At 52.9% G+C, this 69,991-nt stretch overlaps 1 protein-coding gene across 4 annotated transcripts; it reads left to right on the top strand.

The window, feature by feature from the left end:
- The first annotated feature begins 24,546 nt into the window (after nucleotides 1-24,546).
- On the top strand, nucleotides 24,547-43,441 carry EPHB3 (EPH receptor B3). 4 transcript variants are annotated; one of them, XM_077117770.1, is made up of 16 exons: nucleotides 24,547-24,655; nucleotides 33,543-33,607; nucleotides 34,765-35,437; nucleotides 37,643-37,798; nucleotides 38,458-38,808; nucleotides 38,967-39,091; nucleotides 39,249-39,408; nucleotides 39,489-39,597; nucleotides 39,994-40,046; nucleotides 41,146-41,268; nucleotides 41,369-41,616; nucleotides 42,093-42,308; nucleotides 42,420-42,569; nucleotides 42,659-42,852; nucleotides 42,957-43,112; nucleotides 43,219-43,441. In XM_077117770.1, the coding sequence occupies exons 1-16, from the start codon at nucleotides 24,547-24,549 to the stop codon at nucleotides 43,325-43,327; spliced, it is 2,997 nt and encodes a 998-aa protein (XP_076973885.1). In that variant the 3' UTR covers nucleotides 43,328-43,441. The 4 variants fall into 4 exon arrangements, with proteins under 4 accessions (XP_076973885.1, XP_076973884.1, XP_076973887.1 ...); XM_077117771.1 differs by lacking the exon at nucleotides 24,547-24,655 and adding an exon at nucleotides 32,083-33,032; XM_077117769.1 differs by having other exon boundaries at nucleotides 42,093-42,569.
- The last annotated feature ends 26,550 nt before the right edge of the window (nucleotides 43,442-69,991 follow it).

Here is a 69,991-nt window from a genome sequence, read left to right on the forward strand (position 1 = left end):
ACAAATGAGACTCCACCTTGGAGAGAGAAAAAATAAGGCTGCATTCCTTTCAAAGGCAGAAAACCACCCCGACAAAATAGCCTGTGAAACCTCAATTCACAGTTTGACAGGGTTGGGGGTGGGCTGGGGGTTCCACTGAGGCAGATAATTACAAAACAGGGAGACTAGAATGGTGAAAATTGAAAGCCGAGGGTGGAGGATGGGCTCTATAATGTTGATGATTGATTGGCTGATGGGTGGCCCTTCAAGAAGGAGAGACCCCAGGGACGGCTATTGTAAAGCTTCCATTCCCTGCTCCTTCTCTGTTTCAGAGCCCTCCCACCAGGTGCCCGGGCCCCCCACTCTCCTTCCTTTTCTTCCTCCTCTCCTCCCACACCTTCCCTAGCCTCCTCCCAGCCTCCCCCAGGCCCAGCTTTCCCTGCCTGCCTCAGTCCTTCCCTGCCTTTCAAATCACAATCCCGTGGAACTTTCCTGAACGTCTCAGAAGGGAGAGGCTGACGTCCAACGGGCTCCACCTGTTTAAAGGAGAAATTCCTCTCGAGCCCCAGATCCCAACCTCATTCCCAGGAGCACAGCATCCTCTCCTCTTGTGGGACCGAGGTGTGTGTCCCGGGAGCCCTGATTCACCTGTTCTGCAGTCTCCTGCTCCCTTGGAGAAGGCAGGAGGGAGGCAGGCTCTGGGGTGAGCAGCTGCTGTGTCCTTTTGGTCCTCCAGTGGGCTCTGCATAGTGGAGCTGACAGCCAGACATCAGACGAGAACTTGGTTTTGGGGAACACCTAAGTGGAGGCCCCAAGTCCTCTGGTGTTTTCACCTGGATTGCGGCAGCTTCCTCTGAGGCAGAGGAGAAAGTCCAGGGAAAACAGGGTGCCAGCGATCGTGCTCTGGGGGGAGTGGAGGGAAGGGGCTGGGCCTGCCACCCACCCTGAGGGGGGCGGTGGGGAGAGGCCCGGCAGCCTGCCCTTCGCTTGGGCCAGTACCTCCAGGCCGTCCCGCACAGGCTCCCCCGAAAGGAAAGGCGCACAGCTGCCTGGTTGCTCACACACAGCCCTCCCAGAGGAGGCAGACAATGATGCAAAGGCACCCGAAGAGCAGTAAAGCACCAGGGAACTCAGGTGAAATGGTGATTCAGCGAGCACTCCCGGAGTTGGTGGGTGGTTTCCGGGGAGGCCTTTGGAGCTGAGGAGGTACAGACCTGGATTTGTGGGGTCCTTAGCTGCCAAACTGCTTAACCTCAGTTATAATATAAGGGTCACGCTGCTAACTTTCAGGGTTTGGTTTTTTGTTTCAAAATTTAAAAAAAAAAGTGTATATATGAAAGAGCCTAGCACGTAATAAATACTCCATAAACATGACAAGAGCCTGAAACTAGCACCTCCCGGGAGGCCTCATGGTCTGCATGGGGCCACCGAGCAGAGCACCTGCTGCAACACAAAGACCTGGTCACAGCAGCTGCCTCCTGGGAGGGGAAGTGGTTGCAGGGGACGGAGAAAGGAGGGATGCTTCACTGGTTGAATTTTGTACTATATACACCTATTTCTTCTTTCAAACAATAAATACAGTTTAAAATTTAGAAAAAGAGTGGGAGACCTGGGTTCGATTCCCGGACCACGCACCCCCCAAAAAAATTTAGAAAAAGAATATTCTATATTGTATTTTATAGTTATCGAGTCACTGTCATATAGATGGCGTCTTAGTTCACTCTAGCTCCCAAAATGCAATATACCAGAAATGGGGCGGCTTTTAACAACGGGGATTTATTAACTTACAAGCTTACAGCTCTGAGGCTCTGCAGATGTCCAAATCAAGGCATCATCAAGACAGTACCTGGGCTCTGACGACAGGCTGCCTGCAACCCTCAGCCCTCAGTCACAGGGCACGTGGCCGAGTCTGCTGGTCTCTCCTGTCTCTTCTGGGTTTTGTTGCTTTTAGTACCTGGCTCTCCAGCTGTGGCCTTCTCTCTCGGCTTCTGTGTGTTTCTCCCGGTCGGTTTCTCTCTTCTGTCTTTCTTCCTCTTATAAAGGACTCCAGTAAGAGGATTGAGACCCACCTGGGGCAGCCCTCAGCTGAAATAACCTGATCAAAAGGTCCCCCCACCTTTGTCTGAGCCACACTAGTTTTACACCCGCAGGAACAGATTGGCTTTAAGAACATGATTTTCTGGGTATATACAACTTCAAACCATCACAGATGGCTTTAATTCAAGCTTCAAAACAATTTCGAGATGTGGACATCATCCTTGTTTTATAGATGGAGAAACAAGGCCTCAGAGCTTAGCTGTCTTAAGGTCTCACAGCTGGTGAGAGGCAGAGTGCCCAGGGGCTTCTAGCATGACAAACACAAGGAGCAGCCTGAGACTGCATCCCAGGACTTCTACGGCTTGGTTTGTGATCCGCGGTGAATCCTGAGTCCTTTCTGTGCCTCAGTTTCCCTCTGTGCTAACTGCCATGATGCTCCATAAAGACATGAGAGCAACTTGTTCCCACCATACTTCAATCAGTTTAGCCCCTTCCTTGGTGCTGGCCAAGGAGCCCTCTGATATGGGAAGAGGGGGCCTTGACTGGGAGGGGGTACAGTGCAGTTTAAGAAGGGGTACCTGGGGCGGGCCGCGGTGGCTCAGCGGGCAAAGTGCTTGCCTGCTATGCCGGAGGACCTCGGTTCGATTCCCGGCCCCAGCCCATGTAACAAATACGGAGAAACAGAATACAATAAAACAAGAAAATGTTTAAAGATGTTTCCCTTTCTTCCTTCCTTCTATCCTTCCTTCCTTCTCTCTGTCTTTCCTTAAAAAAAAAAAAAAGAAGGGGTACCTGGCTCCTCACTCCTGTCACCTGCCTCAGTATCAGCTGGGAGCCTTCTCAGCTGCTCAGGGCTCCCTCGAAGACGCTGTTGTGCAGCCGGGGCTGAAGGCTGCCATGCTGGAGGACTTAGTCGGGCTGCTGGGCAGTGCTGAGGCCCCCTGGAGGTGAGGGGCAAGACTCCCTGGCCAGCCAGTATGCTGGTAAATGCTTAACCGGGGCTCTGGTAGGGGGAAGTCGGGTGCAGGCTGGCTCCACACACCTTTGGCTGCACAGGGGCAGGTACTCGATCAGAGCTTGCAACGCTTACCCCGTTCTCTCTTATCTCTTATTTGGATGTAAAGGAAATCACAGGGAAAACCTAGGGCGCTTAACACCATCCAACTGTGGAGAGACTGAGTCTGAATCTGTCGTTTGACTGGAAAGTCTTGGTTTCAGGGTTAGCCAGCTGTGTGACTTCAAGTCAAATGAGGTCCCTGTGCTTCAGTCTCTCTTTGAAATGAGGACAGTAATACCAACTTTTTGAGGTTGTTTTGAGGCCTGAGTGCAAAAATCTCCTTGAGGCTGCTTTGAAACCCTTAAATCATAAACACAATATGATGACTTCTTAAACAAAAAAGAAAAAAACACCATGCCAACCCCCTTAATTTGGCATATGTTAAATTCCTTGGCTTACTCTTGGTAACTTGGCATATGTTAAATTCCTTGGCTTACTCTTGGACACAGAAGAAGCTTTCTGCATTCAGCCCATCCTGGGTGGAAAGCAGTTCTCTCCATCTCACCCCAATTCCTGGAGTTTCCATGGCCCCACTCTCGGTAACTGGGAAGGGAGGTGCACCCCTTTTCCACCCTAAACCGGTTCCATATGGTGGGTCATTTGCTGGGGAAAGATTTCGCTGTTCAGCCAGTGGCTCCTGGTGGTGACTCTTAGGAACCCCAGATTTCACAGGCATCCCTGGAAGATTGGACATTCGGTGGAGAGGTGTAGATCTGGGTTGGCAGGGAGCGTCAAGCTGTGGGACCCGCGTACGACCTCCATATCCGCGTTGTGGCCACTGCGTCCAGCGTGCGGGCTTTGGCATGTCCGCAGGCAGACTGGCTGTGTCTGTGGGTGGGCCATTGTGTCTACTTGGCTGTTTCGGGCCTTTTCCACTGTGGGGTTAACATGAGATACAAAAATCTTCACATTTGGCCGACTCTCATGTCCATCCACATCCTCTCCCCCAGAACTCCTTGTCCCCATCTTCTAATCTCTTTCTTCTGGGCCACTGACCAGATGGACAAACAATTAGCCATTGCCCCTGAGCTGTACCTAGTTTAACTTCAGGAGACCTCTCTTTCCATACAGAGGGGAGGACTAGCGGCACCATCTGAAACTTTGTCCATTGGAGGATTTCCTCTCATTGAGCCCTTGGCAAGGTGTCTGCACATAATCAGCACTCCTTAAATGCTTGGATGAAGTCTTCTCCCCTGAGACCCTGAACAAAAGATACCCCACTCCGATCTCAGCCCTTGGTAAATCTGTGCGAATATGTTCACGGGTGCGGAGAGTTCCTGTGTTACACTCGGGTAACATGTGGTTAACACGTGCACATTTAATAGGGTCCTTTACAGGGACTGTAATGATGCGAGGTTGTCTGGGGGCTGGTGGGGCTGTTCTCTCAAGTTGTAAACTCACTACTGCCCTGCTCCGCATTCTCCTGGAGGTCTCTGCCCACAGCCTTCAAGCCGGAAGTGAGGCTGGTGGGTGTGTGTGTGAGGGGGATTGGGGTTATACCATTTGTATGCGTGCTGTGTGTGTGCTGTGTGTGTGGTGTGTGTGTGGCATGTGAGTGTGGTGTGTGTGTGGCATGTGTGTGTGGCGTGTGTGTGTGGCGTGTGTGTGGTGTGTGTGTGGCATGTGAGTGTGGTGTGTGTGTGGCATGTGTGTGTGCTGTGTGTGTGGTGTGTGTGTGATGTGTGTGTGGTGTGTGTGTGGCATGTGAGTGTGGTGTGTGTGTGGCGTGTGTGTGTGCTGTGTGTGGCATGTGTGTGTGCTGTGTGTGGCATGTGAGTGTGGTGTGTGTGTGGCATGTGAGTGTGGTGTGTGTGTGGCATGTGTGTGTGGTGTGTGTGTGGTGTGTGTGTGGCGTGTGTGTGTGCTGTGTGTGGCATGTGTATGTGCTGTGTGTGGCATGTGAGTGTGGTGTGTGTGTGGCATGTGAGTGTGGTGTGTGTGTGGCATGTGTGTGTGGTGTGTGTGTGGTGTGTGTGTGGCGTGTGTGTGTGCTGTGTGTGGCATGTGTATGTGCTGTGTGTGTGGCATGTGTGTGTGGTGTGTGTGTGGTGTGTGTGTGGCGTGTGTGTGTGGCGTGTGTGTGGTGTGTGTGTGGCATGTGAGTGTGGTGTGTGTGTGGCATGTGTGTGTGGTGTGTGTGTGGCGTGTGTGTGTGGCGTGTGTGTGGTGTGTGTGTGGCATGTGAGTGTGGTGTGTGTGTGGCATGTGTGTGTGGTGTGTGTGTGGTGTGTGTGTGGCGTGTGTGTGTGCTGTGTGTGGCATGTGTATGTGCTGTGTGTGGTGTGTATGTGGTGTGTGTGTGGCATGTGTGTGTGGTGTGTGTGTGGCATGTGAGTGTGGTGTGTGTGTGGCATGTGAGTGTGGTGTGTGTGTGGCATGTGTGTGTGGTGTGTGTGTGGTGTGTGTGTGGTGTGTGTGTGGTGTGTGTGTGGCGTGTGTGTGTGCTGTGTGTGGCATGTGTATGTGCTGTGTGTGGCATGTGAGTGTGGTGTGTGTGTGGCATGTGAGTGTGGTGTGTGTGTGGCATGTGTGTGTGGTGTGTGTGTGGTGTGTGTGTGGCGTGTGTGTGTGCTGTGTGTGGCATGTGTATGTGCTGTGTGTGGCATGTGAGTGTGGTGTGTGTGTGGCATGTGAGTGTGGTGTGTGTGTGGCATGTGTGTGTGGTGTGTGTGTGGTGTGTGTGTGGCGTGTGTGTGTGCTGTGTGTGGCATGTGTATGTGCTGTGTGTGGCATGTGAGTGTGGTGTGTGTGTGGCATGTGTGTGTGGTGTGTGTGTGGCATGTGAGTGTGGTGTGTGTGTGGCATGTGTGTGTGGTGTGTGTGTGTGCTATGTGTGGCATGTGAGTGTGGTGTGTGTGTGGCATGTGTGTGTGTTGTGTGCGGCGTGTGTGTGTGGTGTGTGTATGGCATGTGAGTGTGGTGTGTGTGTGTGTTGTGTGTGGCGTGTGTGTGAGCTGTGTGTGGCATGTGTATGTGCTGTGTGTGGCATGCACACAGTGTGTGTTGCTTGTACTGCAGTTAAGTCCCCCAAAGCAGGAAAAAGTCACAGCCTGACCCACCTGAGAGCCTCCTCCTCACCCACCTCTCTGGACTCTGAGTCCTCCTCCCCTCCCCCAGTTTGACCGTGGGCAGCATCTGTACCTTTTTTTTTTTTTTTAACTTTTTTATTGTATAATACAACATATATACAAAGCAATGAAAGAAAAAAAGCAATCATCTTCAAAGCACTCTCAACAAGTAGTTACAGGACAGATCCCAGAGTTTGTCTTGAGCTACCATACCATCCTCTCATATTTTTCCTTCTAGCTGCTCTAGAATATAGGAGGCTAGAGGGCTTAAATACTTTTTTATCATCACAATCGACTTTCTTTTTCTTTTTGGTGAAAGATAACACATATACAAAACAGCAATACATTTCAAAGCACAGCACCGCAATTAGTTGTAGAACAGATTTCAGAATTTGGTGTGGGTTACAATTTCACAATTTTAGGTTTTTATTTCTAGCTGCTCTAAGATACTGGAGACTAAAAGTGATATCAATTTAATGATTCATCCAACATATTCATTTGTTAAGTCCTATTTTCTCTGTACAACTCCACCATCACCTTTGATTTTTCTGTCCCTCTCTTTAGGGGTGTTTGAGCTATGGTCATTCTAGCTTTTTCATGTTGGAAGGGTCTGTCAATAATATGGGGTAGAGAGATTGAAGTAGGTGATGTTCTGGAGAGGCTGGACCTTTTCGGTTTCAGGACTTACCTGGACCAGGGACTTATCTGGAGTTGTAGGTTTCTGGAAAGTTACATGAAAGTGCATGGAACTCCTATTCTTTTTTTTTTAATTGTGAAATATAATATATATACCAAACAAGCAAACAAACAAACAAAACAAACCTAATAAATTTCCAAGTACATTTTAACAAATAGTTACAGAACAGATTTTAAAGTTTGGTATGGATGACAGTTCCATGATTTTTCGTTGTTTCTTCTAGCTGCTGGAGACCAACAGGAATATCAGTAAAATGATATAGCACTCATACTCGTTTGTTAAACCCTACTGTACCCTAATACTTGTACCTCGGTCTCTAACCCAGGGCTTCTAGCTAAAGGGGTGCTCAAGAAGTAGTACCCCTGCTGAGTGCAGGAGAAGCAGCCGTGGAGTGTGGTGTTTTCTGGGAAGTGCTGCGGCGCCCTCTAGTGGGTTCGCTTTGCCCCTCTCAAGGCTCGTGGTGACCTTCCCACCGCCCGCACACTCAGAAGTCCTGCGAATTCCGCCAGGCCACTCCTCTGCCTTGGAGACGGCGGGGCTCAGTATCAGTGGAGGCTGTGGGGGGAGAAGACGACGCTGGGGTCAGGCTAGGGAGAGGACGAGGCTGGGGTCAGGCTAGAGAGAGGACGAGGCTGGGGTCAGGCTAGAGAGAAGACGACACTGGGGTCAGGCTAGGGAGAAGACGACACTGGGGTCAGGCTAGGGAGAGGATGAGGCTGGGGTCAGGCTAGAGAGAAGACACTGGGGTCAGGCTAGAGAGAAGACGACAATGGGGTCAGGCTAGGGAGAGGACGAGGCTGGGGTCAGGCTAGGGAGAGGGTTGATGGGAGATCCCATCGGAGCCCAGGAAGGAAGGGTAGCAAGGGAAAGTGACGTTTCTCACTTTCTCCTCAGATGCCATGATTCTCTATGTGGGGAAGGAAGGAAGAAATGAATATTTATACGCCCGAAATTTTTATAAATAATTTATTGAAAAGGGTAAAAGAAAATAAGGAGGAGAAATCAAAAGAAAAATCAGGTATCGCATCAGTGATCACAGTAATTGCAAATGGATTAAATTATCCATTCTCAAATGGATTTTTAAAACCCAGGTGTTCCTTGTTAATTGAAAAATGACGCCTAAGAAGGAGGGTCCACAGAGGTGAGAACTCTCCTATACCAGGCAAATGGTCACACACCTTCATCTAGTCCATCAGCACAGCTTGTTGTTTCGGGTCCCAAACAGCATCCCGCAGCCATCCTCACAGCCAGCCCTGGTGCTCAAGCCCCCTTCACCCCCGGTTTGAACTATCCACAGAGCCTCCTACCCCACCGCCTGGGCTCTCCTTACTCCCTAATGATCTGGACTCCATACAGTATTAGAAAGTTCTTTACAACATATCAGCCAGATCACATTGCAGCCCCCCTGTTTCATAACACTTCATTTGTCATTTCCCTTGAAATAAAACCCAAGCTCTTTCCCGGGGCCTGTAAGACCCCATGGGTTGAACAAAAGAATGATCAGCACTCAAGAAGGTGGAACCAGGACCAAATGAAAGGAGCTGCAGAGTGTGAACTTCGGTCCAAGGAAGGAAGGAAGTTTCTAACAGTCAGAGCTGCGTAGCCTGCCTGTCCGTGAGGGTACAGTTCCTGCTACCAAGAGCGCAGAGCTGCAGCTGATGGGGTTCCTGCACTGGGTTGGCTGGAGGCTGGAAGAAATGATCTCCCCTTGCCTTCCTGCAACAAAATTCTTAGAGTTCTAGGAATAAAAATGCAAGGAGGAAATGCCCACTTTAGTGATGGTGGCTAAATAAATACAATCTGAATCTAGGCAGCTGCTCTGTAGGATAGGCAAGCCCTTGCTTCTTCTTCTTCTCTCCCTTTTTTTTAAAAAATGTTTTTGTGACAAATCTTCACACACATACAGTCATACATGATGTACAATCAATGGCTCACAATATCATCACGTAGTTGTGTATTCATCACCGTGATCATTTCTTAGAACATTTGTATCACTCCGGAAAAAGAAAGAAAAAAGAAAAAACTCATAAATCCCATACCCCTTACCCCTTGCTGTCATTGGCCACTAGTATTTCCATCTACCCAATTTATTTTACCCCTTATCCCCGCTATTATTTATTTATTTATCCTTTTTTTTTTTTTTTACTCATCTGTCCATACCCTGGATGAAAAGAGCATCAGACACAAGGATTTCACAGTAACATAGTCACATTGTAAATGTTATAACTTTATACAATTGTCTTGAAGAATCAAGGCTACTGGAACACAGCTCAACAATTTCAGGTACTTCCCTCCAGCTACTCCAATACACCATAAACTAAAAAGCGATATCTATATAATATGTAAGAAAAACCTCCAGGATAACCTCTCAACTCTGAAATCTCCCAACCACTGACACTTATTTTGTCTAATCTCTATTCTCTCTTTCAGTTGAGAAGGTTTTCTCAGTCCCTTGATGCTGGGTCCTGGCTCATTCCGGGATTTCTATCCCAGTTGCCAGGAAACTTTACACCCCTGGGAGTCATGTCCCACACAGGACACCTGCTGAGTTAAGCACTTGCTTGTTCTTGAAGAGTGCTTCCAATGAAGAACTCCTTGCTGGGCAGCTATTTCTACTGGTCAATGTTTCAGATACTGTTCAGACCAAGTCTGTGTGCTCCCCCAAAACTTTCTCTCCTTGGTTTCAGTTCTTCCCTCTTGCAGAGTCCTGAGAACTCTGCAAGCATGCCAAAGATGAGTGCTGGGTTTTGGGGACACGAAGACAAAAGGTGCAAACTCTTCCGTCTGAAAGTTCACAGACCCGGGGGAGCTGGACTCATAAATAATTTCAGCCCCACGAGGATGACTGGACGAGTGGGGTACGTGCCAGGAGAGCATAAGGCCTCACCCAGGCTGGCTCTCAGTCTCACCTAGGTACGTTCTCACCTAAAAACCATACACATCCAGACCCTGCCTCCAGAGACCCTGAGGGTAGGGCCCAGGTTTTGGTGGTGTTTTTTTTTTAAACGATACCCAGGTGGTTCTAAAGTGACTAATTTTGTGGACCCCTGGCCCAGTTGAGAAGAACGTCACTTTTGAGACACTCCGATTAGAATCCCATTTTTTCAGCTAGTTCCATCTCCCTACCCACTATCAACAGACCCTTCCAGCATGAACACTTTAGAATGGCATAGCCCAAATACCCCTAAAGCGAGGGATGGAAAGCTCAAAAGTGACGGTGGAGTTATACAGAGAGGATAGGATTTAACAAATGAATATCATTGCTGAATCATTAAATTGATATCTTTTTTAGTCTCCAGCATCTTAGAGCAGCTAGAAGTAAAAGCCTAAAATCGTGGAATTGTAATCCATACCAAATTCTGAAATCTGTTCTACAACTAATTGTGGTGCTGTGCTTTGAAATTTATTGCTTTTTCTGTGTTTATCTTATTTTTCACAAAAAAGTCAATTGCGATGATAAAAAAATATTTATTCTTTCTAGCCTTCTTTATTCTGGAGCAGCCAGAAGGAAAAATATGACCAACTCTGGGATCTGTCCTGTAACTACTTGTTGAAGAGTGCTTTGAAACCTATTGCCTTTTTCTTTCTTTGCTTTGTATATATGTTATACTATAGAATAAAAAAAGTTTTGAGAAAAGAATCCCATTTTGCCACTTTCCAGCTGTGTGCTCTTGGGCAGCTACCTCTACTTAGGAGTGAGGAAGAGGAGGAACAGGAGGAAGGGGAAGGAGGAGAGAGAAGGAGAGCTGTCTTGAGCAGCGTGCCTGGCCAGAGAGTACCAGGGCAGCGGTGGGAGGGGTTCTTGGGTATGGCCATGGAGGCCCAGCGGCTCTCCAGGTGGGCTCCATTCGGTCCAGGTGTCATCTCTGCTATCAGGGTTTATTGCAGGAGGAGCTGAGAGCTCACCTTCATGCAGGAAATGCAATCAATATTTACGGAACATTATGAAAGGACTTCCATGACAACACATTGAGGTGATTACGCTGAGTATCGTTATTACAGAAAAGGACATGAAAGCGCCCGTTACTACAGAGAAGGACATGAAAGCGCCGAGAGATTAAATAAAGTGTCCGTGGCCGCCTGCCAGTGAAGACCTGGACTGGAATTAGGGCGCAGGCCAGTCTCTGCAAAAGCCCAGATGAGCCCAGGCACCAGGCCCAGTGAGGGCTTTTCCTGCTCCTTGCAGAGTGGCCCCTTCCTCTCATCAGCAAACCATCCGGGTCCAGCTGTCCCAGCCACAGAGCTTTGGCAGTTGAAAAAGAAATGACACTGTGGAGGCCATTGGTTGCTGCAGTGCAATGAGTTAAGATTAAAAAAAAAAAAAAATTATCTCCAAATATATATGTTGTGTGTATTGCTGCCATTTAAATAGAAAGTCTAAACTGTCAACAAATAAAAAATAAAATATTACCGACACAGTCGTGGCCTCTGGATTTGCCTCCTGAAGCCCTTCACCTCTCTCTCCCCTCCAGCCACTGGCCTGAATTTTGTGTGTTCCTGATTTTCAGGCATGTCTGTATACCTTTTCCATATATATAAGAATCTACAAACAGTCCCTGGTATCTTATTGCACATCTTGAACCTTTTTATAAATGGCATCATTCTAAGAAATCATTGCACAACTTGCCTTCTCCTCTCAAAATCGTGGGCTTTTACCTTTATCCGTGTATGATACATGCCTCCCAATTCATTATCGTTATTGTTTTAAAATCCTTTACCCTGAATAAAACAACCTTTAGGTTGTTCCCAGTTTTTCACTGTTATAAACGATGTTTCCACAAATATTCAGATGTCCTTCTGCACATGGGTGAGAGTTTCACAAGGGTTGCGTCCAGGAGTGGAAGGTCTGCACTGAAGGATATTGTGTTCTTTGAAGTAATTGTTCATTTCCCCTCGTGCCTACATGTTTCTGTGGCTCTGCACCCTTACTCACGCTTGGTTATCGCTGGGTTTCACACGTACAAAGCTATTCTCTTCATAGTCTGCTTAATAGCCTTTGGTGGCAAAAGGGAGTAGAAGAATAGTGACACTGGGCACTGCAGCTAGACTATCTTCTTGGCTATTGGTTCCTCGGCAAAGTCTGGGTGGAGGTTGCTAAGGCCAGCTCTGCTGCTATTAATTCAGAACATCCTGCTAAGAAACATGGGGTGAAAGACAAAAGCAAACTAGGAATCTGGGAAGGCTTGTTGGCCAACTGCTCCCAACCATCTGCTTCATCACCCTTTTGTCTTGACCTTTCATTTGAGGGGAAAAGTATGGAGTTGAAACGTCTAGGTTTGCTGGGGGTAGTTTCAGTGTATGCCAGTTGTCCCAGCATTATTATCAACAGCACCTCCTTTGACTCTGCACAGGGGTTCAGGTTTAGAAGATAAATTATATGTTCACCCTCGCTTTAAGAGTGGCAGTGCAGATCAATTTGCTATCTCCAGATTTCTTACACTCTGCTCTGGTCCATGTGGACATGAGGGCCAGAGGGTTTGCATCCTACAGGTCATGGGGGATACTTGCAATTGGTGCTGCAGAGGTTTAAGATGGAAGAAGGAGCTCTGGGAACCATTCAGAGAAGTCGCTGACCACAGCCTGGAGGCCTTTCCCTGAGAAGATCTGGTGCTATCACTGTTGAGTCCTGGCCACAGCTACTTGGTCACGGCCCAGGGGACAGCTGGCTCCCAGGACAGATGGTGCTGGGTAGCCTGTGGGCCTGCTACCTGCCTGCACCCCAGTCTCCTAGATCAGAATCCATTCCAGGCCACCAGACAGAGCCCCTGCCAACGCTTTCACAAGAACAGTTCCTGGACATGCTTCACGAGTTGCAGCCAAGCTCCTGTGACAGCATCCCCTGGAATAGAGGGGTCTTTTGTGGGAAGCCGGCTCCAGCTAACAGCTTGTGTATGGCTGGACTCCCTCTGGCACTTTCTTTTCTAGACAGCCTCCCACTTTCATCCATTCAGTTCAAGACAATCCAGGATCCTAGATAGATAATTGGGCCATTTGATCAACCTGAAGAGGTGGGCCAGGGCAACCTTCCAACACCAAAGCTTCCGGAGGAAGTGACGGCACACAGTGGGAGATCTGTGGTGGGAGGCAACTCAGGGCATCCGCATTCGGTGCTTCTCTTCCAGTGTCCTGCCACATCCCAGGTGAAGGTTCCAACTTGGCAGTGTGCTCCTGTAACAAAGGATTATCCTTAGACATAGGTCCACAAAGGATTTCCAACTGCACAAGCTCAGAAGCCTGGGCTCTTCCTTTGGTGAGCAGACCCATTGAAGCTGACCCTCCCGGTGGGGCCTCAAAGCTCCCCTGGGGGTCACCACCTCTGCAGGGTCTTTGTTGAGCCGTGCCCTCCTCCACCTTGGCCTGTGTAATGCTGTACCCTCTGGTCTTTGTGCCTCCTCCATTATACTCCGTGAGTGAGTGTGTGTGTGTGTGCACACGTGCATATCCACACACACATATGTATATCTGTCACAGCACAATTACTCCTCAAGGACAGGGACAGTATCTTCCTTATTTCCATTCACACAGACAATAAAAGTTTGTTGAGTGAATAAATGAGTCACCTCTGCACCCTGGAGGGGTTAGTCTCAGGAGCAGATTGCATGGAGGAACTCTGACGTCATCAAGTTGCCTTTTCTCTGCTGCATTTTCTCTTACTGCAGATGGAATTTCTCCACGTTGGGGGAGGATGCTTGCTGCATTTCAGCTCCATCATCTCTCCCCAGTCCTTTGGTCACCCCATGCCCTGTGAGGCACAGTGACTGGAGGGCTCCCAAGAATCGCATAATTGGAGGCAGAAGGTTTCCAGAGTGGGTTGAGGTGGTCCTGAAGAGAAGATACAACAGACATCCAGAAAAATAGCGCTGATGCTTGAGGAATTCCTAGGAAGACAGACTGAGCTGGAGACCAGGACTGCTACAGTAGGGGCCCCGCCCGTTGCCAGAGGCTGAGGAGCCGGGTCAGGCCCGGCTTCACGAAGACCATCCCCTCACAGGACCAGCAAACGCCGAACGCTAGTCAGCAGGCCACAGGTGATTATTGAGGGTCTACTAAATGTCAGGTGCCCTGCAGGCCCCGGGGAGCCAGTGGTCAGCAGACCAGACACTGTCCCTGAATTCCTGGGACTCGCCAACCAGAGGACGCCTCCACTGAGGCCCACCTCCCATCAGGTTTTAGTTGCAGGAGGACAGGGGGCTGCATGGCCATCATTACAATAGCTAATGTTCTCGGAACTGGGCTTCACGGGAACTGCCCTATTTAATCCCGACAATTGTGAGGTAGATTTTAGGATTTAGGTAGGGTCCGAAACAGCCCCTAACTTAAGCCAAAAGTAAAAAGCAAGAGTGGGTGACTGGGGCCTGGAGGGGTGGGTGGGGCGGGGAGAAGAGAGGCAGGATTCAGAAGGAAAGTTCACAGAATTGAGGGAAACGATGAGGAGCCAGGGTGGGCTGGGCTGGGAGCAGGGCTTACCGTGGCTGTTGGTGGGCCCTGTTGGGACACTCCGCCACTGACTCAGCGCCAACTGCCTTCCGTCCCTGTGTCTTCTCTCAGGAGTAAAATTCCCATGGGAAAGTCTCCCATCGGCCTGACTTGGGCCATATGGGATCAGGTATTGTGATTGGCAGCCCCAGCACGAGGAACTGAGGAGTGGGCAATTCACCCAAAGGAAGGGTGAGGAGGAGAGGAGTACAGGGGGGGCAGACAAAAACAGCAGCTGTGTATCACCGAGGTGCTATTATTGTCTCCACTTTTCAGGTGAGGAAACTGAGGCTTGGAGAGGTTTCAAGACTTGCTCAAAGTCACTGATGGTGCGTGACAGGACATAGACCCAACCTGCTCAATTGCACGTTGTGAATCATTGTATTTCCTGCCCACTCAACCAGGATGGGTAACTGGGGCTCAATGCCCCACTTGATCACAGACAGTAATTTAACAGAATGACAGAGTGGTCAAGAGTTTGGGGACCAGTGAGAGGGTAGCTGTATCAAACAGGCAGGAGCGGAAGGACTGATCTAAACCAGGGTGGTTACGATGGATAGGAGAATTTGAGTGGCCAGATGCCAAGAGAGCATGAAAAGAAATGTTAAGTAGGCAAAGTCTGCCATGACTGATAACTGATAGGATGCATGAAGTGAAGGAAGGAGAGGAGTCTACACAGACAATCGGGTTTCTGGTTAGGGCACCTGGGTGGATGGAACTGTCCTTCACTGAAATAGAGAACCCAAGAGGAAGGAGTGGTGGTGGGGGTGGGAGGGAGATGAGTACAATTTTGGACATGTTGAGTTTGAGGTGCCTGAAGGACATGCGATGCTCAGAAAACAGTTGGCTATATGGACAGAGGCATAGCTAGTAGTCCTCGAGGGCACTGTGGAATCTGAGATTGGAAAAGACCTGAGCTTGGAGAGGACAGCAATCAGGAGGAGGTAAGTTCCAAACACTCTCTAGCCTCAGTAATCTTGTGAGAAGGTATCAGGGAAGGCCTTCCTTGCCCTGTCCCTCTCCCCACCTGGTCTTGCCTGGTTGAGTCGTCCTTCCCATCTTAGGCATTTCCTCAGCATTGTCTTGTTGGCCTCCTAAATGTGCCTTGGTAGCAGCTCTTACTACATTGTAGTACTCTGTGGGTAGGTGTCTTGTTCATTGTTACATCCCAGCAGGAGGTGGAGAATCTCTCCTTCCCAGGCCCTTTCCTTGCTCCCCTTTTCCAGGGACGCTGACTTACAAGGGATGCATTGGGATGTGTTTACTAGCAGACAGGGTCACGGCGTATTAATATTCACCCACATACTTTGGCTCTCTCTAGCTTCCTTTGTGACCTCTCTTTGGCTTCCTTTGTCTGTAAGACAACACGGGCTTTCTGTCTCAGGGGCTGGCATCTTCTCTTCCCCCTTCTTTCCACAGGAGTGCCAGGTACTTTGAAAGGCTGCTCATGGGGGGCAGAAGTCACTGCTAAGGGCCTGGTGGGCTCTGAGGCTGGAGCAGGTGCTCTTATTCAGCTCAAAGAGAATCCAACTAATAGTAAAGTGGCACTGTGGTTTCTTGTTTCTTTTTATCCTCAAGACTTTGGGAACTTTACGGAAAGAAGAATGACTGGAGGGCAAGATTTGGCCATTCTTGGGTTGTCTGCTCAGATTTCATCTAATAGACCTTTCAACTCATTTAGTTCCTGCTCAATGACTAAAGGAAGGAAAAAGAGAAGAAAGACACAAGCCAGAGCTGGCTGGCCTCTACCCCATGGTCATGATCATTTATGAAGATTTTTCCCTGGAAGAATCTTGTCTCAGACCATGCAAATATGATGTGAACCCTTTGCTTTGCTCTTGCATACGTAATATAGACAACCTGCCAGATGATGGGTGATTTCGTGGCAGTTCCCAGGCTTCATCCTGATGCATTTTGAAAGGCTCCTCTGTCAATTTGCCAGGCAAGGAGTGGTGTAAACCTCTGTAACCTGAGCGGGAGTCAGAATGTCTGAAGAGCCTGTTAGATATTCAGCATTTTCTTGGCCCACGAACAACCTCCAGATCCAATATAAGGCCCTTCGAAGTCTCTGAAGCATCTTGCCTATTAGTACTCACGACAACCCTGCAACCCGAATGTCAGTGTCTGCTCCTTATTTTACAAAAGGGGACGCGGAGGCGCAAAGAAATTCTATAATATAGCAGAACACCTAGCACTAGTAATAATTTTCATCAATGTTAATTCACAACAATAAATGGTGCGACTATTTACTGAAGACATACTATGTGCCAAGGATTCCATTCAGGCTTTTACATGTTTCTTTCATTTAATCTTCACAACTGTCCCCTGAGGTAAGGGTCATCATTTTACAATTGGGGAAAACAGAATAAGAGGGATTAAGTGGCTCACTCAAGTTCACAAAGCTAACAAGAGGTGGGGGCAGGTTTCTAACCTGTGTGATCCCAAAGCCCTCTGCTTCCACCTGGTAGCTGTCACCTGGTGAGAAGTCTGTAAGCAGCAGTAGGGACCAGACAGGCCCAATACAGTGCATGCCATGGAAGAAACAGCTGTTACATTTGGCCCCAGAGCGGTCGCTTTGGAAAGCTCACTCGTGCTGTGTGTGCTGGGACCTGGGGCAGATCATGCACCTTCTCTGGCTGAACTTGAAAGGAAGCCCAAGATGGAATCAGCCAGACCCAGGACCTGGCCAGATGCTGGGGAGCAGGGACAAGAGGGATGCTTCCCCATCTGGGGCAGGTGCAAAGGACCTGTGCTGCCCAGAGCCCTGAGGCAGGGCCTAGGAAAGTCCTCCAGCCCTGCCGAGGACAGGAGCACCCCCTGAGGAGCACCCCCTTAGGGCCAGGAGACCTCAAGGCTCTTGCTGACCGTGGTGGTCTCGATGGGCCTCTCTCGGGACCCTTCTACACCAGGTGGGTTTTAAATTGCCAGACCAATACATTCCTCACATCCTTTTAAAAGCAAACATGACATCAGATAGTCCCATCTCCCTACCCCATGTTAGTGACAGACCCTTCCAATATAAAAAATTTGGAATTACCATAGCCCAAACAACCCTAAAGAGAGGGATAGAAAGATTGAAGGTGATGGTGGAGTTATACATAGAAGATAGGACTTAACAAATGAATATGAATGCTGAATCATTAAATTCATATCTCTCCAGTATTTTAGAGCAGCTAGAAGTAAAAACCTAAAATTGTGAAATTGTAACCCATGTCAAAGTCTGAAATATGTTCTACAACATTGTGGTGCTGTGCTTTGAAATTTATAGCTTTTTTGTGTATATGTTATTGTTCACAAAAAAAAAGAAAGAAAAAAAAGTCTATTGTGATGATAAAAAAAAGTATTTAAACCCTCTAGCCTCCTATATTCTGGAGCAGTTAGAAGGAAAAATATGAGAGTATTGTGTGGTAGCCCATGACAAACTCTGTCCTATAACTACTTTTTGAAGAGTGCTTTGAAAACTATTGCTTTTTTATTTCTTTGCTTTGTATATATGTTATACTATACAATAAAAAAAGTTTAAAAAAAAAAACCAAACGCGATGAAGTTACCTCTCTGCTTAAAACCTTACAACTCATCAGGGGCTTCCTGTCCCCCCAGGCTAAACTGCTAATGCCTTAACATGTCTGACACAACCCCCTACGATGTGCCCACTGCTGACCCCACCAGCTCCTCCCAGACTGCCCCCCTCCCCACCCCGGTACATTAGCTCCCACCTGGGGAGCTTTCCAATCCCTCAGTGCCCAGGCCCTGCCATAGACCCTCAGAGTCTCTGAAGATGGGCACCTGTCATCATTTAAAAACTCCCCAGGTGGTTCCAATGTGCAGCCAAGGTTCAGACCTCCTGCTGCTTGGCTTTTTCCCTGTGGCGCCTTCTTCTGGCCAGCATCCCTTATTTTCCAGGTCAGCCAGGTCTCAGCTCAGCATCTGCATTCTCAGGTGGCCTTCCATGACCCTCTCTGGATGTCCCTTCGGCAGGTGCCCGGTCTAGCCCCGTGTTCCCGGGGCACCTGCTTGCCTGTGAGTGTTTGATACTCTTCTTTCTCCTCTTCTGACCAATCTCCCCGGGGACAGGGCCTTGACCCCTGGTCCACAGTTGTGCTTCCGCATCTGGCATGCTTGCATTGTGCAACGGAAGTAGTCTGGGATGTTAACTCTGAGTCAAAATCTGTCTCCCTAAAAATTTCCCCTGGCCCCCAACGTTCCCTCCTTCTTAGTTAAACATGAAAGCCAAAGTCTTGTCCTTTTTTTTTTTTTTTTTAAACTTTCTGCAAATGTCTGTGAGTATTGGTCCTTAATTAGCACTTTTGGATCCCTCTGGGTCCTCCCGGGTCTCCTGAGCACGGAGCTGATTCTCTGTTCCTGCAAACATTAGTGTTTCCCCAAATAGCTCCTAGAAAAGGAAGCGCTGCTTCTCCATAAGAAAAACAGTTTGCAAACAAGAGCTCTGCACAGGCAGGCTCAAAGGCACCTGAAGCGTTCCCCTCTCTGAGAGATGTTTAAAGCACCTCCATTTAAGATCACAGACAGGCTTAGTCGATACGCATCCATTTTCTCTTCCACCCTGCCTCAAGGGAAGCCAGGGCTGAGCTCTCTTCAGTAAGGGTACCAGCTGCAGAATAGCTTCCAGAGAGGGGAGGAGGTGATCCCTGCTGGATCAGAAGAAGATAAAGGCAAGATGCTGCCAACAAGGTATTAACTGGCTCTGAAACAGCTGAGAGCCTACCCTGGCCCAAATAGCCTGGGGCAATTTCCGACAGCAACTGCGGAGGAAGAGGTCTGCACCTTTCTCACCTCCTTTGCATGGCCAGCTCGGAAGTGGGAGAAGGAGCCAGGAATCCATAGAGCTTCCTTCTCCCGCCAACTGCCCAGGACCTGGAGGGAAGCCAGCATGCTCGCTTCCTGGGGCTTGGGAATGTGCCTGAGCACAAGGAAGCTACATCCCTGTCTCCCCATCTTTAAGAGGAGGTTCTGATGACTACTGGCCTGGCAGAGCTCCAGGGAGAGGGATTTCTCCTGCCAAAGAGCCTTGTGTGGACAGCTAGTCTTTGTTTGGTTTCTGGCTCCATTGCCTTTCCTTCTATGAGCTCAGTTTCCTCATCTGAAAATGGGGAGTTTTTTGGACCCAACATCAAAGGTATTTTCTAGCCTTGCTCTCTGGGGCTGGTGAGAAAATGGAGCAGGGTGGATTGGGATTAAGAACAGAAGAGAAGAGTACAGGAGCGGTTATGACTCAAGAGAAAGATAGGAACTGAGCCCCTGCCTGGGAAAGGTCTGGCATCTCTGCACATGACCTCCAGGTTCCAGCCTATAAAGGAGGGTGAAAAGATTACCCCCACATCCTGGATGAGACATCAGATGAGAAAACTGAGACCTAACAGGTTAAAAGACTCACACAGTAGCAGGCATGGAGGGTTTGTCCACTACAGGAACGGCAGGTAAATTTAATTTCGCGTGCCAGCTCTGGTAGATTAGTGAGGGCTGCCGGAGCAGCACGTTGAGGCGAAAGTCCATGATGGATTAGCAATGTCTGCCGCAGGTTAGGGAATAAAAAGTGGCAGTGGGAACAGGCACGTTTTCCATACTTGCACATTCATTTTGTAAATTGTTATTGAGGGGCTGCTTCATACACAGCACTAGACCTTACACTGGGGATTTGGGTGATAAATCAGACAATCCCTGCCTTCGGAAGCTTACGTTCTGGAAGGAGACTCACAATAAACAGGTAAACAAATGAGTAAATAATAAATCTCACCTAGTATTGAGTATTATAAAGAAAATAAAATAGTGCAATGGAATAGAAATAAACTAGTGCAATGGGATAGAAAAGAAAATAGCGCCAATAGAAATAAACTAGTGCGATGGGATAGAAAATAAAATAGTGCCAATGTGATGGTGGTGGGAGGAGGGAGGAGCCCTCAGGCAAGGCCTCTCTAAGGAAGTGACATTTGAGCTGAGGAGGCAGCCCTGTGAAGAGCTGGAGGAAGATGATCCAGGCAGAAGGAACAACGAGGGCAGAGCCCCCGAGGTGGTGCTTCCAGGGCCAGAGGGGTCAGAGTCAAGGCTGCTTCCAGGGCAAGAAAGGGGAGAAATGGAGGAGGTGGGAGTGGCAGGAGAAACCAGTTTCCTGCTCAACGCACCCTATTGTATGTCTGACAGGCCTCTCAAATCTAGCCAGTCCAAAACAAAATCCTCAATCCCTAACTCTTCCTTCCCCCAACCAAACCTGCTCCTTTCCTTTTCATCCCCATGCACCCAATTACTCAGACCAGTGCACTCTCCAGTGCCCTATCGCCACCAGTTCTTGCCTGTGGCCTCCTCCCTGGTCCTGGGCAGAAGCCAGACAAAGCTCTAGACTGACAGATCTCAAGGTCCCTTACTTCCTTCCCCAACGCTCTGCTCCTCTAGAGTTCTTTCTTTCTTGCACCCATCCCCAATCCACAAGCCCAGGAACACATAGTTTATTATCTTTTTAATAATGCCACAGCCGTGACAGCATCAGGTTCCAATTCCTTCACACACATGCCTCGAGTTGTCCCCAAACACAGCACATTCAGAGAGGTTCCGAGACACTGAGCCTTCATCTTCACGGAGACCAATACAGGCACGTCCAGGGCTCCGGACTCCTGGTCGCATTGGTCAGCACCACAATAGCCCTGCGAGCGAGGTATGATGATCATCCCACTACCACAAACCTGGATACTTGAACTGAAAAAGATTCAGCCATTTAGCATAAGACCCACAGCTAGTAAATGGCTGAGCCAGGATTGGGACTCACGCCAATCCGATACCAAAGTCCAAGCTCTTGCTTCTGCATCATACTTCCTCGTGGACTGAAATGGGCTCAGAGCGAGGTGCCACACTCCGTCTGGATGTCACCCCTTCCCATTCCAAACTCAAAGGTAGAGTCTGCTCCCCGGGCTCCTTGGAAAGATGAGAGGTTAGTATTGTCTGTCCACCCACCCCAAAGAGATGGGGGTGTCCCAAGCCCTCCTGCTCCTGGCAAGGGGGTTGTCCTGGCACAGACAGCACCCACATCACGTCGCCTTCTCTGGCCTGGCTTTTGGCTCCCGTCCCTTAACCTGCCCTCCCCTTCTACTACCCGCCCTGTTGCCAGGTGGCCCCTTCGTGCCCAGGGCTGTCACAGCAGGTACCCAGGTGCTGGCCAGCCTGTCGGCCTCTTGATCAGGGGGCATTCCCGTGGGAACCATGGCGCCAATATCCGGTGAGGACGGGCCTCCGTTACGTGCCTGCCCTGCTGCCTCTGCTATTAGGCCCAAGAACAAAGGAGCTTGGTGCCTGCCGCCGGCTGGCTGTGTTTGTCCAGGGTGAGGCCTAGCCTGGCACAAACGCTGAGCAAACAGGAGTGCCGGCCTCACATATCCGCCTCAGAAAAAGCAGAGCTTCAGTTGGGAGGTGTTGCTGCCAGGCCACCTGTGGACTATCACCCTGCCCGACCCCAACCAGTACTCCAGGGTCGAGGGGACCGTAGGGCAAGCATGTCACACCTGTGGGCCTCAGGTTCTCCAGCTCTAAAACGAGAGAGTGGAGCAAGATGATCTCTTCTGTGGGCCAGAGCCTTGAGTAACGTTTACTGGAGGCTTCCAGACCTTGGGAACATATCTGAGCCTGGGGATGGGGTGGAATTTAGACCTCTGAACCCCCCACCCCAGTCCCCACATGTGCCTCTGTCTCTGGCCTGTCCATATCCAATGTCCTTGAACACTGGACCTGTGACCTCATTTACCCCAGTGTAGGGCCAGGATGGGAACCACAGCATTACAAGGTCAGAGGATTAAGTGTGACCATCCTGCTTCTGACCTCACTCTCTGTCCCCACAAATCTTAGGGTAGCTGGAGAAGGACCAGAGGGACCAGGAAGGGAGATTTTTCCAGTTTGGGACGGTTGCATGGTGATTGTGATTCTCAGATGTTACGTGTGCATCTGAGTCACCCGGGATGCTTGTTAAAAATCTGCATTTTTCCTGGACCCCACACCCCAGAGGTTCTGAGTCCCAAGCTCCGAAGTGGAGGAGGGCGATAAAGATTCCAAGTTCTTTTTAACCAGCACCTAGGATAGTCCTTACGTCTCTGAAAAAGCAGAATTAGTATGTACGAAAGCTCTGCAACAACTGGGTTCAAATTCCATTTCTACCTTATTGACTGTGTGACGGGTTAAAGCACTAAACTTCTCTGAATTTTTATCTGGGAAATGAGGATGCAATAACCTTCACCTCTTAGTAACACAAGAGTCATTGTTTTGGAGTACTTATTGTAAATGTCTATTGAATGAATGGGGCAGAAATCAGAAATCAAAGTCCATTTGCTCAGACCAGAAACCTGAGTGTCCTCCTCGACTTTTCCATCTCCCACAATCTCTTTCAACCACTGTCACAAATTCCCATGAACTGTACCTCCTAAACATATCTGAAACCTGCCTATTCTTTCCATCCCCATAGCCATCCCTCGAGTCTGAGCCATCATCTTCCTCTACCTGACCTCTTATCTGGCGTCCCTTGCCTCTTCCCATTCACCTTCACCTGAGCAGCCAGGGAGATCCTTTTGAAATATTAATCTGATAAGGTGATGCCCCTGCATCAAACCCTAGCTCTCAGGAAGACCTCATCGTGAGTCTAAAAAAAACTCCCATGCCCCCCCCCCCCCACTTACCTCTAACCCTCCTGTCAGCCCCTCTCAGCCTCTGACTCTACGTTCAAGGTATTCTTAGCTTTTTGCAGATTCCGCACACAGTGTGTTTGCTCTGCGGAAACAGACCCCATTTTCAAGGCACACATTCTCCACCTACAACTCATCTTTCATATTTCAGCTTGCACGTCATTTCCTAGAGCCTTGCCCCACACGTGTGCTACACTTGTTCTTCCTCTATAACACCACTTGTCATACTGTTCTGTAATGACTTAATACCTGCCTACACCACTAAACTAGTTCCAAGATAATGCAAACCTCTGTTTTGTTCATTGCTGTAGTCGCAGTCGTTACTAGAGTCCTCGGCACATTATGGGTGCTCAAGTTGGATGAATGATTAAGTACATGGCTGGGGGGGGCGCACGGGTAGTTCAGTCATAGAATTTTCGCCTGCCATGCGGGAGACCCGGGTTCGATTCTGGCCGGTGCATTTCCCCTCCCCTGCCCTCCAACCCCCTCCCCCGTCCCCCAAGTTCGGCAAATGGTGCTGCAAATAAAGGGATAGTCACCTGGAAAGAGAATGAAATGTGACCCCCACCATACAGCATACAAAAAAAAATAATAATACATGGCTGAATGATGAATGAATGAATGAATAAACGAACGAGAAAGTCCTGATCACAAGGTCTGTCCAGGTGGACGCTCCTGATACTAAAAGCTCTGAGTCTAGGGTTTGGACGTGCCTGGAGAAAGACGCCACGTGGGGGCGCCCCAAGGCACGAGAGGCCACAGGGGGGCGCCCCTTGCTCAGATATCGGGTTGGCACCTCCTCGGACTGGGCTCTATTACTAATCGCCAATGGGTGACAGGGGGCGGGGTTCCCCTCTGATAGACAGCATCGCCCCGCCCAATCTAATTCATCTTTTCCTTGGCTCCGCCCATTCCCAGCGCGGAGGCCCCGAGGGTGGGCCTGCGGAAGATGCAGCCAACCGTACCCCGGCAGAGCTTTTTCAAGGCCGAACCAGCGGGCCTGGCGTTCTGGAGTGGGCGGCCGGTGTTGGGGGCGGGGCCTGGCGCTGACGGGCGCGCGGGCGGTCCCGCCCCTCTCGCCCAGAGCTGCCGCGCCAGCGCTAGGGACAGCACAAGTGAGTACGTGAGCAGCGCAGCGACATCCCGGCTCGGACCCCGGACGGCGCGCGCACCCGGAGCCCGGAGTGCGGAGTCCGGCCCGCCGCTGCCGCCACTCCGCGGGATTACGGTGCGTCCCGAGGCACGGCCACCTACACCCGCCCGCCGCAACCACCCTGCCTTAGTTCTCCGGCACCCAGCGCCCGGGATCCTCCTGGACCGGTCCGTCCAGATTCCCGCCGGACCGACCTGCCCACATCCCCGAGGATCGCCGGGCTCCAGCCGCCGTCTCGACACCCGGAGCCGCCGGTCCGGATTGCACCCCTTGCTTGCCCGGGCCTCCTGGAACCGTGCACCGCCCTTCCGCGGAGCCCGCCGTGCGGACCCGTCCCCGGAGTCCGCAGTCCCGCCGGCGCGGCCCGGCGCGGCCCGGCTCGGCTCCCAGAGTCCGCCCGGGCCATGGCCCGAGCCCGCCCGCCGCCGCCGCCGCCGCCGCCGCCGCCGCCTCCTCTGCTGCCGCTGCTGCTGTTGCCGCTGCTGCTCCCCGCCAGCTGCCGGGCGCTGGAAGGTGAGCGGCGTCGGGGGGCGCGCCCAAGGGGGCCAGGTACCGAGCCCCGGGCAGCGAGCGCCCGCCGTGTGGGAGCGAAGCGGGTGGAGCGCCCGTCGGAGGAGGCTCCGCGGCTGGCGCGGGATCCGGGGGCTGCAGGAGGGTAGGGAGGGCGCCCCGGAGCCGCCAGGAGGGCTCGAGCCGGCTCGAGGGCCGGCGGTCCGCGGGTTGTGGGTTAGGGTAGAGGGCAGCTCTTCTCGGGGGATGAGCGTCCCCGAAAGTCACGGCCCCGCGGTGAGCCTTTGTGCGAGAGTCCCACACTCACAGCAGGGAAGCCGGGTCCTCGGCACCTCCGGGAGGTGCGGGAGTGGGGGCGACCCACTAGACAAGGCGGGGGCTCCGCGGATGCTGCGGGGCCGTCGCGGGTGGGGGCGAAGCGGGACTTCCTTGGTTGCGGGGCAGCTGCTGTTTAGGGACCCGTTGGGGTTAACTGTGAGTGTGAATGCACCCCGCTTTGTCGAGATGGCTGCGGGGGTGGAGGCGGGGGCCTGTTATTGTTTATGGTTTACCGAGTGCCAACTACACACAAGGTGCCGTGTGCGCGAGCATCGCACCCTGCTCTGCGTCTCCCCTTCCGTCTTTCCTACAGTAGGAGTTTGGGTCTCCACTGAACCCCTGAAGTTGTGGGGTTTGTCTCAGGTAGGCGTTACTCATGACCCGGTGGGAAAAGGCCCGGCTTCACAAAAGACTCTGAAACCTGCCGAGACTGCTGGGGGTCGCTGTAACTTCCAGAGGATTGTGCTGGCACGAACGGTCCAAGTGTTGTTGGCTCTGGTGGGAGAACTCACACACTTGCCACTTGCCACACACCAGCTTGGGAGGCAACGACACAGCTCACAAACAATGGCGAGACTCACACACTCAGACACACACCTTCTCCAAATAATTTGGAGCCATTAAATGAGGCTCAAAACCCTTCCTTAATGCAGGAAGTGTGCAGTACAGAAATTTGGGGAGAAATTAAAATATAGGCAGTACTTCCTTTTTATATCTTTAACAGACCTGGGTCACTTTTATTAGGAACAACAAAAAAAAATGAATTCTGTGTAAGTTGGCTAGTTCATATGTTCACAATTGGTAAACTTAAAGGTTGGAAGGGAAAAAGAATGCAGTTCAGAGAGAAAGGCATCTTTTGGAGCTTTCTAATTTTCTCCAGGGAAAAAACATTTCTATGAGTCCCCTGCTCCTTTTATCTCTGAGCCCACTGGTGCTGACAGTTTAGTTCCCACAGGTGGACACATGCAAATTCAGGCAGACACGCTGAGGTTGCACCCACACTTGCGCACACTCACGCACACTCCCCCACAGGTGTGTGATAGGATCGCAGGCGTGAGAAGCCCGTGTGGGGCTTTGTTGTTGATTGCCTGAAGGCTGTGAGCCGGGAAGCCCAATCTAGTTCCCAGGTCTGTGTGAAGAGCCTGGAAAAGGCAACACTGGCACACATGCACTTGCTCTCTCTCTCTCTCACACACACACACATATTCTGGAGGAGCTGTGTGTCGGCTGCGTGTGTCAGACCCCGGGCCCTTGTTGTGTGGTGGGTGCTGGTACTGAGCAGGGCGAGGGGCGTGGTTTGGTTCAGGTGAGCAAGGACTGCTTGGAGAGGCTCACACCTTCCTGCCTCCCTCCCTCCCTCTTTCCCTTCCTTCCTTCTTTCCTTCTCTTCACAATCTGCCTCTTCTTCTGAGTCAGACCCTACCCAGGAACTGGGGACTCACCAGGAAGCAGAGTCCTTATATGCTGGGGCAGCCCAGCAAAGTGAAGGCAGAAGGGCCAGTTGCCTCCATACCCTGTCAACAGTATCCCCTGGCTGGAAGGAGGGCTGGGAGGCCAGGTCAGTGCAGGGCTGCCCCTAGCAAGTGGCAGTGCTTTTGGCTTCTGGTCTACCAACCCCAACTCCTTCGTGTTGGCCACCCCTCAGATCCTGTGGTCTTCAGTTGGTGTAGTGTGTGTGTGTGAGAGACACATGGGTGGATCTTATACCTCCCTAGCCTCCGGTTCTCCCTCCAGTGAGTGCCCACGCCTGTGAAATGGAGATAGTAATAGTACCGACCTCACTGGGTTGTAGAGAAGATTGAGTGTGAATGTGTGTAAAATGTTTAGCGCACAGTCATTGTTATTCAAGGATTAGCTGTTATTATTATTATTATTACCCTAGGGTCTGCTTCCTGGGGAGCGTCAGAAGCGAAACTGGGAGGAAAGCAGCTTTGGCGTGTGCCCTTGTCCTGCTGGAGGGAGGTTAGAGGAAGGTCTGATGGGAGAGGGAGGGGACACTGGGAGGACTGAACTCCGTGGAAGGTTGGTCTGGGGGGCAAAGAGTTTGTCCCCTCTCTCTGTCGCCCTGCAGCTGTAAGGGGAGGAAGGCTGGGAAGACAGCAGGGTCACTGTGCAGCTGTTTTCTGACCTCAGCCTGCCCAACCCCCGCCTCCATTCTTGAACTTGAAAGGTGGCTGGGTGGACTGCAAGGGTCCTGGCGCATGCCCAGAGGACAGGGCTACGTGAGACCTTTGGCGCCGAAGATGCAATCAGCCCCCCAAGTTTTACAGGTAGGGGTCTAGCCTCCTCCTTTGCTCCGAGCCCTCCATGGGCTTTGGCAGGTCTTGATTTGCCCTTGGCCTTGAGCAGCCTTTTGGTGACCTCTTTCCTGGGGCCCTCTCTGTGCTTGAGGGTTGCTACAGAGAGGGCTGAGGTCCCTGGACTATGGGTGCTGCCCCTCACCTTCACTGGCAAGATGCTGTCTAGCTCCTGGTTTCTCTTCCACCCCTGCACATTTGGGGTTCACCAATAGTCTGCTTCCAAGGATTTCATCCATTTTTCATGTGGGTTAGACTGGAGCCCTTGTTTGTCCTCCCTGGTTGGAGAAACAGCCCTTGCCTTCTGATTAATCACTGCCCCCACCTCCCCGCCACACACACACACATACAAATTACCCACAGACACAGTGAAACAGGGTTGCCTTTTTGTTCCCTCTACTTTTGACTAATGTCCCCCAGTTCCCCCAAGCAGGATCATTCTCTTGAATCTTCAGGCCCATGAGTGGGCTGGGGAATGGGGTCCAGTCCAGTGAGCAGGTCAGCAGTGGGACTGGGGTGAGGGTATATGGACCACAGGGCGTCTTAAACCTGAGATGGGATGGTGGGGCCCCTGCTGGGAATGGACTCTTTTGGGAAAAGAGAAAAGGTATCAGATCTTAAGAGGTGGGAGCCTGTCCACCCCCTCTCAGCCAAGCCATGTTAGCCGAGTCGCCTCCCTGTAGTGGGACTGATTCCCAAAGGAAGAAGGAAGTGTGGGAGTCCCAGCCAGCAGCAGGGACCACTGAGTAGGTGGTAACTGAGGGTAGACAATGGGTCTGAGAATTTTGCGGTTTGCCCTGTTATTTGACTTGCTTCTGCCCTCTCCAATCCCCAGTCCCTGTTCTGAGCTAGCACTTCAGAGCTGCTGCTGAGGAATAGCAGAAGATATTTGGGGGAACCAGTTTGCTTGCCACTACCCTCCTTTTAGCTAGAGCTGCTGTCGCCGCCACCACCTCCAACGCTGTGGCCTCTGCAGCAGCGAGCTAAAGCCTCAGCTACAGCCAAAGCTGCCGTGGGCAAGGCCTCTGCCACCCGGCCTTACACTAATTAAACAGCATGAAGAGGCTGAATCACCAGGCCTGCATAGTTTGAAAATTGTAGCCCTGCCTGTTGTGCTGAGTCAAACTGGTTTGTCGGGATCGGGCAGCTGGGGGTGGGGAGGGGGAGGGTAGTAGGGGGTGGGGGAGAGGGCGACTGGGCACAGCTGGGCACCTGATGAGGTAGGAGAGGGCCCTGCCCCCAAGGGCAGGTTCTGGCGTCAGATCTCCCATTGCCTGCTGCCCCTAGACTCCTGGCCAGAGCCTTCTATGACCAGGATCCCAGGGAACTGCTCAAAGGCCTCTTTTGAGGGCTCTCTGTCCATCCATCCATCTGGCTGGCTGACTGGCAAGGCCAGGTCCAGGGTAGGGGGCATAGATGAGCATCTAGGCATTTGGGCTCCCTGCCCTGTGTTTCTCCCTTCTCCTCCCTCTCAGGTTTATTAAATTATAAGTCCCCATGATCTGAGGCAAAGAATGAAAAACAAAATGTGTTCTCTGTTTTGAGATGCTCCATCCTCTCAGTCCCAGACATGGGGGCCAAGAGGCTGTGTCAGGGGGAGCAGGAGATGGCCCTGGGTGAGTTAGGCTCCCCACAAATATCCACACCCTCCAGGTCCCGTGGCAGGGTCCCCTCCAGTCTCCTCCGGCTGACCTCCCTTGGTGTGCATGCTGGCACACGCGTACACATACCCAGGGAATGGAAGGTGGGCGAGAGGGAAGACCAGGGAGCCAGATCTGTTGGTTGACTGAGATAAGGACTCCGTGGAGAGGAGGGGCAGGGGACCAACTGCAGGGTGGCACGCAGTTTTTACCCTCTCTTCGCAGGCAGGGCCTCCAGGGTGCTCCTTCTGCCCAGACCCTGCCCTCTGGCCTCCTGTCCTTGCACACTTTGCTGGTCTAGCCCTGTAGCATGACCTTTCCTGCCAACTGAAAACCCCTGGTCTTGGAGTTTGGGCTGGGCGTTTCTTGCTTCTGTCCCCAGAATTTTTTGGTTCCCTGGATATCAGTGACTCTCCCAAGGCAAGGTGACCTGGCTGACACTAGGTATGGGGTGCTGTAGGAACTGGCAGCAACATGAAGCCTTGTGCACCAGGCCCTTCCCCAGGACAGGCAGCAGACTCTCACTGGGTACTCTTGGACTAGGGGTTGGGGATGGGGGGCCCATCCTGATATCCTCCTTATGCTGGGCTCCCCACCGGCCTGTGGGGAAGAGTATTACCTAAAGCTCCCGGGACTAAATCACTTCATGCTGCTACCCCCTCCCCATGGTCTCAGGGACACTTGAGACAGTGCCATTGAGCTGGCAGGGACGTGGCCTGCTGCTCGGGCAGGGGCTGTGCCTAGGGAGGCTGCACCCAGCCACACCCAGACTCATCTTCCTGGCCCTGCCCCACCCCTGGCATTGTGGCCTGACAGCTCCTGCCTGAGCCAGGACAACAAGAAGCAGGTCTGCGGCTTGATGGTTATGGGCTACCCCTGCGGCCTCCCCTGCACCATCGGCTCAGGGCTGTCCTGACACCTCTGCCTTCTGAGCCAGAGCAGCCTATGTAGCTGCCCTACTGGAGGAAGAGGCACCGTAAAGCTGGGGGCAGGATGGCGATCAGGGAGCACAGAAGGGGCTGTATGAGGGCCATCGCCCTCTCCCAACTCTTCCTTCTCCCCACTGGAAGACTTAGATCGCGCTTGCAATGTGTTGCATGCATGATGGATGCACTCCGAGGCTTGCACAGACTCCAGGGAATGATACCATGTCTGCAGGCTTCTGTAGGGGGCTGTGATATGTTACAGGACAATTGAGCCTCAGTGTGCGCACAGCCGATTGTAGTTTGTGTGCAGCTGTGTAAGAGCATGTTACCCAGTCTGTTTGGGGAAACTGGTGTTTGTGTCTACACTTGACTACACTCAAGACTGTGAACTTGAGGCTGGCAGTAGTATGTGCAACTGAGTGTGTAAGGAGAACGTACTGTTTTTGGGTGCCTTTGCCCTCTGTATATGCATATGTCTCAGGAAATCTGAACATACGAAAGAAAGACTGTATGAGGGAGCCTTTGCCTAAGGCAAACCAAATATGTGTAAGAAAGATTCACTGTATATGAATGTCTAAGGAAGACTGATCTGTTTGCACCATATGCATCTTGTGTCTAAGACAGACAGACCCAGGCTGTTGCTGAAGCTGTGTATGTGTTTGCAAGCTGCTGTGGCTTTGTGTGCTTTGTCCACCATATATGTTGACTTGTCACTCTTTGGCCCCTGTGGTAGGGAAGGAGCCCAGACACTGAGAGCTGGGTGCTGCATGTGTATTTGTGTGTTTGTGAACACAGGCACGGGACACCCAGCTGCTGCCACGTGGCTGCTCTCCACAGCCCTGTGGAAACCTGAAAGGGGCTTGTTTCATGTCTGAGCATTGAAGCCCAAATCCTAAAAGACCCCAGCCTAGCATGAGCTCCCCTGTGGACTTGGTGGGGGTGGGGGGAGTAGCTGTTGGGGTTCTTTGCCTGACATGGCCCCTGTGGTGGAGATGGTCAGCCTCCTCTCTGGTCTCCCTCCTCCCCTCCAGGTGCACGGTGGGTGGGTAGGTGGGTGGGCAGAGGGGCAGTAGTTAGCTGGGGGAGTTTGGAGATTGCCCATTCATTCCTCTTGTTCTTATCCCTTGTACCTCACATCCTTTGCCCCAGCATGTGCACACACACACACATGCCACACACAGAGAGAGAAGGTGGGCTCTGCTGCCTGGGGTCTCTCCCCCACAGTACCATGAACAAGCAGGTCCTGTGGCCCCCTACCCCCACTGGCCCTCCCTCCCAGATAAGAGGCCTGGGGCTTGGTGCTGGAGGTAGCACCTACACGCTGAATAGGTCCTTGCCCTTCGTCTTGTGTTCGGCCAGGCTGGGGGGAGCAGGCCCCCCTCCCCAGAGAAGCAGGGAAACCGAGAGCAAGCCCCCTCCCCACCAGGGAGACTGGAGCCCTTCCTCAGGCACACATGACTCGAAATCTAAATCCTCCCCTCATTAATGGGAAAAATGTGCCGAGATTGAGCGATGGCCAAGGCTGAGCGATGGCCAAGGGCCGATCCCCTCCCTCCCTCTCTCGCTCCCCAGAAATTAAACAGAAACGAAGCGCCTCCCGCCCTCCCCCCTGCCCGCCCGCCTCCCGCCCTCCCCCTCCCCCTCCCTCTTCTCCCTCCTCGGAGCGAGCGCAGGGCTTGTTTTAAACTGTGGAGGAATCTGACTGGAGGGGGGGAGGGGACTGAATATTTGGGTTTAAACAGTTCCAGATGGGTTTGGCACAGGCTGAGCAGAAGGAAGTGAGGGAGAGGGAGGCGGCGAGCGAGGGAGCACTGGGAGCCCTCGCTGCTCCGGCGCACAGGCGGGCAGACTCGCGGGCGGACTGGCTGGGGGCGGGGCGCGCAGGGCTCGGCTGGATCCCAGGGACGGGAATACTCGGGGATGCTGGCTGCAGAAGCGGCCGCTTGGCAAGCTCCCTCGCTGTCTCGGTCTCCTCGGGCCTCCTTGTCTCTCCATCTCACTGGCTTTTGTAGTCCGCCGCCGGCCATCCCGGCTGTCTGGTCCCAGCCCGGCGGCTCCGGCTCCGCACGCCCCTCCACCTCTGTGCCCGCCCACCCGCCTCCGCGAGGCCCTGCTCAGCCCCACCTCCTTCCCCGCGGGTCTCAGGGCCCCTGCTTCTATCTCTGCTTCCCTGCCGGTCCCCGCTCCCCCCACCCCCACCCCACCCCCACCTTCCCGAACGTCTACGTCTGTCTGTCTGCCAGAGGGGCCTTTCAGGCCACCGACGAGGCTGGAATAGCTCACCCTGCAGCCGGGTCCTCCAGGGACCAGCCGCCACTGCAGGAGAAGAAGGGAGCCTCATTCCCCGCAGCCAATGGCTGATGCCCACCCCCTCAGTCTCACACGGGGGCATGGGGCCGCAGCTGGGCCCTCCACCTTCTTCCGCATAGACTCAGAGACTCCAGAAAACCAGTGAAGGCTGCAAGCCCGGAATCTGTGGGGTCTGAGTCTTTGCACTCATTGGCACCCTCCGCCTCCCACAGGCCCTCGCCAGGTTCCCCACCCCAACCCCAGCCTGCCCTACTGCTGATGTAGAGGCTTCCAGAAGTTCTAGGGAGACCCTGCCCCATTCCAGCACAGAGTAAACTGCTAGCTGGCAGGAGACCTACCTCTTTTCTGCTCTTAGGTCTGAGCTTGGGGTCAGCACTGAGGGCAGAGAGCAGACTTGGCCAGCCAGAGCCCAGAAGCCGGTTCCTTGGGGAGCTAGTTTATGTCAGAACCATTAATGGGCTCCTTCTATGGCCCTACGAGGGGAAAGAGAAGAGAAAATGTAACTCAGAGCACAGAATTAGTGTTGTAGCAAAGCCCCTGGCCCTGTATGCGTCTCCCCTTGACTTGGGTGTTCAGTGAAGGCTTCCTGGAGGAGGAGACAGTGCAGTTGGGATTTAGAGGATATGCAGGAGTTTGCCAGGTTTTCTCCATCCCCCCAGTACAGAGGGGTATCTGGCAGCCAGAGTCTCCTGGTTAAGGAGTTAGATTTGGAGTCAGACCTGAGCCCATCCTTCAGCCCCTCACCCTGAGTTCTGGCAGTTTTGCCTCGGGCAATATATTTACTCTATCTGAGCTTCAGTTTTCTCATCAGAAACGGGTATACTGACAATACCTTCTTCCAAGGATATAGGAGCTCAGCTAGCTCTCTGGAAGCTGGTTCTGGGTCTTGGTGAGTCTCCACACCACCCTCAAGGAGCATTCCTGCCCGTCCCTCTTGGGTAGAGGTGTGGGCGGTGAGGGTGGAAGCTCACTCTGGCCAGTCTCTATCCCTCCTTCCCCTAGGCCGTGTGTGGGACTGGGTCTTTGTGTTAGGAATGGAGTCAGGGAGGCCAGGGCTGTAGGGTCTGAAGGACGCAGCCCTTTGTTCCAGGATAAAGGCCCTGCCAGCCTCTTTGTGTGGAGATTAGCAGAGTCTGTAGGTGTGTGAACCGGCCTCCGCTCCTGCCTCATTAACCCAGGCCTGGGGTCAGTGGCAGATACCACCCCTGCTGGCCTGACCTGTTTGTTCTTTGGGGCTCTGACATGTCTGGAACTGGCCACAGGGGCTGCCCCAGGGCAAGGATGCTGTAGGCTTCAGGGCTTGCACCAAAGGTGCCTCCTGTGTCCTTTCCTTTCCTGGGCACCCTCCTCTTTCTCCGTATCCTGAGTTTAGCTGAACTTCTGCTCTTGCTTCCCCCAGAGACCCTCATGGATACAAAGTGGGTGACGTCTGAGTTGGCATGGACATCTCATCCAGAAAGTGGGGTAAGGCCATCTCTCCCAAATGTCGGTGGCCACTCAAGCCACCTCTCGTCTGCTGGCCAGGTCTTGGAAAAGGGCACTCAGTCCTCTGCCTGCCCCTGCCACCCCCTGCAGCATCCTCCACGCTCTTCCCCTGCCACCTTCCTTATTTCTTGCCCAATGGTCCTTCTCTGTGGGTGTTTTTGTCCCTCACTCTTGTGTCTGCCTGTGCCCACCCCACTCCCCACCATCATTGTCCCATTTTCTCTCTGCCCACCCCTCAGCCTGTCTTCAGCCTATCTTCATCCCTCTCCTGGCCTTTTGCATGTCTGTCCTGACCATCCAGGAATGAACAGTGGATCGGACATTGAGAAACCTCAGTTTCAGATCTCTACCTTGTTGTGTGACCTTGAGCAAGGCACTTGACCTCTCTGGGCCTCCATTGTTTTGATCGTTACATTTCTATAGTCTGGACATCTCTAAAATATTCCGATTGCCTTCCTGAATGGCTGTACTAAGGTTAGGAAACTTGAGGTGAGATGGCATAGCAGTGCCGTCACCAGGCCTGACTGTGTGACCTTGGTGTCTTTACCTTCTGTGAGCATTGGCTTAATCTTTAAAATGGGAATTAAAAAAAAAAAAACACCTCCTTATTGAGTTGTGAAGATTTAAGTGTGATGGTAATAGCAATACCCAGTGTTGACTGAATGATTGTTCTGTGTCAAGCTCTGTAACCAGGCCATTACATATATTATTTAATTCCTCACAGCCTCATTTAATTCCAGTCAGTCCCATTTTACAAATGAGGAAACCGAGGCATAAAGAGAAATACTATAGTTTATATGCATATCATACCCTACCATGGGCCCAGCCCTGTTCTGAGTGCTCTATTCATATAAAATCATTTATTCCTTACACATCTCTATGTGGTTGGTTGGCATCATTATTATCTCCATGGTACAGATGGGGAAACGGAGGCACAGGGAAGTTCAGCAACTTGCCCATAGTCACACAGCTAACAGAGCTGGGTCTCGAGCCTACAGCACTGGCTCCAGAGTCTGTGAGCTCAGCCACGCCACAGTGGCAGCACCTCCGTGGGGTAAATCAGCAGGCCTGGGCCCGTGGGAAACACGTGTAAATGTTGGCACTCACTCTGTCTTTCCCGCGTGCTCCCTGTGCAGTGGGAAGAAGTGAGCGGCTACGACGAGGCCATGAACCCCATCCGCACCTACCAGGTGTGCAACGTGCGCGAGTCGAGCCAGAACAACTGGCTGCGCACGGGCTTCGTGTGGCGGCGGGACGTGCAGCGCGTCTACGTGGAGCTCAAATTCACCGTGCGTGACTGCAACAGCATCCCCAACATCCCCGGCTCCTGCAAGGAGACCTTCAACCTCTTCTACTACGAGGCTGACAGCGACGTGGCCTCGGCCTCCACGCCCTTCTGGATGGAGAACCCCTACGTGAAGGTGGACACGATCGCCCCCGACGAGAGCTTCTCACGGCTCGACGCTGGCCGGGTCAACACCAAGGTGCGCAGCTTCGGGCCCCTCTCCAAGGCCGGCTTCTACCTCGCCTTCCAGGACCAGGGCGCCTGCATGTCGCTCATCTCCGTGCGCGCCTTCTACAAGAAGTGCGCGGCCACCATCGCGGGCTTCGCGCTCTTCCCCGAGACCCTGACCGGGGCTGAGCCCACCTCTCTGGTCATTGCCCCCGGCACGTGCATCCCCAACGCTGTGGAGGTGTCGGTGCCACTCAAGCTGTACTGCAACGGCGATGGGGAGTGGATGGTGCCTGTGGGCGCCTGCACCTGTGCCACCGGCCATGAGCCAGCTGCCAAGGAGAGCCAGTGCCGCTGTGAGTGGGGCTGGCCTGGGGCGTAGTGGGGTGGGGTCGGGGGAGGGTCTGGGCCACTGGAGGAGGTCTGGGGTGGAGGTGGGAAATGGCAGAGTGATATCAGGTACCCAGAATGTGAGAAGGAGGCAAGGAGGGAGATGAGAGAGAATGAGAGGCACAAGGAAAAAGAGGGAAAAGGTAAAATTAGAGAGGAACAGAGACATGCAGGATCCTTAGCAAGCAGGCCCCTTGTGGAAACTAGTCAAGGACTGGGGTTGGTAGAGATATTTGCTTTGCCTCCCCCGCCAGGTGTACATTTCACTTTGGAAGTGCTGGCCGGGCCACAGAGCTGCAGGGAAAGGGGCCATAGACAGCTCTTGCTTGCCCTTTGACCTTGGGGGTCTCATCTGCTCCTTGAGACTTGGTGGGTGAGGTGTTTAGTTCCTCAAGTCCTGAGTCCTGCTTCTGCCCCTTAACCCCTGTGGGACCTTGTACAGGTTACTTGACTCTTTGGACCTCAGTCACCTTGTCTGTAAAATAGGGACAAAAAAGGTGGTTATTCATGAAGCTTAAGAGAGTCAGTGCATATAAAGCCCTTAGAACAGTGCTGCACCTGGGATGCCCAAATGCCGTGAGTCTCTGGAGCCGGGATGGGTAGAGGACAGGACAGGGATGATTTTCTTTATTTTGTGCACGGGGGGGTTAGGTGGCTTGCCGAGACACCTAATCAGACCTACAGCACGCTAGACTTCCCAAGTCTACATTCCATTCATGAAGGATTCTCTCTCTTGAGGCCTACTGTCACCCCGTAAGGCAGAGTCCACTTCCTGCCCTATTTTGCCAGCAAGGGAACTGAGTCTCGAAGGGATTCTTGTTCTCAAGGTCACCTGGCTGGGGAATGTTGCAGCTGGGGCTGAAACCTAGCCCAGTGCTCTGCCATGCAAGAGATGCTGTTGAGGACCTTGCCTTCCCTGGGACCTGCAGGCCATAGCCCAGGACTGGGAGACGGGCTCTTCGCAGCCCTAGGAAGGGACGCTGGGTAGCCCCAGCTGGCTGCAGGGCTGGTGTGGCTGTGGGAAGGTGACTGCTGCCTTGCACAGCCCCATTCCACCCCTCCATGGGAACCTGCCCAGACTTCCTCTTCCTAAGTGGAGAAAGAGGGTGGGGGTGATGAGCCTGACAGCCTGAAGAGGGGCTAACACTCCCCAGGTTCCTGGCAGGAAATGCAGGCTGGTTCCCATAGCAGCTGGGCCAGCCTGGCCTCTGTCTCCTCCTCTGCTGGTTCAGAGAGCGAGGGTGGATGACCCCTTAGCTGGGGAGATTGGGCGCAGAGAAGGGACAACCAGCTCTGGGTGTTAGGCAGTCTGGGTGACAACCCCATCTTCCCCCAGAGGTAGTCAGATGCAGATAGGGCAGCCATATGTTTTAATTTTCCAGGGTAGTCCTGGTTTATTCCAGTTATTTTAACATAATTATGAATGCCCCCTTTAACTCCCCACATGTTCCGGTGTGAAGGATAAATTACATGGCCACCCTAGATGGAGGTATCTGCAGTGTCCATGACCAGCGGGCCGTGGAGGTGGGGGAGAAGTCTGAGCGCAGAGCTCCGAGTTGGCTTTGGGGCCTGGGGCTCCCCTTGTAGCTGCTTTGAGACCTCTGAACTCCACCCGACCCCAGACTTCCTCCATGCTCGCTTTCCCTCCTTTTTTCACCCCTCCTAAGTCCTGCACCCTGCCCCAAGGGCAAAAAGGAGCCTCTGCCCTGCTCCTGGTGGGTAGGAGACAGGGTGACTGAAAACTATGAGGCCCCGCCTTTGGCTGTCCTGGGGTGTCCCTGAGGGTCCTCAAGAATGATTTTCCTAGAGCTCCCGGGTGGGTTGAGGGCACTCGAGGAGAGTGCTGTGTGCCACCAGCCCGCTGCTCTCTCTTGCCCTTCCCCATCCCCTCCCATGCCCTCTCTTCCCTTGCCTCAGCATCAGTAGGGAAGTCAGATGGGGTGGAAGGGGCAGGGAGGAATCCGCTGACATGGGGTTTCCATGGGGCAAAAGGGCCTTTTGTGGCTGCTGCTGGAGGTAAGCCATCCTAGCATTGCCCCCACAGTCTGGAGGTGGAGGAGCCAAAGCCGTGGCTGGGGAAGGGCCAGATTCTCACGGGAGGTGTGGGGGATTGGTGTCTGCAGGGCCTGGGAAGGGAGGCAAGCACCGTCCATCCTCTTTTCTTCCCACAGCCTGTCCATCTGGGAGCTACAAGGCAAAGCAGGGAGAGGGGCCCTGTCTCCCCTGCCCCCCCAACAGCCGCACCACCTCACCAGCCGCCAGCATCTGCACCTGCCACAATAACTTCTACCGAGCCGACTCGGACTCTGCAGACAGTGCCTGTACCAGTGAGTCGATACTGCCCTTTCACTATCCCAGGTTTTCCCCCTAGGAGTATCAGCCTTGGAGGGCCGAAATGGTCACTGTGAAATCCCCATTTTCCAGAGCAGGAGAGCCAAGGCTCAGAGAGGTTAGATGATGTGTTCAAGGTGGCACATCCCTTCCACCAGCATTTAATAATCTTCTACTAGTTCCTAGCCAGACATTGGGAACTGGCTGGGGTTTCTCGTTTGCTGTATAGAGCTGGTAGCCCTTTTGTCCCAGCCCTAACCAAGGAGGGGGTTTCACATCCCTGGGACACAGAAGTATGCCACTTTTTCCCTGCTCTGGCATTTGGTATGTGGAGAATAAAATGCATTGTCCTAAAGGATCTCACAACCCAGTGGGGGCCACAGATGTGAAAACAGGTAATAACCATATAATGTAGATGGTTCTAGCCTAGAGAGATGCCCAGAACTTGTGTTATAGGAGTGCAGAGGATGGAAGGAGGGTGAATCAAGGAAGGCTTCCAAGAGGAGGTGACATATCATATTGCAACTTCCCTGAAGGATAAACAGGAGTTTTCCAGGTGAAGAGGTATAGGAAAGGTCTCCTACGAAGTGTAAGCAGCAGCTTGGCATGTGCAGAAACTCTGAGCAGAACTCTGCCCTCTCTATCATCCTTGCAGCGGTGCCCTCTCCGCCCCGGGGTGTGATCTCCAACGTGAATGAGACCTCACTGATCCTTGAGTGGAGCGAGCCCCGGGACCTGGGTGGGCGAGATGACCTCCTATACAATGTCATCTGCAAGAAGTGCCGTGGGAACCCTGGGACTGGGGGAGCCTCGACATGCTCACGCTGTGATGACAACGTGGAGTTTGTGCCTCGGCAGCTGGGCCTGACAGAGCGCCGAGTCCACATCAGCCACCTGCTGGCCCATACACGCTACACCTTTGAGGTGCAGGCGGTCAATGGTGTCTCGGGCAAGAGCCCCCTCCCACCCCGCTATGCGGCTGTGAACATCACCACCAACCAGGCCGGTGAGGAAGGGACATGGGATGGGGGGCTCTGGGCCATCTTACCCTGGATAGAGCTGGGGGCTGCCTGGGGATCATCGGGGGTCCCCTGGGAACTGGGTCCTTGGGAAGAATGTCAGAAGCCTGAGCAGCCTATGGCAAGCCCCCACCTCTTCCCCCAGCCCCGTCTGAAGTGCCTACGCTGCATCTGCATAGCAGCTCAGGCAGTAGCCTGACCCTGTCCTGGGCACCCCCCGAGCGGCCCAATGGAGTCATCCTGGACTACGAGATGAAGTACTTTGAGAAGGTCAGAGCCTCAGTGGGCAGGAAGAGGCCTCTGGTTAAACTGGGCCAACAAGGGGGTCCTTGGGAGCAAGACCTGGGGTGCTGAGGGCCCTGGGTGTGGGCAGGGTCTGGTTGGCCTCAGGATGCACTGACGATGCCACCTTCCTCCTGGCGTGCAGAGTGAGGGCATCGCCTCCACGGTGACCAGCCAGAAGAACTCAGTGCAGCTGGACGGGCTGCGGCCCGAAGCCCGCTACGTGGTCCAGGTCCGGGCCCGCACCGTGGCCGGCTACGGGCAGTACAGCCACCCGGCTGAGTTTGAGACCACAAGCGAGAGAGGTACCTATCCCCCCAGCTTCTGTCCAGCCCCGGCCCTGACCTTCTGTTCCTCCACTCACTAGCCCCTCATCTGTCTCCAGGCACCAGTGCTCAGCAGCTCCAGGAGCAGCTTCCCCTCATCGTGGGCTCTGCCACAGCTGGGCTCGTCTTCCTGGTAGCTGTCGTGGTCATTGCTGTTGTCTGCCTCAGGTACTCCCCGCCCTGTGACTACTCCATGTGCTGAGAATGCCCCTTTAGCTCCCTAGAACCTGCATGCCACATAAACAAATTCCCTCCCCCCACCCCCCACCCCCCCACTGCCCCAGAGCCACAACCTTCCTGGAGCCAGGCTCTACTTGCTGGAAGACTCTTTCCGGTCCATGTGCACATCCTGCCATCCTGTTCCCCCACCCCCTACATCTGCTGGCAGATCCCCTCAGGGACCACTGAGCCCCAGTCTACCTGCTGTAATAGCCACCACGGGACTGGGCACCAGGCATCCCCTGTGCTCTCTCTGCCCCCTCTGTGAGCCCAGGGGTCAATGCCCCTGAACAGAGGGAGCTGTAAGACTTGTCTTAGGGCTCCCTTCTACCCTGCCACCTCCAGGAAGCAGCGGCACAGCTCTGATTCGGAGTACACGGAGAAGCTGCAGCAATACAGTGAGTTTGTCTCCTTCTCCCCACTTCCCAAAGCTCCTCAGGGCCCCTGCAGGACTTGAAAATACCCTTTTCCCTGCCTGGGACTTCATTCCTTGTAATCATATCCTCGAAACTCCCTCCTGCTTCCAATCTAGTGTCACTTCCTGGGTCCTTACCTCAGTCCAGATACTGAGCCCTTACTCTGCTCCAGCTATTGAGCCCTTACTTCATCCCAGGTACTGAGCACCACCTCACTCCAGATACTCTGGTGCTACCCCCAGAGATGAATGAGATGTGATCCCCTGCCCCTAAAGGCAATTAATCCTATGGGAAAGACAAGATGCATACACACAGGAAACAATTAGAGAACAGTTAAATGCTAAGCCCGTGTCCCTGTTATAAGGGGTTCAGAGAAGCAGAAGGCTTCCTGGTGGAGGTGGGCTTGCACTGAGCTGAGCCAGGCAGGATGAGCAGGGTCTGAGAGGTGGGAGAGAGCATTCCTGGTCCGGGGAGCCGCTGGAAGGTGGTGGGCGGGGTGGGAAGTGTGTCCAACTGTGGGGGCAGTGAGAAGACAGGTTTGGCAGCTGCTGGGAAGCAAGGCTGGAAGCTGCGGCTAGTCCTTGGAGGGGTCAAAAGGCAGGCAGAGGAGTTTGGACTTGATTCTACCACAGGTAATAAGAAAGGCTCTCGAGCTGGGGAGTTGTACAATGAAAGTATTGTTTAAGAAGACAGGAGTAGGCAAGATTGATTGGTGAGAAAAGAGTCCAGAGATTGGGAGCCTATTGCAATAGTCTGAGTGTTGAAGGCCTGGACAAGGTCAAGGCTCAGGGGAATGAGAGGAGGGAGAAATCCAAGAGAGGTTCTGACTTGATGAGAGATGAGGCAGAAAGAAGAGCGAGAGAGAAATCATAGGTTTCTAGCCTTTATGATCACAGGAGTTCTCAGGCTGCAGGGAGGAGAGGGGAGGGATTCAGCAGGAGGTTGCTAAATGTGCTCCCATCGGGGGTGAGAAGTGGAGGCACTGTCCCAGGGCTTGAGTGTCAGGCTCAAGGAATTCCCTAGCAGCCACTGGCTGGTTCAAGATATGTCACCCCCTCATGCCCCCCTCTTCTGCCTCCAGTCGCTCCTGGAATGAAGGTTTATATTGACCCCTTTACCTACGAGGACCCTAACGAGGCTGTGCGGGAGTTTGCCAAGGAGATCGACGTGTCCTGCGTCAAGATCGAGGAGGTGATTGGAGCTGGTGAGTCCCCTGGGTCGCAGTGGGGAGGAGGGGCCGGGGCGAGCCTAGGGGAGGGCCATGCCCAGAAACAGCTTCTGACCTGTGCCTCTGTATCCTGCAGGGGAGTTTGGGGAGGTGTGTCGGGGTCGGCTGAAACAGCCTGGCCGCCGGGAGGTGTTTGTGGCTATCAAGACGCTGAAGGTGGGCTACACCGAGAGGCAGCGGCGGGACTTCCTGAGCGAGGCCTCCATCATGGGTCAGTTTGACCACCCCAACATAATCCGGCTGGAGGGTGTGGTCACCAAAAGTCGGCCAGTTATGATCCTCACTGAGTTCATGGAGAACTGCGCCCTGGACTCCTTCCTCCGGGTAAGAGCCTGCCCCAACCACCCACTCCCCTTCCCCTGGAAGGGCAGGGCTAGGCCAGCTGCCCTTCCAGGCCCCATCGACCTCGTTCAAATCCATAAGTGGTGACTTAAGTGATGTGGTGCAGGCTAATAGCCAGGCCTTCGGAGCCAGGATGGGAGTTCACCTTTTGACTGCCTTGGGCTGCTGTGTGACCTCGGGCCAGTTACATAGCCCCTCTGAGTCTCTGCTGGCTGGGTTGCAAAATGGGAGTAGTAAGAGCCAGCTGGATCCGCTTGAGGATTCATTGAGATGCTGTATACAAAATACCCAACACATAGTAGGGCCGCTTGCTTACTCTCAGGACACACTAGGCATGGCTGCAGGCCTGGTGTCCACCTGCTGTGTCTGAGGACTTGGGGAGGGCGGGCAAACCTTCCAGCAGGCTCTGGGCCAGGAGGGAGCTGGTGGACCCGCCTGAGCCTATTCCTTGCCTCCAGCTCAACGACGGGCAGTTCACAGTCATCCAGCTGGTGGGCATGTTGCGGGGAATTGCTGCTGGCATGAAGTACCTTTCTGAGATGAACTATGTGCATCGTGACCTGGCTGCCCGCAACATCCTTGTCAACAGCAACCTGGTCTGCAAAGTCTCAGACTTCGGCCTCTCCCGCTTCCTGGAGGATGACCCCTCCGATCCCACCTACACCAGCTCCCTGGTACAGGAAGCAGCCGGGAGGGAGACCGGGGGCAGGGCCGAGCAGGCCGGGGCTCAGGGCTGGGGGCCAGCCCTGAGTCACAGGGTGAAGGGCCTGTGCCCCCCACACCAGGGCGGGAAGATCCCCATCCGCTGGACTGCCCCGGAGGCCATAGCCTATCGGAAGTTCACTTCTGCTAGTGATGTCTGGAGCTATGGAATCGTCATGTGGGAGGTCATGAGCTATGGGGAGCGACCCTACTGGGACATGAGCAACCAGGACGTGAGTGGGTCCAAGCCTGAGCGGGTGGCGGGCGGGAGCTGGCTGGGAGCAGAGTGGTGATCGCCCAGGTGTCCCTGCCCTCGGCCCAGGTCATCAATGCCGTGGAGCAGGACTACCGGCTGCCGCCACCCATGGACTGCCCCACTGCACTGCACCAGCTCATGTTGGACTGCTGGGTGCGGGACCGGAACCTCAGGCCCAAATTCTCCCAGATTGTCAACACCCTGGACAAGCTCATCCGTAATGCTGCCAGCCTCAAGGTCATCGCCAGCGCCCAGTCTGGGTCAGTATCTCTGCCCTTCCGCCCACCCTGCCCTTGCGCCAGCAGCCCTACCCCCTGCTTCCCCTGCCCTCAGGACCCACCAGCTCTCATTCTTCTCTCCACAGCATGTCACAGCCCCTCCTGGACCGCACGGTCCCAGATTACACGACTTTCACGACAGTTGGCGACTGGCTAGACGCCATCAAGATGGGGCGGTACAAGGAGAGCTTCATCAGTGCGGGGTTTGCATCCTTTGACCTGGTGGCCCAGATGACTGCGGAGTGAGTGTGCCTGATTTGGAGGGGCAGGGCCGGGGCCTCAGGGCGGGGCCCAGGGTGATCGGATGCGGAGAGGAGGGACTGACCCTGGCCTTGCTCCGTCCTGCAGAGACCTGCTCCGGATCGGGGTCACCTTGGCTGGCCACCAGAAGAAGATCCTCAGCAGTATCCAGGACATGCGACTGCAGATGAACCAGACGCTGCCCGTGCAGGTCTGACACCTGAGTCCCACCTGGTGCGTGGCCCCCAAGGACTGCGCAGGCTGGACTTATGAACTTTTGGACTTTTGGACGCCCGGCTTTAGGCTGCGGCCCAGAAGATGGAAAAGTGGGGAGGGCCCAAGCTGGGACTTCTCCTCCAGGCCTGCGCTCCCTCCCCAGGAAGTGTACCCCAAACCTCTTCATATTGAAGATGGATTAGGAGAGGGGGTGATGACCCCTCCCCAGACCCCTCGGGGCCCAAGTCTTCCTGCTTTCCAGTGAGGGATCCCCACAACCTCAGACTTGGCTATTCATCAGTCCTGAAGGTCCTGCGGGGTCAAGTGGGGGATGAGCTGGGTTCCACAGAGCCCAGCCCTGGCAGGGGTCTGGCCCCCCAGGTAGGCAGAAAGCAGACCCTCCCTCAGGAACTGGAGGAGGGGACTCTGGGAATGGGGAAAATGTGACATCCCCAACCCACAGCCAGCTGGCACCTCCAGTTTGCACAGGGAGTGTCGTTCTGGGGCTGAGGGCCCTGCCCCACCCCTGCCCTTGGTGCTGTCATGAAAGGGCAGGCAGGGGCAGGCTGAGGAGCAGCCCCCTGCCCCTCAGAGACTGACTCTCAGAGCCAGAGATCGGATGTGTGTGTGTAAGTGTGTGTGTGTGTGTGTGTGCATGCACTGGCCTGCACAGAGAGCCTGAGTGAGCGTGTAAAAGCCTGGCCCTGTGCCAAGCTGGGCCAGCAGTGGAATAAAGGCAATAAGATGACCCTCTTGCCCCTTTTCATTCTGCCTCCGAAGGCAGGCTGATTCCTCGATGCCCGCGAGGTCACAGTCCCTGGCCGCTGACTTTTCGCAACTCCCTGGAGTCCAGGCCTATCCAGGCTCAACTTCCCTTTTGTGCTTTGTCCTCATTGCTTTGAGCATCTGACAGACTTCTCAGAAGTTGGGTGAGAATATGGAGAGCAAACTACTCCAGAGCTTCCTTCTAAGGCCCAGGCCTTTGTGGGAGGGGCATGCCTTGAGACAGAGCCCTTTCACATCCACTGTCTCTGTGGGACTGGAGGGGAGAGAGAGTTGGTCAGTTCTCAGGGTCACGTGGCCAAGGACAAAGGGGATGAAAGCCAGTTAGTGCTCAGCATTCTGATGCCAGCTGGGCCCCTTTCACCAAACCGCAGCCCAGGAGAGTCACTACTCTTTACTGAGCGCTTACTATGCTCCAGGCATTGGTCTAAACGCTCTATCTATGTGCAGATCTTCTTTAATCTCACAACAACCCAGCCTAGGAAAGAAGTATTTTTATCTCTTTTTTTACAGAGGAGGAGAGAGGTTAAGTAACTTGCCCAATGTCGCTGAGCCAGTGGAGCGCGGGGCTGGGATTCCCACCCCGAGACTGCCTGCACACTTGAAAGGTTCAGAGCATAAATAACAAGAACCTGGGAGAGGATTGGGAAAACAGCTTCTAGAAATGTCAAAGGAGAAAGCGTGGGGGGCAGCTTGGAGGCCTCTTGGACTCAAAACGGGGTGGAGGATAGGTGAGAATTGTGCAGTTATTTTCCAAGTGTCAGGAGGGACCGTTGAACTTAAACCTTTGCTGGACTTGGAACGCGTTTCCAAGGCACCTGCATATCCTAAACTAGAGGGTGCTCGAGCTGGGTGGGGTAAGGGCAGGGGCCATGGACAGTGAGCCATATAGATCTCGGGGTTCCCATGTCTTGCGCCCTCACTTTTCCCGGACGTTTCCAGGCAGGGACAAGTTTCATACGGGAATTTTCAAAAAAGAAATTGTGGGGGAGGTGGGTAGCTGGAAGTTGGCAGGGCTGCGGTCTGGGAAGGCTCTCAAGTGCGGAGGACCGAGCCTGGTGAGGCACGGCGGGAAGAGGACAGAAGCAGATGCGTAAGGTTGCATCCTGGCAGCCACCTCGGTCGTGCGTCCAAGCCGCGTGGTTCCAGAAGAGCAGCAAGAGACCCGCCCTAGCGCGCCCGTGCCCCTTAATGTTCACCCCCTCCACACACACACACACACACACACACACACACACCGTGTCCCTTAATGTTCACCCCCCTCCACACACACACACGCACGCACAAACACGCACACACACACACACACACACATCCCCCGCGGAGTCAAGCGGCGCGCTGCGGTGGCTGGGCCCGGGGAGGGGCGCCCCGCAAAGCCGCAGGCCTCGGCGTCCCCGGAGCTTTCAGGCCCCTCTGCGGAGACCTTCTTTCCCTGGTCGGGGCGGGGAGCGGAACTGCAGAGGGAGGAGCCGTGCCGGGGCCCGCGGTCGCTCTGGGGCCCAGGCGCCGGAGCTGTCAGCGGCGCGAGGTGTGGCGGGAGGCCGGGGGAGGGGTCCCGGTGTCGGAGCGGCGTCCTGCACACCCCTCGTCGCATTCCCGGGCTGAGGGCTCAGGTCCAGGGGAGGGGGCGCGCGAAGCTCCTACTCAGGGCTCACTTCCTATTCCTGAGGCTCAGGCTGGGGAAGGGGGTGTGATGGAGAGCGCAGAGACGCTGGGGAGGGGGCTCCGCCCACGGAGCGAGATACCGCCCTCTATCGGGTCCGCAGGGAGGGCGGGACCTGGACGTGAATCCTCCAGCGAGGAGTCTGGGGCGCGAACCCGACAGTCAGGGCGGCCCTAGGTGGGTGCATCCCAGGCCGAGGATCTGGAGGCTCGTCTAGACAACCCACATCCCGGTATGTAGGGGACTTTACTGGATGTATAGCACAGCACACATCCCTCCCTCCACGTGTATCCAGATACCCTCACCCCCGCCCCATGCACACCCCTCTCCTTCCACTCACCCACGGAAACAGCAGATAAGGGCGCACTGCATTTACCCACACCATACTCCCCAACTGTCTTTTCTACCCTGGCTCACACGTCCTCCCTCACAGCTCCCTCCCCGGCTCCACTTCCCTACCCATCTACCCTCTGAGCTTCCCAAGAATGAGATGAAGTGGGGGAAGAGATGTAAAGAAGGCGGGAGAAAAGCCTTTCCTTTGCTGGAAGGCGCCTACAGTCAGTGCACCCTTACCCGGGGGCCTAATCCAGCTAGCCTGTGTTTCATCTGAGAGGCCTGGGGTGAATCCTCAGAACCCTGAGCAGGGCTGCAAGAAGAGGTGGAGCCCTAGTTAGGAAAGAGGAAATAAGAGGGCTTTTCTGGAGAGGTTTTGCTTTCCTGAAGGGAGATAGGGAGCAAGGAGGAATAAAATCTTAATCTGCCCAGTCTCCTCCTTCATTACACACAGGGTGAAAGGAGGCTGGGGTGGGGGCTCAGAAAATTGGATCTCCCAAGTTAGTACTTAAAAAGAGAAACCAGGGCAGTGCAATGGTGTCTCAGTGGCAGAATTCTTGCCTGCCATGCCAGAGATCCAGGTCGGATTCCCTGAGCCTGCCCATGCAAAAAAAGAAAAGAAAAAGAGAAGCCAGTGGGGAAGGGGAGTGATTCTTGGAGAATTGCAGCTCCACATTACCTGCGTCATCCCACCTGCCCTGGAGGAACAATTGTAACCCTAAAAATCCCTCTCAGGGAGAGGGACCTGGGCAGCCCTTAGATCTAAGCCTGGATGGACGGACCCTGCATTGGAACCTGGAAAATCTGGAGCAACTGGGCAGGGTGGTGCAGTAGGAAGGGCTGGGGATTTAGAGTATAGGCAGATCTGGTTTCAAAGCCCAGCTATTTCCTAGCCTGGGACCGTGGGCAGGTTGTTTAACTTCTCTGTGCCTTAGTTCCCTCACCTAAAAATGGTTTAGAGATCAGACCTATCTCATGAGCTTGTTGCACACATTAAATCAGTTAAACTGATAAAAAGTATGTGCTGGAATCAAAGTAAGTGCTCAAAAATGTTAGCTACTAGTTTCATGAGTATGAAGTTTAAATAGAACATAGGAACAGATGAGGATGCTGAAAGTGTTTGGCGCATAGTAGGGGCTGAATAAATCAAGGCACTTGGGAAAATCCACCAGTCCATTCAGATTTCTGGAAGGGAGAAGTTGCGGCTCCCGGAAGGCTGGAAGAGGATGCGAAAGCTAAGGGGGCAAAGGGACAGGTCCTGCCCGTGGGGTGGGGATGCCTGATGTTTTGCTGCAGGCTTGGTCAGGCCCTGGCCCCTTTACAGGGATCAACTGAGCCTGGGTAGGCTGAAGGCAATGAGAGGGCAGACATTTCTCCTGGGGTAGAGAATCCGGCAGGTTACTGAGGGAGAGCAGTTTCTGCATTTCTCCCCTTGATGCATTGTTGGGGTTGGGGGTTGGGGGTTGGGGCTTCTCCCCTGGAAAGTTCATTCATTCCTGGAATACTTACTGGGTTTCTCCCATGCGCCAGCCACTAGGGCTACCATGATGAGCAAGGACCGAGACAGCAGCTGCTTCAAGAACTTGAAGGGGACATGGGTGCTCTTTTTCTTTCTTTCTTTTTTTTAATTAAAGCAGTTGTATTCACACACTATACAATGCATCCAGTTGTATTCACACACTATACAATGCATCCAACATGTACAATCAATGGCTTTCAGTATAATCACAGAGTTTGTGCTTCTATCACCACAATCAATTTTAGACTATTTTCATTGCTCCAAAAAGGAAAACCCCACACCCCTTATACTGCCCAATTACTGACACTTAGCGTTGGTCTGGTACCTTTGTTACAACTGATGGAACAATATTATAATATTATGTTAACTATAGCCCATAGTTTGCGTTAGGTATATTTTTTCCCATACACTACCTTATTATTATTATTATTATTATTATTATTATTATTAGTGTTTTGCATGGGCAGGCACTGGGAATTTAACCCGGTCTCCGGCATGGCAAGCGAGAACTCTGCCTGCTGAGCCACTGTGGCCCACCCACTACCTTATTATTAATACTGTGTAATAGTGACATACATTTGTTCTAGTTGATGGAAGAGCGTTCTTATATTTGTACTATTAACCACCTTCATCGTCCACTACAGAGTTCACTATATTATACTGTCCCATATTTCGTCCTCTAGCTTTCCTTCTAGTGACATACACCACCTAAGCTTCCCTTCCAACCACGAATTCACAACCACAACGACTCAGCGTTGTTATTCTCACAATCAAGCGCTAACCATCACCTCTATCCCTTTCCAAACATTTACAATCAACCTTATTAAAAATTTTATACAAATTAGGCACCAAAATTCCCATTCTCTACCCTCATTCTACCTCCTGGTAACCTATATTCTAGATGTTAACTACATGAGTTTGCTTAATGTATTATTAATGAGACCGTAAAATATTTGTCCTTTTGTCTCTGGCTTATTTCACTCAGCACGATGTCCTCAAGTTTCATCCGTGTTGTTGCATGCATTAGAACTTCATTTTTTCTTACAGCTGAAAAATATTCCATTTTATGTACATACCGTATTTTGTGTATCCAATCATCAGTTAATGGACACTTGGGTTGTTTCCATCTTTGGGCAGTTGTGAATAATGCCGCTATGAGCATTGGTGTGCAAATGTTTGCTCGCTTCCCTGCTTCCATTTCTTCTGAGTATATACTAAGTAGTAGAATTGCCTGATCATATGGCAGTTCTATACTTAGCTTCCTGAGGAACCACCAAACTGTCTTCCACAGTGGCTGCATCACTCTACATTCCCGCCAGCAATGATTACGTGTTCCTGTTTCTCCACATCCTCTCCAGCACTTATAGTCGCTGTTTGTTTAATAGTAGATATTTTAGTAGGTGTGAATTAATATCTTGTTGTTGTTTTGATTTGCATTTTCATAATAGGTAGTAATGTTGAACATCTTTTCTTGTGCTTTTTAGCCACTTCTATTTTTTCTTTGGAAAAGTGGCTATTCAAGTCTTTTGCCTGTTTTTTAAATGGGTTGTTTCTTGAGTTGTGGAATTTCTTTATATATCTGGATAGTAAACCCTTATCAGATATGTGGCTTCCAAATACTTTTTCCCACTGAGTCAGCTGCCTTTTTACTTTCTTGTCAAAGTCCTTTGATGTGCAAAAATATTCAATTTTGAGGAGGTCCCATTTCTCTATTTTTCTTTTTGTTGTATGTGCTTTGGGTGCAAAGTCTAAGAAACCACTACCTACCATAAGATCTCAAAGATGCTTCCCTACATTTTCTTCTAGGAGTTTTATTGTCCCATCTCTTCTGTATAGGTCTTTGATCTATTTTGAGTTAATTTTTGTATATGGTGTGAGAAAGGGGTCCTCTTTCATTCTTTTGCATACCCAGTTCTCCCAGCACCTCTTGTTAGACTGTTCTGTCCCAGTTGAGTGGGCATGGAAGCCCTGTCAAAATAAATTGACCATAGATGTGAGGCTCTATTTCTGAACTCTCAATTTGATTCTGTTAATCTTCTATCTTTATGCCAGTACCACGCAGTTTTGACTACTGTGGCTTTGTAATATGCTTTAAAGTCAGGAAGTGTGAGTTAAGGAGGTACTTTTGAACTAGGCCTTGGAAGCTGTGTTGGAGTTTGCAAGAGAGGAAGAAAGAGGAGAGCAGTATATGCAAAGGTCCCGAGGTAGGTAAGAGCAGGGCAGAATAGGGGCACACAGGCCATTTAGATTTGGAGGATGAGGAAGGAACAGAGTCATGACCTTGTGACATTGTCCAATCCTCTCCTTTCCCATAATCCATTCCCAGCTGGGGCCACCTGTTTCTCACTGCTCAGAGGGTCAGTCTTAGGCATCTGGTCCCAGAAGTTCTACGATTCCACACTGTTTCTTGGGTACACTCTATGTTGCTACTGCAATAGCTCTGTACTCTGTCTCTTCCCTACTGCAAGGTCTATTTCTCCACAAGTGTTTCTGAATATATGATGCACTTCATCACTGTTTCTATAGATGAACTCAGAGAAGGTAAATGGTTTGCTTGGGGTCATAGAGCCAGTCAGTGGCAAAGCCGAGATCAGTATCCAACCCAATATATCCACAATTCTGTGTTTTTCCCATTATATCAGTATACCTTGGAAGGGATCCTGGGGGAAGTCAGCGTCTTGCACCTATATGGTGCACCCAGGTCCTTCCTGGGCCACTTCTGAGGGCACCTCCCCCTCCCAGGAGAGGTCTCTGTCTGCCTGGGGAAGGGCTGCCTCAGCTTTCCTTTTCTAGGGGTGGAGGGGAGACCGGAGGGGAGCCAGGCCCCAGGGTGCTGAAGGCGTGTGTCAGGAGTGCAGTCCAGGAATGGAAAAGGGTTCCAGCCTGAGGATGGGGGCACAGGGCTGACAGACAAGCAGCTCTCTCCCTCCACTCTTCCCTCCCTGCCCCTCTCTGTTTCTCATTAATTATTCCCATCTCATGGAACAGGAATGAAAACAGACTCAGATTCTGGCTGGAGGCCTGCTGTGACATCAGCCCTGAGATGGCTGCCCTGACCCTGACTGGTGGGGGCTGGGAAGACCCCCCTCCTAGCTTTGTCCTGGCCTGACGCAGACAAAGGAGAGAGACTGGGGACAGCGCTCCCAGAACTCCTCTCCTTCACTGGGCACTGAAACTGGGGTAGGTGAGAGAGGAGGCATTTGCCTGAGGGGATCAAAAAAAGGTGTGTCTACAGGAATGTGGGGGTTACTGGAGCTGGCTCTCCCCAGACACCACTGCCTGCCACACCCCCTGCCACTCCTTCCCCATGGCCACCCAATACCACCCCAGGCATTCTTTTCCCTACGTCCCCTCAGCTTCTTTTAGAAGGAAGTCTTCTCTTATTTATCCTTTTTGCATCCCCATACATCCCCTCAGCTTCTTTTAGAAGGAAGTCTTCTCTTATTTATCCTTTTTGCATCCCCATACATCCCCTCAGCTTCTTTTAGAAGGAAGTCTTCTCTTATTTATCCTTTTTGCATCCCCACCCCCCTCATCAGCTCCCTGAGGTTTGCAGTCAGGTTTCTTCCCAGACTTGGTCCCTGACTAACCACCTTCCTCTTGGGTCCATCTACTTGGCTTTCACACCCTGATACTGACCTTTCATGTCCAGGGACCTCCTCCTTCATTTCCCATTGGCTTCCTAACAGCACACTGGGCCATACTTTTGATTCTGGTCATCGCTTAGCCATCACCTCCAATATTTCAAGTCCAATATTCCAGGCTCACTCCACTTCCTCTCATCTGCTTAGTCTCCTCTGCCCTTTGTTGCATCTACCATAGAGCCTGTAGCTGCAAAATCTCTGGTCCCCAAACTTCTTCTTCTCCCCATTGGGTGTGGGGGGCTGTACTGGTTTGAAAGGATGTACGCCCCCTAGAAAAGCCATGTTTTAATCAAAATCCTGTTCCATAAAGGTAGAATAATCCCTATTGAATACTTTATGTTTGAAACTGTAATCAGATCATCCTCCCTGGATGATGTGATTTAGTCAAGAGTGGTTGTTAAACTGGATTAGATGATGACATGTCTCCACCCATTTGGGTGGGTCTTGATTGGTTTATTGGAGTCCTATAAAAGAGGAAATGTTTTGGAGAATGAAAGATTCAGAGAGAGCAGAGAATGCTGCAGCACCATGAAGCAGAGAGTCCATCAGGCAGCGCCTTAAAGATGAAAAAAGAAAATGCCTCCTGCTGAGCTTCATGAAACAAGAAGCCAGGAGAGAAAGAGCAGATGACACTGTGCTCACCATGAGCCTTTCCAGATGAGAGAAAAACTGTGACTGTGTTCACCATGTGCCTTCTCACTTGAGAAAGAAACCCTTCTTGAACCAAGGTATCTTTCCCTGGATGCCTTAGATTGGACATTTCTATAGACTTGTTGTAATTGGGACATTTTCTTAGCCTTAGAACTGTAAACTAGCAACTTATTAAATTCCCCTTTTCACAAGCCATTCTGTGTCTGGTATATTGCATTCCAGCAGCTAGCAAACTAGAACAGGGGCTTCTAGGGTGCAACTCTCTCCCTGCCCAACCTGGACTACTCTCACCCCCAAACATTCCTACCACATTCTCTCCCAGCAATCCTTTTCTTATTTTACTGATTTCCAATAAACTTCCCTATAGTAGCTGGTGCAAACTTTTCTGCACTACTCCCTTCACTTCTCAGCAGAGTTTCTCACCTCCTACTTTACTAAAATAATGCATACTCAACAAACACTTGCTGAGACTCCTCTTTGCCCGGCACTGAGCTTCAGGCAATGGAGATAAGCGAGTTGCCCCCAAGGAGCCCACGGTCCAGTGGAGGAGATAGAAAAGTGACAGGGTGATACAGGAACATTCCAGGTGTCACTGACGGATTTTTGAAGAGAAGAGTCATATCGTCAGAACAGTGTTTTGGGAAGTGGAGCCAAGCGGGTGTGGGATGGATTGAAGGAAGTAGAGATGGTGGTGGGAAGGCAGGGGGAGGAGGTCCGGCCTAGGTCTAAGGTGGAAGTGGGGTGGGGAAGAGGTGCTGTGGAGATGACAGGTGTGAGAGACCTTGCAAGGGTAAATAACATGCCTCGTGACTGATAGGATGTGAGAAGGGAGCCGTGGTTGATGTTTGAGCCAAACATCCCATTCTGTGGTCTGGGCAATTGGGTAGGCTTTAACAACAGTTATGGATACAGACAAGAGGAGAACTATTTGTTAGGACAACCATAGACTTAGTTTGAGCCTTTCAAGGAGAGATGCCCAGTAGTTGTTGAATGTATGGGTGTAAAACTCGGGAGTAGGGTCTGAGTTGCAATCATCAGACACAGAAGAGGCCGCGGTGAAGTGGAGAGAAAGGGCAGGATTGGCCACGAGTGCTGCGGACAGAAGAGAACAGGCTGAGTTGGGTATGTGGGGTACAGTACAGCGTTCACGCCTCTCTGAGAGCTCTCATCTTGCTGCACTGTAAATATTCCTGTTTGTCTCCTCTGCCTTGATATGAGATTATAAAGGCACCATACTTTATAATCTACCTTTCCCAAGAAGATATGCCATGACATGACACAATAGGGGCTCAGAAATGCCTGTGAGATGGATGGATAATAATTGTGTGTAGAGCATTTACTATATGCCAAGCACGGTTGTAAGTATTTTGCATTTAGTAATTCACTTAATCTCCAAAATAAACTTGTGCGGTAGGTATTCTTACTGCTTCCATTTTATAGATGGGAAAGCTCAGACTAAGAGAAGTTAAGTAACTTGTTCAAGGTTACAGAACTAACAAGTGGCAGAACCAAAATTTGAATCCTGGTGGTCAAGCTTCAGAACTGATGCTTTGTATTCCTATATTATTCTGCTCTTCAAATAAAATCTAAGAATAAGAAAAACTATTACAGTTACCATTATTGAATGTTTATTGTACCAAGCCCCATGCTAAGTACCTTATTAGATTATCTCATTTAATTCTATATAAATGAGTTAGTAAGTGAATGAATTGATGAATGTGAGGATATGGTCTGTAGATGGATGCATGAGTGAAATATGTATGTATGAAGGTATATATGACAGATAGATGAATGAATGGGTGCATAAATGAATGGGTATATGAGAAGATGAATGGAAGAGTGGATGGAGGGATAGATGGATAAAGAAGTGAATGCATGTATGAATGTAGTAGGATGAGAGGATGATGGGCAGGTGAATGGATAGATGAACGGGTGTTTGGATGGAGGGTAGCTGGATGAATGGCAGAATGGTGGAATGGATGAGTTGACAAAAGATGAATGGAAAAATGGATGAAGTGATGAATGGAAAAATGGATGAAGTGATAGAAAGATAAATGGATACACAAACAAATAAGAGTATGGATAAGGAGATGAATGGGTAAATGGAGGGATGAATAGCTATGGGTGGATATGGTGGATATTGTGTGGGAGGATAGACAGATGGATGAATGGACAGTGGGTATGTGGATGAAAGGATGAATGAATGGACAGATAATTGAGTGAATGGTTGCTGAATGGATGGTATGACATACGAGTGCATGGGTAAATGGATGGATGAATGTATGGGTGAATGGACTGATGGATGGATAATCAGAAGGATAGATGAGTGGATATTTGTATGGATGGATAATTGAGTATATGGGTGAATTCTTTCCATTCAGGCAGGCTGGAAGGAATGAGGCCTTGCTAAGTCAGAAGGCAGATCCACCTCTGAAGGCATCTGGGGTGGAGGTGGTTGGTGACCCTCAATCCATAGTCTGATAGACCGAATTACAAGTTCTCAGTTCTACTACATGGGAGCTGTATAACCTTGGAAAATTAATTCGGCCTTTTTGAATTCTTTCATCTGTAAAATGAACTAACAGTCACTTGACATGGTTAGTGAGAGAATGAAACAAGATAAAGCAAAGCAAGTACATGGCACACAGTAGGCTATTGACAAATGCATTCAAGAAACAATAAAATATGTAGAGATTTATTTTTTCTGGAGAAGATAAACTAGGAACTTTGTGCTCTGTGTCTGTTTAGGAAGAAGTGTGGGTTTGGGGTAATGATGACAGACTCATGGGACAGAGTCCCTTTGGCCTCTGGGTGCCAGCACGCCCTCATGGGTGTGACAGATAATTGAATGATTAGATGGCTGAATGGATGGTGTGACATATGAGTGCATGGGTAAATGGGCCTCCTTGAGAAGTCCCCCTCATGCTTCTTACCTCCATAGACCCAGCTCCTTGGAGATTTCCCAAGGCCTGGAAGCAGTTCTCGGGCACAGATAGGGACAGAGGCTAGCCTTAGAGGCCCCAAGGAGGCCAGCCCCCCCCCCCCCCCCCGCCCCAGCTCCTGACCCTCCCTCTCTGGGCCTGGTGCCAGCAGGCAGGGCACCCAGCTCTGAGCTCAACAAAAAGGAGCTGCTTGTTGTGGAGGATGAGTCATGGAGACCCCAGAATGGCCCTGGGAGGAAAAAGGGGAGAGGGGGCCTCCTCCCCACCCCCACCCCCCAGGAACAGGCCTTCCCCCCTAGCAGACCTCAGTGTGGGAAGATGTGGATTAGAGGGAGCCAGAAATGAAGATTTGCACCTTTTTTCCTTACCCTGGTTTTGTTTCACCTCACGTGTTATTTTATCTCCACCAAGTTTACATGATTACATGAGGCTGGGAAGCTTGTCTTGAGTCTCACAGAAACCTGTAATACAAAATAGCTGGATTTTTGAGTCTGCTGGGGGCAATTTCTCCTCCTACACTGGACTTGAATATAGATTAGGACACAGAGTAGTGAAGGGAGGCAATGAGTATGACTGTGTTTTGTACTAGACTTTTTATGTGGTTTCATCTCCATAGCAACCTTGCAAGAATGGCATTATTATCCCATTTCACAGATAAGGAAATTGAGGCTCATGCACCCAAGGTCACATGCTTGGTAAGGTTTAGGGCCTAGATTCCAATCCAGGGAGTCTGAACAGTAGCACCTTGGAGAGGGGGCCTTGAAGATAGGGATGCCGCCTGGGTCTAGAAGAGGAGGTGAGGGGCTCTGGTGGACGGGGTCGACTGAGATGCTGTTGGGGTTGACTCAGTGCCAGGGCTCCTGGCTCTGCACACAGCCCCGTGCTGGGAGCCCCAGCTCTGTGTGTGCAGAATGCAGATGCTGAAACGGTGCCAGCTGGGCCGTACCTGGCCCCCGCCCCCACCGGAGGGCGCAGGAAATGACACACCTGAGCTGCAGAACAGATTGTCCGACCCGGCTCCAGGATCCCCTCCCATGGGGAGGGGTTTGCAGATGGCTGCTGAGCGACCCCTAGAAGAAGGATGGCCCTCCAGCTGACCCAGCCCAGGCGGGGCCATGTGCATGGGTCAAGCCCTGCTGTGTGACGGTGGACAATTTGCTAAATGTCTCTGGGTCGCACACTTCAGTTTTTGTAAATACAGGGAGTTTTGTTTTGTTTTTTTTCCTTCTGCCTACCTTCTGGGTAGAGGGCCCAGAGGAAGAGATCTACCCCGTGAGAGTCTGCCTCTGGGTCAGAACACCGTCTCTGGAGAGAGGTTGGGGGGAAAGGGGGTCTCTGCGTGACCCCGACTGTTGGTAAGGAGTGTTAGGAAGCATGAGACAGCACCCTGGGGGCTGCCTGTAATTTTTTTCACAAGCCTGGCTATGCATAAGCAGCAGCTGCCTCTTGGTACCCTTGTGTTGGCATCTGAAATGCGAACTTCTGCTCCTGGCCGACAGGGGATGTGCTAAGGGGCAGGCTGGACTGGCCGGCGGGGTGGTGACTGGCTCTCCCCATCAGCTCAGTGCTTCTGTGGAAGCTGTAGGATGTCATCGGCTCCTGGCATGGGTAGGGAGGCTGAGGCCCAGGAGGGGATGTCCGGGAAAGCCCAGGCTCCCACACCCCCAGGCCCGAGACAGAGAGCTCTGAGGCCCCCCTTTCTGGACTGCAAGCTCTATGGAGGCTTGGCGTTCCCAGGGGGACGCAGCCAGTGTCATTTTATCCCTTCTCCTTCCTCACCAGCCATGGCCAAGGGAAGCTCAGGCAGAGGGAGGGTGGGGGAGGGGAGGGCAGAGCCTTGCGAAGGAGGAGGCAGGAATTCTGGTTGGAAATCATTCAAATGAGGCTATGAAACCAGAACCTTGTCTCCTAACAAATTGGCCAGATTTGGCCTGAGGCAGGGGTCTGAAGAGAGGGACGGAGGCTGGGGCCTGGCTGAGTTGGAAGGGGTGGGGCAGGACTGTGATGTGTGGCCCCCAGGGGGGCCAAGGCTGTGCATGTTATAAGGGGGCACTTATCCCTGTTCCTCTTCATTTCTCCATCCCAACTGCCCGGGCTGCCAAGGTGTCACCATCCACCTGTCTGTCTTCTAGGGAAAGGCTCTTGGCCATCACTGACATCTAGGCTGCCCAGCTGGGACCTGCCCAGCCTGGTCCCTGCCCCATGCCTGATTGATGGGTCTCCGGGGCTGGGGAGTACTTGCTGCTCCCCTTCCTACCAAGTACTCATCCAAAATTAACCACCCCCCACTTGTGCGTGTGTGTTTGTCCTTCCAGCTCGCTGAAAACTTTTTTTATTGTAAAATGTAGCTATATACAAAGCAATAATTTTCAAAGCACACTTCAACAAGTAGTTACTGAACAGATCTCACAGTTTGTCATGGGTTACCATTCCACCATCTCAGATTTTTCCTTCTAGCTGCTCCTACATACTCGAAGCTAAAAAGAATATTAATATAGTGATTCGGCAAACTCATTCGCCAAATCCTATTCTCTCAATTATACTTCCTCCTCCTTTGAGCCTTCTCCCAGTCTACAGGGATCTTTGGGCAAAGCCTGTTCTGACTCCTTCATGTTGAGAAGGGGTGTCCACACTAAAGGATAGAGGATGTGTTAATCCTAGAGAGGCTGGTACCTCTGAGTTCCAAGATTTATCTGACCTAGGGATCCTCTGAGAGTTACAGGTTCCAAGAAGGCAAACCTAGTGCATGAAACCTGTATAGGAGCTCAGTTCGAGCCCCAGGTGTTCTAGAGTCAGCAGGAGTGATGTTGATGGGGTTTAGCAAACCACGGCAATGATCACTATCTAACTGAAGCTTGCATAAGAGTAGCCTCCGGAATAGCCTCTTGACTCCATTTGATCTCGCTCAGCCACCGATACCTTATTTTATTACACTTCTTTCCCCACTTTTGGTCCGGAAGGCATTGTGGATCTCAGGTGGCAGGGCCAGACCCATCCCTGGAATTCACACCCCACATTGTCAGGGAGATTTTCACCCCTGAATGACTTATCCCACGTAGGAGGAGGTGCCTGCCCCCCTTTTAAGTGCCAAGCTTAAGTCCTGGAAATTCAAAGGTGAACTCAGCTCGGCTGGGAGGAGTAGGCTTTGGGGTGCGCCTTAAAAATGGGTTTCATTCCTTGTCCTAATAGGAAGGTGTCTGGAGTGGGGGTGGGGGGTGCTTCTCACGGGGCAAACTGCCCCGGAACGCCTGGGGAATGCCTGTCCTCCCCAGTCTGAGCTGAGGGAGGTCACAGGTCGAAGATGGAGAGAGGGCGGGCCGTGGGGGCTGGGGGTCGATGCAGGGGCCAGGCAGGAGCTTGCAGTAGAGGAAAAGCAAAGTCTTCAGAGGCCCATCAAAGGAGCTGCTGTGTGAGAGAGGCAACCCTGGAGGGGTCAGGAGGGTTCATGTTGCCCGGAGAGGGATGAAGGTCTGGCCTGACGGAGCATGGGGGAGGGCTGGGGGCTGGCTGGGAGGGGCGTGGCGAGGCACAGGACAGTCGGCTCCTCAGCCAGCTCCCTGTCTAGCTGGCTGGCCAGCTGCAAGCAGAGCCCCGGGGAGCTCTTTCTAGGGAAAGGATCTGTCTGTCTGCCTGTAGTGACCTGGGTGTCTGAGCCCTTTTGGGGGGGGGAAGGAAGCAGGGTTTCTTGGCTGCCCAACCCTCATAGTGCCTCTTCTAGGCTCATGGGCCAACATCAAGTCTCAGGGCCAGCTGCCCACAGCTGTGACCCACACCGCCTTCCTGCCCAGACCCTTCCCTGTCTAACCAGACCCCAGCCCTGAGGTCTGTCTTGGCCTCCCACTCCTCAAACATCACCCTGTCCTGCAGGATTTTGCCTCAGTCTCCAGGTCTGAGCGCCTCCTTTCTCTGTCCCATCTCCTCCCCTGTGGCCCAAGTGCCCCCACCCCATGGAGAGGAAATGAGAGACTGGCTAGAAACTTCTTTCCCGCCAATCATCCCGAAGAGATCTTACTCCCCCCACCCCCCAGCCCCAGTGTGAAGGCCGCTCTGAACTTCACGGCTCCCAGATCCAAGAGAGGCCTCCAGAGTCCCCTCTGCTCTCCCGCAGTGTGGGATCCCAGGGACTTCTCTGACCTGCCCCTCAAAGTGTGTCTCTCCAGAGTCTTGTTCACTGCTCTCAGCACTCCTCACCCCACCCCAGCGAGCAGTCAGAATTCTGTCTGTCCCTCCACCCCCCAAGTGTGGACTTCTCAAGTTCTCCGTGCACTCCCCAGTGGGACCCCTGGGGTAGGGGTTTAGGGATGCCTCCAGGAAGGAGGGCTCCTCAGAGGGAATCGGGGTTGTCAGCGGCGCTCAGGAGGGACGGGCCTCGGCGTCTGGCCCCTCCTTGGGGATCAGGCTGGGCCTGGACCTTTATTCCCAAACCCTCCTCTCAGTGGAGGGGGGGCCCAGTGGCGGGCGAGTGAGCTGGAGGGGGTGGGAGGGGCAGGGGAGGTGGGGGAACCGGTCTTGTGTTGTTCTTGGCGTGGAGCCCCCAGCCCCGGGAAATCCTGACTCTGTGGAAAACTGAGCAGGCAGGCAAGCCAGGGAGGAGGTAGAGGAGAAGGGGGAGGACCCGCGGCTCAGGGCAAGGTGGGGGCAGGGGATCCTCTCATAAATCAATCCCACAGTGCCTCAGACCTGACAAAAACCAGAAACCCAGGGCCCTCGGGGGCCGGGGCCGGGGAGGGGGTACAGATGGGCTGAGGGGGAGGAAAGGCCAAAATGTGGGGAGCATCCTGCTCAGAACCAGCCCCCCAAAACCACAGGTGTGTGTGGGGGGCGGGCAGGAGTCTGCAAAAACAACTTCACAACTCGGGCAGCTGGGCGGCTGTGACAGGCCCGCGGGAGTGGGGCTGCCCCACTGGCCCACGATTCAGAGCACTTTCATTGTCCTGAGCCCTGGACTGGCTCCTGAGGAAACCTGCAGCTTCAGAAAAGCTCTTCCACCTCTCCAGACCCTCAGTCTCCTCAGACGTCAGAGGGCCAGGATGGGGTCAGGGAAGGTTGCAGTGGATGTTGACAGAGGCCTAATCCTACTCTAGTCTGTGCCATGTAGTAACTGTAGCATGGAACGAGTCGTGTCACCTCTCAGAGCCTGTTTCCACATCTGTGAAATGGACGCAACGTATGGAAAGCGCCTGGCCAGCACATTCCCAGTCAAAGGCCACTGTGATTCTGTGTCTGCCTCTGGGGTGTTTGCTGGATTCTCAGCTTTCCAAGGATGGCTTCTTTCCTTAAATACCCTCATTGAGTGGCTCCAGCTCTCACACATGGGAAACCCTTGTAACCCATCCCCTCCAAGAGTCCTTGGGATGTCTGCTTCTCCCGCTTCCATTCACTGCTTCTGCCAGGGTTGGGGTTCTTCCTGCACTGCTGCCCCACTTGGCCAGCACTTCACTGGGCACGTGGACACTGGGCTTGAGTGCTGTGGCTCACCACGGGACGGACCGGGCTGCGGAAGACGGGCACAGCCCAGGGCAGGCCGCAACGGGCAGCTGCGCATTAGCCGCCACTGTCCTCAACCCCTGTCCTGCTAGCCACTGGCCTTGTTCCTCCCTCGGTCCAGTAGGGGCCATTTCCTCAGCCTCACAATGGCCCGCGTCTGCCCCTCACTCCAGTTCCACCCAGCTTCCTTGTGGCCGTTGGCTGAGCCACACAGCTCCGCTTCGCTCCATCCCTGTTCGGCCTGGCCCGCACTGTGGTGCAGTGAAGCACAGTGAAAGGGCCGGCTTTGGAGATACATTCTCTTCCTCAGAGACACTACTGATGGGCAGCAGTGTGTCTATTTCCTAGATTATAACGTTTTTTTTTTTTTTTTTTTTTTTTTTAAAGAGAGAGGGAGGAAGGGAAGGAAAGACAGAGAAGGAAGGAAGGATGGAAGGAAGGAAGGGAGGAAGAAAGGGAAACATCTTGTTTTTTATTATATTTTGTTTGTTTGTTTGTTTTTTACATGGGCTGGGGCCGGGAATCGAACCGGGGTCCTCCGGCATAGCAGGCAAGCACTCTTGCCCGCTGAGCCACCGCGGCCCGCCCCGTTTTTATATTGTCTTATTATTTCCCAGGAAAATGACTTTGGCCAAGCAATCCCCACCCCTAAATCCCATCCACACCCCCCATCTGACCTTCTTATGGGAAATCTCTAGGGTGCACAGGTGGATAGTTAGGGAATGGGGGGGCACCGACCCAGGCCAGGTGTAGGGCACAGCCTCGGGTGGAGTGGGAGAGGCTGGCCTGAGCCCCCTGAACCCCCTAGCTGAGGTTCCCACTTTCCCGGAGGCCTTGCTTTTCTCTAGGATTTTATGCCCTGATGATACGGCCCCAGGGGTCCATGCCCTCAGATGCAAGGGACTGAGGGGTTAGAGCCTGTGAGAGTCTGGACCTTGCTCTTGCAGGGACCAGACTGGCCGTTGTCTGAAGGGGCATCCTGCGGGGTGGGTCCCCGTGGTGAGGGGTCGTCCTGCGGGGTGGGTCCGGTGGTAAAGGGCATCCTGTGTGTGGGGGGCCCATGGGGAGGGGCGTCCAGCTCTTGCTAGGCCTCAGCTCCCCTGAGTGGCCCCAGGGCCGTGAAGAGTGCAGAGAGGCCAGCTGGGAATGTAGAGAGATGACTCCCCATACATCAGGGCTCCCTAACCCCCCACTCCCCCAACAGGAGCAGGAAGTCTTTCTGCAACCTCCATGATAGATAGGCATCCAGTCTCTGCTTGCCCACTCCCAGGGACGGGTCACTCATTACTTCACAAGGCAGGCCCTGCTAGCGTGGGCAGCAGAGATGATTGAAAGGGTCTAAGTGGAGAATCCAACAAGCATTTATTGCTGGTCCCTCTGTGGGGTGAACAGGGGGTCAGGGAGCACAGCTGTGGTTGTCTCCATGAGGGAGGGAGGCGGGGCAGGGCTGCCCATTTAGGGCAAGACCCAGCATCCCGGGGAAAAGGCTCAGGCTTGGGAAGCAAGGGATGCGGTTTGAGTCTCTGCTTTGCCATGAACTCACTGTATGGCTTAGAGGGAGTCTCTCCCTTCTCTGGGCCTCAATTTCCACAACTGTAAACTTTGGGGCCCAGGCTTGGGGACCTCCAAGGGCACAGTCCCTGGCAATGGATGTCCTTCCATGTGTCTGTGAATAGTTGGTGCAGGATTAGGTCTTGGTCCATGGCCCAAGAGTGCTCAGAGAACGGGCGCCTGCTGGGGAGGAGACAAGGGCCCTTTTCATATCACCCGGACTTGGCAGCAGCCCAGGGCCCATGGGCTCTCCCTCCCGCCAAGGTCACCCCGACCCTGACCTGTGGGGTACCACTGCCTGGGGCAGTTGAGGTCAGGAGTTGGCAATTTAGGAGAAGAAGCCCAGCCCAGTGGGTCAGGAGTCTGGGCAGTTGCAGCTCTGTGCCCTTGCATTCCTGACAGCGATCCAGGGGTCCCTCTCTTACTTCCCCTGCAGCCTAAGGGTCCCCGGTAAGACCCCCACTGACCTCAGCATCAGAATGATTTGGTATGGAATCCAGGCCCACTGCTGACTAGCCCAGTGACCTTGGGCAAGTCACTGGCCTACCTCATCTGTAAGTCAGTGCACGGTTGCTGAGAAGTTGAGGTAGGTGAGGAAGCATCGTGCTGACAGCTTGCATGCACCCCGTAAAGCATGGCAGTGATTTTCTTTATCAGAAGCCCAGCTAAGCAGAGACAGTGGTGACAAGAAACCTGAATGAAACTGGACTCACTTCCTGTCGCCCCAGTCGTCTATTTTCTTGTCTGTCAGGGCACTGGGAGCTTCCAATTCTCAGGCCCTAAAATCTGCACAATTTAAAGTAGTCATAACGAACCCTCTGCTCAATTTATGTTAAGTGGGGCAAGCTGCTGGGTGGGCCTCATGGGCTCCAGAGGTGTCCTGGGCTGTAGCGGTGGCTGTCCCTCGGTGGAGGTTGTCTCTGGGCTATATGCAGCAGGCTAGGAGGCTCAACTAGGCCAGACCGGACCACTCAGCCTTCCAGCTGGTCCCAGCCCCAGCAGCACGGAGCAGGGTCTCCCAGACTCTCCCTCCCCCTCCCCAACTCCCCTGCTAATTTGCTGGGTGCCTCCTATGTGTCCTGCCTTGACTTCAAGAGGTTCCAGGGCTGCTGCGATGGTTTTCACAGCCCTGTAAGAGCTCCCTCTCACAGTGGTGGACCGTGGGAGTGCCCTTCGCGAGAGGCTCAGCGAGCCAGGTGGGGGCCCACAGGGCATGAACAAGGCTTCTGTTATTACCATTATATATTAATTATCATATTATATAATCAATGACAGAAAGCATTTATTGATGATGAACCTGGGGTCAGGAAAAACTGCATTCGGTTTTCCATATATAAGTGCATCAGGTCCTCACAGCCACATGCGGGGAGAACTAATGCATTTCAGTGGTCCTCCTGGTGTGCAGAGAAGGATGTGGAGGCTCAGGGACCCCAAGAGTCTTGCCTGGGGATTACACTAACTAGCTGAAATGGGAATTGAGCCTTGGGCTAATAATGCCTGTGCCCCCATACAGTGCTGGGCCTGGCAGCTCTACAGTTTTCACAGGCAGGTCTAGCCTTACCCGACAAGGTCAGGGAACGTCCACGTGCGTATGTGTGAGTGGGGGGGGGGAGGATGCAAGGAAGGCTGAGCAGGGAGCCATGTGTCCTGGGACGGACACCATAGGTTCAGGGGTCCACAGAGCTGAGTACACTGTGCTGTCCCCCGGACCCAACCCGCCTGGCCTCTCAGTGTGTCTTCAATCCTCAGGCTTCACTTGCTTCCTAGGAGCTCACCCGCTCTCCCAGCCTCTTTAGCAGCTGCAGACCGGGCCAGCCCCACCCTATGCTGGGCGGCAGAGCAGGGCTGCTGGCATTACAACCATCATCTTAGCACTTCACTCACCCCACTCCTGGGGTCTCAGGACTGACTGGATGCTTCACAGTTGGGAGAGGATGAGGGACCCAGCCCAGAGTTGCAGGTGGCTGGTGGGCATGATTGCAAACTAAGGGGTTGCCTGGGCCCTATTGTTCAGGTAGTTATTAATAATACTAAGTTCTAATAATAATAATATTAGTCTAGTAGTTATTACTAGAATAATTCCTCTCTTGTCTCAGTAATCATTGCATACACACAGACTTCTTACTATTATAACTTCTCAAAGCCCCTGGTCTTTTTCCTTCAATTATTTTTCAAATATTTTTCCTTCCTTATCAATTTGTAATTATAGAATCATCTGTATAGCAATGTGATGAATTGTCTTTCGACTAGACAGCAATATCCAAAAGGGCAGTCTGCTTTCTGCCACATCACCTGTCCCTGGTACAGCGTTGACACATAGTAGGTACTCAAATTTTTGTTGAATGCATTTATAGATGGATGAGTGAAAGGGAGATTGGGGAAGTTAAGAAGAGGTGGGGCAGGAATACCAAAAGAGGCTGGGAAGGGAGAAGGGTATAAGGTTGAGGGTTTTGGAGTCTGTTTTTGGAGCTGGGAGGGGGAGAAGTGCATGTCGCGGCAGGGGGCAGAGGGGATTAGGAGAGACTGCCTCCCGCCTCCATAGAGCCACACAGAGAAGCCAGTTATGGCTCTGGGATTGGACAGCTGAGCTTAGGGCCCCTTTTCCTGCCTGGAGCTGAACTGTGGCCTCCCCCAGGTGGGCCTGTGGCTTAAGGCCTCTCTTGCATCTTCAGGCCCTCCCAACCCAGATTGGCCACTGGTCAACTTTTATTCTCCCCTCCCCTCCCACTGACACTCTCAAAAGGGAGTTTTGGGGCCATTCAAGGGATGGATGGGATGCCTTGTGTCTGCATGACACTGCCCCTCAATCTCCACTCTTAGCCCAGAGATCCTGGGGGTGTGGAAAGGGACATTGTTTGGAGTCAGGAAGATCTGGGTTCAAAACCAGCCCTACCACTTTTTAGCTGGGAGACTTGGGCACACTTCGCTTCTCCAAGGCTTGGTTTCCTCATTTCTAGAATGGAGATGCCAAGCCTCACCTGCAGCGTAACTGAAGAGTTAAATGAGACTGTGTGCGCAGAACGCTCAGCAAAGGCCTGGGCTCTCCTTCCTGCGCTACCACCACCAAGCTGTGATCTTAGGCAGGACTCATCGCCTCTTTGGGTCTCAGCCTCCTCATCTAGCAGATCATCTCCAAGGCCCCTTCTAGCTCCAACTTGCACGATTCTATTCTGAGAGGGAGCCCCACCTCTTGAGGAGCAAGAACATTCTTTCGCTCAGATTCAGCCCCGGCACATGCCTGCGCGGTCCCTGTGGCTGCCACCCTGGACGCACCCTTGGCACCACACTGTGCCCCCAGCCCCACCCCACCTGCCAGGGCCACAGGTGGGTGGTTCCATTCTTGCCCGACTGAAATGCCTGGGAGGACAGAGGAAGAGGATGTCCCTGGAGGAGGGGAGGGGACAGCAGCTGGAGGAGAGTAAGAAGGTGGAAAGGGAGAGGCCCTGTGGAATTTCAGCTCTGCCACTTTCCAGAGAGGTGTGTACCCTGGAGGAGGCTGCTTGAACCTCTAGAAGCTGGTTTCCTCCTTTAAGGACCAATAATAATTGTAGACCCCACTTCGATTGTTGTGAGGATTAAATGAAATAACATATGTCGAGTGCCCAGCGTTCTAGAATGTTGTCCAGGGGTGAGGGGTGGGGGTGGGGGGCAGACATCTTTCCTTTCATCCGTGAAGGCCCCGAGGGGCGCTTTGACACCTTTCCTGCAGGCGCGACCAGGAGCCGGAGCGGTCTGCGGGCCTCATCCCGCAGCCGGAGTCCTCGCCCCTTGGCTGGCAGTCTGGGGTCCCTGGCCCGGCAGCCCCGGACCACCGAGCAGGGGGGAAACTGCAGCCCGCGCCCGCCGCCCCCCTTGCCCTCACCCGCGCCGCCCTGGCCTCGGTACTAGCGCCTTTGATCTGCAACCTTCAGGGGGATTAAGAGCCTGAGAGCCCCGATCCCCGGGGTCCCCCGCTCCCCGCCGCCCTCCCTCCGGGCTGACCTCCCAGTCGGCGGCCCGGGCTGGGGGTTGGCTCCGCCGCCGGTGGTCCCCGCCGCCCCTGCCCGCCGCGCCTCCGGGCAGGCCACTTGGATTACAGGGGCAGCGCGGCGGCGGCTGGCGGCTTCGGGGAGTCCCGCGGGCTGGGGCCCGGGGGTGGGGGGGAGGCGAAGCAAGAGGGAGGGCTGGGGGTGGGGAGTGAGTGGCTGGGGGCCTCGGCGCCTCCCGGCCATGTTGGCCGGGGAATCTGTGTAAAGTGTTTAAAAAGAACAACTCTCCGAAGGAGGACGTGACCTTTTCTTAACATCTGGGGCTCAATTAGCTAATGACAGCAAAGCCTTCTCCGGTGTCGCTGACCCCTGGGCAGCAGCCTTGCTCCCCCACCCCCGCTATTTATACAGCTGCGGCCCCTCGCTGGGACCGGGGCACGGGGCTTCGCTGGGTTATCGCGGCGGAGATCCGCCGCCCACCCCCCAAAAAAGAGAAAGAAAAGGCTTAGCACACGGCCCCACCCACTAGCTCCTCAACCCTCCTCGTCGCAGCTTATTCTTTCCCTCTCTTTCTTCCAGCTCTTCTCGCTGCTTCCGTCTTGCTCCCCCAGGTCTCTCTCACTCTCCCTCCCTTTCCCTCTCCTCTCCCTTTCCTTTCCTCTCCCTTTTTTTTCTCTTTTGCCTCTCCCTCTCCCTGCTTTCTTTCTCCCTTTCTTCTCCACCCTCTCCTTTGTCTCTTTTCTGCCCATCTCTCCTCCACTCTTTCCCCCTCTGCTCTTTCTTTGCCTCCTCCCTTTCTTGCCACCGCCCCCTTGCTTGTCTGTCTGTCTGTCTTTTACCCCCTCTTTCTCTGTCCCCCCCCATCCCTTTCCTTTGGCCTCCCCCTCTTTCTGACTCTGAATAGCTCCCTTGTTCCCCTTCTGGGTTCCTGTCTCTCCCTCTCATTCTAGTGCTTCCTCCCTACCTTTGTCTCTCCCTGCCTCCACCTCTGAATGCCTCTCTGTCTGTCCTCCTTCCAGAGGTGCATCCTGCCCGGGCTGCCAGGCAGACACCCCCGAGGGACGCGGGCCCCGTTCTGGGCCAAGCATCAGTCCCAGGGCTGAGCTGTGCAGATCTGGGCCGAGAACTTGCAGGCAGACCGCGGATCCCTAGTGAGGGAAGCGTGGGAGGGCTGCGTTTAATGCAGCAATGCTTACAGCTAGCGGGGATCCCCAGGAGCTGCCACAGATGCCCCCACCCCAGCTACCGGAATCTCTTCTTCCTGAGGCTCTTTCCCCACCAACTCCTCCCCCGAAGCCCCATGTTCCATATTTGGAACCCAGGCAAAAGTGCAGACCACACTTTCCCTCTCCCTTCAGCACACTTAAAACAGGCTTAAAACAGACTTAGAAAAATTCACCAACACCAAGGAAAAAAGTAGTAAGTGCAGAAACTATAAATAACACAAAATAGTGGAGTGCAACGGCAGAGCCGAGTAGCAAAGAAGAACCAGGATTTGCAATGAAAGGAGCAGGGTTCAAATCCTAGCTCCATTGTTTAAATAATTCTGTAATCTTGGGGAATCACTCAAGTTAGGCCTTGGTTTCCTCATTTATAAAATGGGGATAATAATAGTTATTAAACAATAATGAAACTTACTGCTCTTAAGACTGTCAGTGAAAGCTAAAGTTCTTTCATTAGGGCATGTGCTTTTTGTTTTCCTAGAATAAATCTTGGAGTGGGGCCTGGGTAGGAAGAACAAAGAAGGGAATAGCCCCCCTGAGAATCTCTGCAGGCCATACCAAGCACTAACCTGTTTTCCCCAGGATAGACCTGCGTTTTTTCTTACAAAATTCTGCCTCTTGCTCTTACAAATACACTTGAAATTCTCTCACCCTTTGCAGATTCTGCTGTAAAAAGAGTGAATTCCCATCCCTTTCACAGAAAAGCGCAGATGCAAATAGGTAACATTTGCAAACAACGTGGGGAGGCTAGGTGTTACTGAGTCCCTAAGCCCTCTGATGCTGGGAAGGACCCTGGCCTTACCGTGTACTGGCCACTGCAGGCGAGTTCTTCCTGAGTTCTCAAGAGAATCAGGGGGGAAAGGGTGCTTCTCCTCTACCCTCTTACCCCAGGGGAAACGGAGACGCAATTGTTAGGACCACAGCCACCCCGGGAAAGAAATGGCGTTGGAACCCAAGGTTCTCGCTCTCGAGTCCGGGAAGCCTACTCCCGGGGGTGAAGTGGTAGAAGAGAGAGGTTGCTGGGAAACTTTTGGTAGACAGCGCTGGGCAGAGGAGAGTCACAGCTGCCAGTTTCTGGGAGGCAGGGGTAGGTGGGCTCCACCCTCCGACTCCTAGTGCGCCCTACCCTCCGTGCAGGCGGGAGGGAGCAGGATGGTGGGGGTGGGAGGCGAAGTGGGGAGGGGAGGGGAGGGGAGGGGAAGGGAAGGGAAGGGAACGAAGGGAGGGGAGGGGAAGGGAGGGGAGGGGAGGGGTCTGAGACCGCAGCAGCAGCCTCGGCTGCCCCAGGCTTGCTGCAGGCGCCGAATGGAGCCCCAAGAATCCTTCATTTGCAGGGAGACATTTTCAGATCTCGCCTCCAGCCGGCGAACCCTGCTATGGGGGTCGGCCCGGCTCCTAGCCCCTACTCCCCTGGGTCCCGGCTGGGCGAGAAACAGAGGTGGTGGCAGGGAGAAACCGGAGCCCGGCGCCGGGCGGGCGAGGGTGGGGCGGGGCCCGGCCTGTGGATGCCCCCCCCGCCCCAGCCCCTCGGGACGCGCACTCCGAGGTCCCCGGGTCCGGGTGAGAGTGGGGTGGGCGTCCGGGGAGGGGGCGCAGGGGCCAAAGGCGGGGACCGAGGCGGCGGGATGCGACCCACCGGCGGAGACGGATACTAATTAGGGACGTTTTTAGGCTAATAGGCACCTGGCTGGATTCCTCTAGGACAGGAAAGGGTGTGGAGGGGAAGGGAAGAAGTTCCGAGGTCTGGGACCTTCCGGAAGCACAGGAGTCCCCGATAAAAAGCACAACCCGCTGTGCGGCCCTGGGGAAGTGACTGGGAAGTTACTTGGGGACGTTTTGGGGCTTCACTTTCCTCCTCGGAAAAAGCGAGAACAAGGGTGAAGTTTCTTCCCAGCCTCAGCCACTCTGTCAGCAGAAAGGGGGACGTCGGGCACTCGGGTTGCTCTGGGGGCGCCGAGAGGGGACGGGGCGCAGGAGGTGTGGGGAGTGTGAGGCAGAGGCCGAGCGTCCGGAGTCGCGGAAGCAGGAGAACGTCTGCAGGCCTGTGGTTGGCCGTCTTCACACTTGATGACGGGTCCATCTGGGGGAGCTGGGGGCGGGGGCGGAGCAAAGGTCTCCGGATTGGTGGCAGGAGGGTCAGAGGAGCTGGTAAAAGGAGGGAGATGGGGGTAGGGAGGGGAGCAGGGTAGAGAAGCGGGGATTCTATGAAGGGACCCACCTGAACCTAATCCTGAGGTTGGGGTGGACAGGAGGACTGGGTTCAAGATGCCCAAGAGAGAAAGGGGAACTAACTGAAAGGCCTGAGTGCGTGGGGGCCAGGCCAAGGTGGGGAGAAGCAGGATTGACAAAGGGGTGGTGAGTGAGAAGGGGAAGGCTGGGGCGCTGGAAGAGAGAGGAGGGTGAAAGCTGGGATATTCTGACCATGAAGAAACGCTCTTCATTATCCTTACTCAACTCAGTGTTGGAGGAGAAAGGAGAATCCCCCGTGGACTAGGGTGGGGAGGACAGAAGGACTGCTGGGTGCAAATGAAGCTAAGGTTGGATTATAGGAATTTGAAAGCAAAGTAAAGGAAACTTCTGAAAGGTTGTAACCGAGAAATCAAGATTTAAGGGATGATTTTGATTACTGAATCATTATATAGATACTCCTTTTTTTGCTCTCTAGTTTATTGGAGTAGACAGAGGGAAATACCTGACATCTCTCAATTGTAATCCAGCTGCCTTGATCTCTGATAATGATTGTATAGCCTTTATTTTCTGCCATTGTGATTTTATTTTCTTTTTTTATTAATTTTTAAATTTAAAAAATATATAACAACAAACAAGCTCAAACATTCTTAACTTATGATCATTCTGTTCTACATATATAAACAGTAATGCACAATATCATCACATACTTGC

This window comes from Tamandua tetradactyla, chromosome 10 (genome assembly GCF_023851605.1).
Source record: "Tamandua tetradactyla isolate mTamTet1 chromosome 10, mTamTet1.pri, whole genome shotgun sequence".
NCBI classification, from domain to species: domain Eukaryota; kingdom Metazoa; phylum Chordata; class Mammalia; order Pilosa; family Myrmecophagidae; genus Tamandua; species Tamandua tetradactyla.

Excerpts from the sequence above, each read along its gene's own strand:
- EPHB3 (XM_077117769.1), top strand. The coding sequence starts at position 24,547 with ATGGCCCGAGCCCGCCCGCCGCCGCCGCCGCCGCCGCCGCCGCCGCCT. Across the intron at positions 39,092-39,248 it reads AGATGAAGTACTTTGAGAAG|AGTGAGGGCATCGCCTCCAC; the intron begins GTCAGAGCCTCA and ends CCTGGCGTGCAG. Across the intron at positions 42,853-42,956 it reads ATCGCCAGCGCCCAGTCTGG|CATGTCACAGCCCCTCCTGG; the intron begins GTCAGTATCTCT and ends TTCTCTCCACAG.